This window comes from Grampus griseus, assembly GCF_964374135.1.
Source record: "Grampus griseus genome assembly, chromosome: 14".
NCBI classification, from domain to species: Eukaryota; Metazoa; Chordata; class Mammalia; order Artiodactyla; family Delphinidae; genus Grampus; species Grampus griseus.
This window is the reverse complement of record NC_139008.1, coordinates 14,821,631-14,879,578: the sequence shown is the minus strand read 5'-3', so window position 1 is coordinate 14,879,578 and position 57,948 is coordinate 14,821,631. Positions and strand designations below refer to the sequence as shown.

At 45.5% G+C, this 57,948-nt stretch overlaps 5 protein-coding genes across 10 annotated transcripts; 2 read left to right on the top strand and 3 right to left on the bottom strand.

Annotated features, from left to right (window-relative positions):
* Positions 1–4,210: 4,210 nt before the first annotated feature.
* Positions 4,211–14,556, top strand: CCT6A (chaperonin containing TCP1 subunit 6A). Its single transcript, XM_082671169.1, has 14 exons — positions 4,211–4,424; positions 4,872–4,935; positions 6,353–6,487; positions 7,348–7,521; positions 8,293–8,396; positions 9,010–9,120; positions 9,352–9,511; positions 9,596–9,678; positions 10,340–10,436; positions 10,749–10,896; positions 11,320–11,453; positions 12,060–12,162; positions 13,348–13,420; positions 13,680–14,556. The coding sequence occupies exons 1-14, from the start codon at positions 4,288–4,290 to the stop codon at positions 13,750–13,752; spliced, it is 1,596 nt and encodes a 531-aa protein (XP_082527295.1). The 5' UTR covers positions 4,211–4,287; the 3' UTR covers positions 13,753–14,556.
* A 552-nt stretch (positions 14,557–15,108) lies between these two features.
* Positions 15,109–27,799, top strand: SUMF2 (sulfatase modifying factor 2). 4 transcript variants are annotated; one of them, XM_082669459.1, is made up of 10 exons: positions 15,165–15,280; positions 18,099–18,255; positions 20,806–20,889; positions 21,471–21,585; positions 22,019–22,063; positions 22,429–22,579; positions 23,794–23,849; positions 26,005–26,089; positions 26,257–26,401; positions 27,664–27,799. In XM_082669459.1, the coding sequence occupies exons 1-10, from the start codon at positions 15,214–15,216 to the stop codon at positions 27,746–27,748; spliced, it is 990 nt and encodes a 329-aa protein (XP_082525585.1). In that variant the 5' UTR covers positions 15,165–15,213; the 3' UTR covers positions 27,749–27,799. The 4 variants fall into 4 exon arrangements, with proteins under 4 accessions (XP_082525586.1, XP_082525585.1, XP_082525583.1 ...); XM_082669457.1 differs by having other exon boundaries at positions 22,306–22,579; XM_082669460.1 differs by lacking the exon at positions 20,806–20,889 and having other exon boundaries at positions 15,109–15,280.
* On the bottom strand, positions 27,755–37,090 carry PHKG1 (phosphorylase kinase catalytic subunit gamma 1). 2 transcript variants are annotated; one of them, XM_082669455.1, is made up of 10 exons: positions 36,931–37,090; positions 34,635–34,726; positions 33,937–34,115; positions 33,448–33,502; positions 30,960–31,025; positions 30,518–30,681; positions 30,045–30,135; positions 29,755–29,908; positions 29,482–29,607; positions 27,756–29,099 (listed from the first exon to the last, which is right to left on the bottom strand). In XM_082669455.1, the coding sequence occupies exons 2-10, from the start codon at positions 34,715–34,717 to the stop codon at positions 28,854–28,856; spliced, it is 1,164 nt and encodes a 387-aa protein (XP_082525581.1). In that variant the 5' UTR covers positions 34,718–34,726; positions 36,931–37,090; the 3' UTR covers positions 27,756–28,853. The 2 variants fall into 2 exon arrangements, with proteins under 2 accessions (XP_082525582.1, XP_082525581.1); XM_082669456.1 differs by lacking the exons at positions 33,448–33,502; positions 33,937–34,115 and having other exon boundaries at positions 27,755–29,099.
* A 2,325-nt stretch (positions 37,091–39,415) lies between these two features.
* Positions 39,416–44,888, bottom strand: CHCHD2 (coiled-coil-helix-coiled-coil-helix domain containing 2). Its single transcript, XM_082669558.1, has 4 exons — positions 44,735–44,888; positions 42,395–42,644; positions 40,946–41,096; positions 39,416–39,712 (listed from the first exon to the last, which is right to left on the bottom strand). Exons 1-4 carry the CDS (start codon positions 44,782–44,784, stop codon positions 39,702–39,704), a joined length of 462 nt encoding a protein of 153 aa, XP_082525684.1. The 5' UTR covers positions 44,785–44,888; the 3' UTR covers positions 39,416–39,701.
* Positions 44,889–50,047: 5,159 nt separating this feature from the next.
* Positions 50,048–50,909, bottom strand: NUPR2 (nuclear protein 2, transcriptional regulator). 2 transcript variants are annotated; one of them, XM_082671527.1, is made up of 2 exons: positions 50,522–50,909; positions 50,048–50,258 (listed from the first exon to the last, which is right to left on the bottom strand). In XM_082671527.1, the coding sequence occupies exon 1, from the start codon at positions 50,861–50,863 to the stop codon at positions 50,567–50,569; it is 297 nt and encodes a 98-aa protein (XP_082527653.1). In that variant the 5' UTR covers positions 50,864–50,909; the 3' UTR covers positions 50,048–50,258; positions 50,522–50,566. The 2 variants fall into 2 exon arrangements, with proteins under 2 accessions (XP_082527653.1, XP_082527652.1); XM_082671526.1 differs by having other exon boundaries at positions 50,561–50,909.
* Between the last annotated feature and the right edge of the window lie 7,039 nt (positions 50,910–57,948).

Below are 57,948 nucleotides of genomic sequence, written 5' to 3'. Positions count from 1 at the left end.
TAAAAAGTAATAAAAAAAGATTTTAAAAAACTAGATTAATTCTATTATTTATTTAAAAAGAAAAACAAACATGCAAAATAGCCAGAAATTTTCTGAAAAAAGATTGATGAAGAGGATCTGGCCCTACCAAATTTTGAAACATACTGTAAAACTATAGTAAATAAAACAATATGGTGTTGAAACTTACAACAGTATGGAACTGAATATAGTCCAAAGTAGATCCAGATACATCTGGGAATGTAGCATATGCTAATAATTATATTACACATTAATGGTGGAAAACATTAATTATTCTGGAAGAAAAATTAAATTGGATTCTGTGTTTTTCCCAAGCACCAATTCTCAGAAACCAACTATCTGATTCTCCACCACCAACCGGGCATCCAGCAACTCAATCCTGACACTATCTGGAGTTAGGGCAACCCCCACAGTTAAGGGTTCAGACCCACAGGACTGCCTCCACTCAGACACTAGTTGCAAGTCCCAGGTCCCTAAGCTACCCACACTTCTGTCCAACTTGGCTACAGATTCGGGGGTTCCCACAAAATCCCCTCCTTAGGGGAAACTGAAAATTTTTGAGACTGACCCACAACTCAGGAAATCACTTGACTTAGGTTTAGTAGCTTATTAGAAAGGATACAACTCAGGCACACCCAGATGGAAGAGGTGCACAGGACAAGGTACTGGGGGAGTGACGCAGAGCTAGCATGCCCTCTGGGTGTACCACCCTGCCAGGACATCAATGGGTTCACTCACACTGATTGTTCAAGCATTTTTATAACCCATCTCCAGCCCCACTCCACTCTCCAGAGGTTGGAGGCACGGGGCTGAGACTTCCCATCCTCTAATCACATGTTTGGTCTTCCTAGTGACCAGCCCCCACCCTGAGGCTATCTAGGGTCCCTACCTTGACTCACCTCAATAGCACAGACTCAGGTATATTCTAAAGGGGACTGTAATGGATAACAAAAGACACTCCTATCTCTCAGAAAACAAATGGTTTAGTTCTGTTCCAGGAACCACAGACAAAGACCAAATATATATTTTTATTATATCACAGATTATCTCATTCCTTACCAAAATAAAATAAATTCCAAATGACTCAAAGATTAAAATGAAACACAAAACCTTAAAAATACAAAAGAAAACATGGGAGAAATTTAAAAATATTTTTTGGGTGTAAAGCTTGTTTTACACAGTATAGCACAAAATTCAAACACATATAAAAGAAAAAAGATACAACTGACTACCTGAAAAAAATACAACTGACTACCTGAAAAAAATTTTAACGTTTAATTGGAAAAAAAGGCATAAATACGAAATATAAATAACACTGGGACAAATTAATTGCAACACAGAAAACACAGAGAGCTCCTGCAAATCCATAAGAAACCAAATAGGAAAACAGAAGATGTAAATAGACAGTTCACAGAAAAAAACCTACAAACGAATCTTACATATAAGATGTATGCTTAGCCTCACCCTCAACAAACAAAACTATAAGGGAGTTCCCTGGTGGACCAGTTGTTAGGAATCCACGCTTTCACTGGTGGGGGAACTAAGATCCTGCAAGCTGCACGGTGCAGCCAAAAAAAACCCCCAAAACTTTCAGATACCATTTTTCACCTATAAAATTGGCAAAGGTAGAAACAAAATGTTCAACATTTTGAGGATATCCTTCCTGTCCTTTATATATATAAATATTTAATATATATATGTATTTTTTTGGCAGTGTCACATGGGATCTTAGTTCCCCGATCAGGGATCGAACCCGTGCCCCCTGCAACGGAAGCGCAGTCTTCACCACTGGACCACAAGGGAAGTACCCTAAATATTTAATATTTTTACGAAATCATATGTGTATATACATGATTTCATAAAAATAAGACACTGGGTATACTTTGTATATTTCATATGTTCATGTATATAATTCTGCATCCCGCTTTTATAGATACATAAATTGGGGGGGCTGCAAAAATGAAAACATTATAAATTTTTTTAATATAGTCAATGTTAGTATCTTTTTAAATTTTTATTTGGCTGCGCCGGGTCTTAGTTGAACACACAGGATCTTTTAGCTGCAGCACGTTGGATCTAGTTTCCTGACCAGGAATGGAACTCGGGCCCCCTGAACTGGGAGTGCGGAGCCTTAGCCACCGGACCACCAGGGAAGTCCCCAATGTTAATATTTTGATGCATATCCTCTGTCCTTCTTTGTATAGATGCATGGGGAATGGTTTAAAAACTGAGAACATATTATACATGCTATTTAAAACATGATTTTCCCCCTTATTTATGTTATTAAAAATGTTTCATCACCTTCTGCATGGACTTTTCAACCCCTTTCTTTCTGATTGCCCTATCCTCAGTCTTCTCCCTTAGTTCATCCTCCATTCCACCTCCAGTGTTACCTTCATCACTAGTTCTTTGGGTGGATTCTCACCAAAGAATCCAGCTGGCAGGCTTAGGCCCAGACTTCTTAACTAGCAAACCAGGCCCTAACAGTCAGGACTGTTATATATTATATATATAACATATATATATTATTATATATATAACAGGACTGTTATATATATATTATATATATTAAGCTACTTCACCAGATTTGTCTCTTGCAAATCTTATCCACCCACCTTCCGCTGGGCATGCCAGGCCCTTCCACTGTCGCTCTCTGTCTGATATCACTCTCCTAAGCCCTCTTCTCCTGCAAAGTATCTATGTATCATTCAAAACTTACCTCCTCCAAGAAGCCTTCCCTGATACTCTGAGTTAATACGTTTGTGCTCAGAGCACTGCATTCATCCCTTAAATAAAACATCCTATACTTTACTGTCATTTTTTTACAAGTTTATCTCCCTAACTAGGCTACCTGCTTCTTGAGGATTAAGGATCTCCAGAACTAATCATGCATCTCCTTCTACTATGTAACTCAAACTTAGATGCTTTCGCGATTCTCAAATACACAAAACCACTTAAAAGCATTATATACCAAGGCAGTCGCTAGGAGAAGACTGGGAACAATCTAAATGTTAACCAGTAGGTGACTGGCTAATCAGGTCATTCTTACAAAGAATATCATGCAGCTGTTAATAAGAATGAGGAAGACGTATTTGTATTGATATGTAACAATCTCCAAGATACTTTAAGTGTAACACACCCAATAGTGCATATTATAAATTGCCATTTTGTGTGGGGGAAATTTCTTATATTTATATACGTATTTATTTTGAAATTCAGAGAGCATCTGGGGAATTCACACTATCTAAAGGAAACTTATGTAGCTAAAGGTACCTGCCAGGAGGAAGTTGAACTAGAGGAGGTAGGAAGACCTTTCACCATATACCCTTTGGCACCTTCTGAATTCTGAACAGTTTTAGTCATTACCTATAAAAATAAAATACAAAACATCAGTGAATACCTGGTATCTAGGCAGGGGGCGAGAACTGGATACGAGAAAACAGTTGTGGACATCTTTCAGAATAAAGGAGTCCTCTCAAAGGCCGGACACCACTGCTCAACAAAGTTTGAGTTTTCAAAATTGCCTTGAGGGCCTGAAGCCTCAGCACTGTGTCGTGTGCCCGAAGGGTGGACTGACTCTTGCTTTTCCTCAATTGCCATCGCACCAATCACGTAGCTTTCTAAAGGCTTCTAGCACTTTCCACCTCACATTATATCTCTTCGTCTTCCCTACGCCTAAAACACCTACGATACTGGTCGAGGGTCCTTATCAGATCCACTCTGTTACCCCCCCGCCCACAGCACCTAAAACACCGTCCAGCACACATTACACAGTCAAGAAAACTATTGACCGGGATAAAAGCAGCAAGGCGATAAAAAGGGCAAACGGCGCGAGTGGGGGAGGGAGGAGGCCCACCCTACACCCTGCGGCCGGAGACCTCCGGGAAAGAGCAGCCGCCTCTCCCCTCACGCCCTGACGCACGCGGCCAACAAGCCCGCTCCGCCTACGCCCTCTGGTACGGGGTCAGCAAAACCCGGCGCTAGGGAGCGCACGGGGCACCCTGCGAGCCCTGGTTGCCAGGGGGAAACGCTCCTCCCGAGCTCAATGGCGCCGCGGCCAACTAGAGGGGCGGGGCTACGTGCGGCCGCGACCCAATGAGTGGCACCGGCCGACCCAAGGCCCAATGGCGGCGGCGCGCGGGCACGCTGGAGGCGGGCCCGGCGCGCCCGACTTTTCCAGAAGACCCGGATAGCGCCTTACAGCCACGCTGAACCGGCTCTGAGCTCTCCGGATACCGGGTCCCCTCATTTTCTTCTGCTGGGTCAGCTATGGCGGCCGTGAAGACCCTGAATCCCAAGGCTGAGGTGGCCCGAGCCCAGGCGGCGTTGGCGGTCAACATCAGCGCGGCCCGGGGGCTGCAGGACGTGCTGAGGACCAACTTGGGGCCTAAGGGCACCATGAAGATGTAAGGCGGGGCTGGCGGGGAGGGCTGGGCTGGCATCGCGCACCTCGCGCTGTCGCGGGCCTGCGCCGGGGACTGAGGCCTAGAGCCCGCCGCCTCCGGGCCTCTGCGCTCGCCGCGGCGGCCTTTCTTCCCCGCATTGTCCCGGGTCGGTCCTATTTCTTGCCCTGGCCGTTTCCTTTGGTGGTCGATGCCGCCTCCGCCGAGAACAAAGCTGCCCGCGTGCGCTGCGCGGCCCTCGCCGCCCCGCGCGCTTGGGACCTGAGAGACCCTGAGGACTGTTTCCCAGACGGGAGGGGTGGGCATTGCACCATTCCTGTTACCGGAATTAGAGAACCAACCCTTGGCCCCAGCTCCTGAGGATCTGGGTAAAGCCCGATTTTTATGGGCCTCTTAATTTAGTCTCTATTGAAAAAGTCACACTGTGATTCATTTCTGCCCATTGAACAGGCTTGTTTCTGGTGCTGGAGACATCAAGCTCACTAAAGATGGAAATGTGCTGCTTCATGAAATGGTGAGAGGCTGCTAGACTAGGTCCAAAATGTCTTGGTTTTCCGTAGTACATTTGATTTGTAGGAAGACTTTTACTATTTTACAAAGTAGGAGAAAATCATATTCATCCTTCTCAACAGGTAGTTTTCCAGACAACAGAAGAAGTAGAAAAAATGTAATCAGTACTGTTGTTGACAGTAGGATACAGTGAGAGCCCTGGAATCTAATAAACTTCCTTTTGAATCCCCTGCCCTTGCCATTTAAAGCCTTCGTTAAAGGGTTTTAATTACTAAAATTCTAATAAAAACTGAGAGCAATTGACATAATCAGGGAAGCAAAATGTGACAGGATGGTTATACTTTTTCAAACAGCATTTCTTTTGTTATATCACACTTCTCCACCACCAACTGGAGGAGAAATAAAACTACCATTTTTAAAGTCCCAGTGACTAAGAATCTGAGGTTAACTGAGAAGAGCAGTCATTTTACTCATCCCTAAGTTTCCAAAACCTAACAGTTCAAATCCTAGAAAAGGAAATGACTTGCCTATGTTTTGAGTTTAGAGTAAAATTTAGAGTTTTGATAATAGCATATCATGCCTTCAACATTCCAGGTGTTTGTAAATATCTTCAGTAAGGAATAGCTAACCTAGAAGGTGTAGTTTTTGTTCCGTGGCTTAAGTGGTGGCCTGTGCTAGCAGAGAACAGTAGGAGCCATAGTTAGTTTAAACTTGATGTCAGAAAAGCCGTCTCTACATGACTTTTAAATTTTCCCTAATTGAATGATAGTCTGCTTAGATTCTTAAAACTGTGAGTGTCCCCAAAGACATAAAAGACTGGACAACTGTACAGGATTAAAGGAGTATAAGAAGACAAAAGCAGTGCAGGAGCCATGTTGGAGCCTTTGTAATTAAGAATCTGTGGGTGACGAACAATGAATATTGTTTTTCCAAAACCTTTCCAGAGTTACTTAGCATCCACTGATGATCTTTGCTAAAGAGGCTAAGTTTTTCTTTTCTTTTCTTTTTTCATTTTAATTATTTGTTCAGTGCCAAGTAAACTGGGCAGCCAGGCTTTCATTTAAAAGGCACTTGGTTTATTCTCACAAGAATCTTAAAATTGTCATAAAGAGGCATGCATGGAACATGGATTTGAAATTATTGTTCTTGTTAGTTCTATCCCCTTGAGTTAACCTTAACTGGGTCTCACATTTCCTCATTAGTAAAGTGGAGATAATCTAAGAAGGAAACAAATTTATATAGGAAGGTGTTTCTGTCATCATAAACTGATAGCTAATGATGAGTTTTTAATCAGAGTAATATGTAGCTGTACACTTGGGCATTTTGTGCAGATAGATTAGCCTTTCACACATTTTAAGGTATATTTGGGCTGTTTTCATTTTTAAGTTGTTCCACGAATTTTTTTCTTTCTCTACCTGCAGCAAATTCAACACCCAACAGCCTCCTTAATAGCCAAAGTAGCAACAGCCCAGGATGACATAACTGGTGATGGTACCACTTCCAATGTCCTAATTATTGGAGAGCTCCTGAAGCAGGCGGATCTCTACATTTCTGAAGTATACATGATTCTCGTGTTCCTGTGATATTTTATTGTGTATAGGAAATAATCTTACTTTTACTTATAAAAACTGATGTGCTAGTGGTAACTGAGGCCATATAATAGAATGTAAAGAGCATGGGGTTAAATATGGGAACAAGGGTCTGTATCCTACTCTGACACAAATTTACTATGATCCTGGATGAGTTGAAGAATCTTCCTTGGCCTGAAATGTGTTTTTTATCAAGTTGCATTGCATATACAGTTTTTATATGCCTATAACAGATTAATAATTGTGATGTAGAAATGGAATATTCAGGATTAGGCATATTTTTAAGGAAAAAGCTAACAAAAACCTTGAATTTAAATAAGAATACTACAACTTTTTTAGCCCTCAGTAGTTCCAAGGTTAAAGCAAACCTCAGTGAGTACTAATCAGATGTTAGGAAGAATTCCTGGGAAGAGAGAGAAAGCAGACTCTTAGTCTCCCTGTTTATTTTATTAGTAAATGGTGTGAATTAATTTCATATCACCTATAGGAAAGATATAATGGTCCTATTGACTGCCAGTTGTTATGACACAGTATTGAGTTTTGGGTGTTATCCCTTGTGGTTTGCACAGTGAACACCCAAGTGTGCTTTATAGTTCCCTTGGCTTTGACTCTGTGCTAGAGCAATGTCTGTTCTTTTCCTCTGCATTGAAAGGACTATTTATCCTTTTAAATGTATTCAGAAAGTCAGCACATTATATTAATTGTGTTTAAGGGTATGAATGATCCAGAATATCCCTTCATAAATTTGCTTTATCGTGAGCTATAGTTGCATCTAACTGAAGGTCTCTGTTGTTAGTGGCGGTTTTGTAATTGTGTGTTTATTATAGGGTCTTCATCCCAGAATAATTACGGAAGGATTTGAAGCTGCAAAGGAAAAGGCACTTCAGTTTTTGGAACAAGTCAAAGTAAGCAAAGAGATGGACAGAGAAACACTTATAGATGTGGCCAGAACATCTCTACGTACTAAAGTTCATGCTGAACTTGCTGATGTCTTAACAGAGGTATGTGTTAAATTTGATATGTGTCTGGTACATTACATCTATACTGAAAACCCCTGGCAACTGGAAACATCAGTATTCTTACTAATTCCAGTTATAGAGTGCCATCTGAAGTCTTCACAGTACCATCCTGTGTGGAGTAAGTAGGTTCATTTTTGTGGCAGTGATAACCTGATCTGTGGCCCTAAAAATAGAAAAAATAAGTAAAGTGAGAAAATCGTAATAGCATACCTGGCCAGGTTATGAAGGTATAATCAGAGCTTTCAGTAAAAGAGGTTTCTAAAATGGAGATTTCCTTATTAAAAAGCCACTAGTAGTAGAGATGTCAGTGATTCTTTAGGTAATTACACATTGAGGTTTCAGAAATGTAGATGACTTCAGCCCTTTACAAATAATGCATTCTATTAGCGTGTAAAAAAAAGACTTGGGGGGCTTCCCTGGTGGCGCAGTGGTTGAGAGTCCGCCTGCCGATGCAGGGGACACAGGTTCGTGCCCCGGTCCGGGAAGATCCCACATGCCGCGGAGCGGCTGGGCCCGTGAGCCATGGCCGCTGAGCCTGCGCGTCCGGAGCCTGGGCTTCGCAACGGGAGAGGCCACAACAGTGAGAGGCCCACGTACCGCAAAAAAAAAAAAAAAAAAAAAGACTTAGATCAGTACAGACATTTTTAAAGACGAGAAGCTGTCTGCTTTAAACTTTTCTGAAGATTAAACAAACAACATAAGTGTCTCAACTTCTGCTAGTCAAATTCATTGAATGGTTATACTCTGTTGCAGGCTGTAGTGGACTCCATTTTAGCCATTAAAAAACAAGATGAACCTATTGACCTCTTCATGGTTGAGATCATGGAGATGAAACATAAATCTGAAACCGATACAAGGTAGGTGGTAGAATGCTATGAAATAAAGAGTGTTTACAAACTCGAAGGAGTTTATACAATACATATATTTTGCCTGTTTTTTTTTTTTTGTGTCTTTGAATTAACGTATATTGCCTAGATGAGTATTTCATTTACTCAGTAGTATCTGTTTCCTCTTGAAATGAAGTTAATGGTATGTATTTTTACATAGAATGATTCTGGATAGTCAACTACATCAGTCATTTGGCATTTATTGAACAAAGCATATGGGAGACTTCAGGGAATTTTAAAGAAAATTATTTAAAAGACCTAGTTTGGAAGCGTTTTTTAAATGAGGTGATCACAGTTTAATAGCCTACCAAACTTGTGACTATTTCTCTGCAGAATCTTCTGCACAAGACGGGGTTGTTACTTTCATTTGAATGGCTTGTTTTTGTCATGTTCTGGAATTCTGCTTTTTCACAATTGAACCTTGCTACGTATTACCCAAAAGTCCTGTTCAAATAGCTCAAGAAATAAAGCTGATTGTGTGAAAATTATCAATACAGTCTCAATTCATTGTTTTAGTTTTGTTAGCATATGTTACACCCCATCTGGAAATCAATAAGAATATAATTTTTATGTGTTGTAACAGCTTGATCAGAGGTCTTGTTTTGGACCATGGGGCACGGCATCCTGATATGAAAAAGAGAGTAGAAGATGTGTACATCCTCACATGCAACGTGTCATTAGAATATGAAAAAACGTGAGTTTATATATATCTCCTTAAAAATGGAAGAGAGGTGGAAGAGCTTGATATTTGGGGTAAGTCACTTTTTTGTGAGAATCAGTTTCCCGGCTGTACGGACAATAATGCCTCGATGGGGTTTCGGAAAATTACAGGAAATAGTCTCTGAAAACGTACCAGGGGTAGAATTGGAGCTCGGTGACTATTTGCTAAATATTTCCTCCCCTTTCTGTAACTTCCTTTTTTTAGAGAAGTGAATTCTGGCTTTTTTTACAAGAGTGCAGAGGAGAGAGAGAAACTAGTGAAAGCTGAAAGAAAATTCATTGAAGACAGAGTTAAAAAAATAATAGACCTGAAAAAGAAAGTCTGTGGTGATTCAGATAAAGGATTTGTTGTTATTAATCAAAAGGTGAGAAATTTTGTTTCATAAACTAGTGTGTATCTTTTTATTTTAAAGGTAAAATATTGAAACATTTTTTGTTGTTGTTAACAGGGAATTGACCCCTTTTCCTTAGATGCTCTTGCAAAAGAAGGCATAGTAGCTCTGCGCAGAGCTAAAAGGAGAAATATGGAAAGGTACGGATACAGATTATCTGTGACGTGAATTTAACTTATTTTGCAAGTTAACTTAAATTATTCCTTTTTTTCCTCTTATTTTTGTGATTTTTCTTATTTTTTATTGCGATAAATATACATAATATAAAATTTATCACATTACCTGTGTTTTCCAGGATCACATTTCTTTTTAAAGATAATATTCCACTGTATGGGTATATACCACATTTAGTTTCGTTTATTCCTTTATCTGTCAGTGGACATTTATTTGGGTTTCTGCCTTGGCTGTTGTGAATAGTGCTGCTATGATTGTTGATATACTTGTTTTATTTTTAAATGATGACCTATACCGTACATATTTTTCCATGTCAAGAGACAGCATCAAGGGTTTCAGAGGAATACTTTCTTCCAAAGAGCTCACCATGATGAAGAGCTCTGTGCACCTTTAGATTTCATATCAGAGGAGTATTTGCTGACTTAAGAGTGGCTTAAATGGAGAGTTAGGAGAAAAGACCAGTTTTCAGCTAGTTGGTGGTGAATGGAAAGGCTTAAGCTAAAATATATTTTAGAATATAATTTTCGCATGTAATTCTGATAAAGATTGCTTTCTAAAAATATTAATCTCTAAACATAACTAATAAAATCCCTTCTGCATCTCCCTTAAAACACTTGAATATTTCAGGCTGACTCTTGCTTGTGGTGGGGTAGCCCTAAATTCTCTTGAAGACCTAAATCCTGATTGTTTGGGACATGCAGGACTTGTCTATGAATATACATTGGTAAGTGTATTTTCTTTCCAAAATAATACTACTTTTTGGCTCATGAATTCTTCAGTAGTTAAAAATTCATTCAAACTTCGGATGATATTTTTGCTTTGTTAATATACATTTTGATGATTTATATGTAGTAATAAGCCATTGATGGGAAAATCACATTTCTTTTATGTGACTTTTTAAAAGAAGTTATTTGCTTTAATGTGATCAGTGCTGTGCCCTATTAATATGCTACTTATTCCTTCATAAGGCCCTCTCATTTGGTCATTCTTTGCACAACCGTATCCTGGTTTTTGAAAATACTGTCTCTTCACACAGGGAGAAGAGAAGTTCACCTTTATTGAGAACTGTAACAATCCTCGATCCGTCACATTATTGATCAAAGGACCAAATAAGCACACACTTACTCAAATCAAAGATGCAATAAGAGATGGCTTGAGGGCTGTTAAAAATGCTATTGATGATGGTAAGATCGTCACTGTATTTAAATTATATTCTTTTGCTAGTCTAAAAGGCATGGCTGAATACTGTGTTCTTTTTATCAGTAGTTTACACAGCCAGACACCATGCAAAAGTAAAGTTTTACCTTTAAAATGGCTATGATGGTATGCTAAGTTTTTTCATGGCATGCTGTTGTTAAAAGAAGGTACAAATAAATGAACTAATACTAAGAGCTTTCAGGATTTTCCATGTGCTAGTTAAATCATTCTGCTGTTTGATAATGTTGCCTGTATTGCTTTCAAATGTAATACTAAAATTGCTGTGGTTATACTGAATTCTCAAATTAATGGATTTCCTGTGTGTTTTAATTTATATATTTTCTTACAATTGCCCATACAGTTTTATTTTCTTTGTAGCTTAGCATTTCTCTCTTCCTCCCACCCAACAGGCTGTGTAGTTCCAGGTGCTGGTGCAGTGGAAGTGGCAATGGCAGAAGCCCTGATTAAATACAAGCCCAGTGTAAAGGGCAGGGCCCAACTTGGAGTTCAAGCATTTGCTGATGCATTGCTCATTATTCCTAAGGTGTGACTGCTTTAACTGTTTTCTAAACTACACCAAAATGATTCATCTGATGAAAACTTTTTGCTAATGTGGGTTTTTTCATAATGTGGATTTTGAATAAAAAGGGTTCATCAGTTTTCACCCTAACACTAGAACAGGTATTTCTTATTATCTGAACGTATTGGTTCCTCTGGAGGGGAGGCTTGAATATCTGATGTTTCAGATGGCAAGAGATAGCTGTTTTAAGAGGGTTTGCAGTGTGCGGGTACAAACTTGAGATGGCAAGAGATAGCTGTTTTAAGAGGGTTTGCAGTGCGGGGGTACAAACTTGCTTTTTGTTTTTGTTTTAAACTAAGGTTAATACTGTGATTTTTCTATTGTATGCTTACTTGAGGGTACAGTTTATGACCAGTGTATTGCCGGGCTTGGGGTGGATTAGTGAGTTGGTTGGTAATGTATATCTAGTCATTCTCTAAAGTGAACATAAATACCGGTCTGTTTTCACTTATTAAAGGTTTGGTTTTTTGTTTTGTTTTGTTAACTATTAATTGGAAATACTGTTCATTTATTACAGACTTGACTATCTGTTATTAGGTCCTGTCTTTTAAATAAATTTGTTTCCTTTAGGTTCTTGCTCAGAACTCTGGTTTTGACCTTCAGGAAACAATAGTTAAAGTTAAAGCAGAGCATTCAGAATCAGGTCAACTTGTGGGTGTAGACTTGAACACAGGTAAGGAGGATGTGACTATTTGTAGGGGGTGAACTAGATACTATAGGTGAGGTAAGACCAGGAAGGACAAAAAAAAATGGGAGAGAGAAGAATCTTGGAGTTGCTTTTGCTCTTTGACACCAGTGCTATCCGGGATCTCTGGGTTCTAAAGTATGACACAAAAATGTAATGACTAGATACAGAAATAAAGGGAATTGAGGAGACATTTGAATAATTTAGAAGAGTACAGATTTGTTGATATTGCTGAGTTGTGGTAGGTGGTTTGGGTTAATGTTGAAGGGTTTCATGTTGAGCTTGCTTTACTGTTTTTTATCAGGGACTTTGATTAAAATGATACATTTCATGATCATACTCATGGGTGAAAAAAGGCTGAGGATAGCAAAAAATGCAGGAAGAGGGAACCAAATCTAATAAAATGAGTGAAACCCTGATCTTAGGCCAGTGTAATCCAAATTATACAAGTACAAAGTGGAAGAGAGATAACTGAGATACATCTGTGCAGTATGGGTAAGACCTATTGTGAACAGCATCATTCACATTCAAGTTAATATAAAAGGTTTCTTTTTTTTAAATTAACTTTTATTGTAGTATAGTTGATTTACAATGTTGTGTTAGTTTCGGCTGTATGGCAAAGTGAATCAGTTATACATATACATATATCCACTCTTAGATTCTGTTCCCATGTAGGTCATTACAGAGTATTGCGTAGAGTTCCCTGTGCTATACAGTAGGTTACTATCTATTTTATATATATATATATATAGTAGTGTGTATATGTCAGTGCCAGTCTCCCAATTAATTTAAAAGATTTCTGGAATGAGGGTAATGATAAGCCTGTTTTGCCAGATTATAGTTCAGGTGCTGTACTTTAATATGGATAAATAGGAACGTCTCCAGAAAAACAGATGTTCAAAAATTTGATAACCAAATAGAGCATTCCTATCACTGGAAGCATTCTAAGTAGAGGTCAGTCGCTCATCAAAGCTGCTGTGCACAGGAGTCATGGTCTGGAGTACAACATTGGGCTAAATTGAGGAACTTTGGGTTCTCATAGATAATACTGGAGGAAATGAGTGACCATTGATGAGTGAAGCAGCACAAAATACTCTTATTAGTTCTTTCAGACAGTATTCTGATCATATGACCTGCTCTATATGATTTTAAGAATACTGGGTTACTTTTCAGGTGAGCCAATGGTAGCAGCAGAAGTAGGCGTATGGGATAACTATTGTGTAAAGAAACAGCTTCTTCATTCCTGGTAAGTTTGGGAAAGCCAAAATTATAACATTTGGGGAATATTCATACTCTTTAAAATTGGTATGTTTAATTTTCTTTCCATAAGAAAAGGTAATCAGTCAAAGGCAGCAACTAAGTGAGCCTTCTGTGTATGGAAAGCAAAGGGGAAACCTGACTGGATATAATTTGTGCAATTTAGTTGGAGATTGAGTTGAATTGTGAGTTGAATTAGAGTTCATACCTCAAACCTGAGTAGTCTGATTTTTTCCCCCCCTTTTCAGCACTGTGATTGCCACCAACATTCTCCTGGTTGATGAGATCATGAGAGCTGGAATGTCTTCTCTAAAAGGTTGAATTGAAGCTTCCCTTGTGTCATCTGAATCATGAAGATTCTACAGAGTGATCCTAAGAATATAGCTATGGAAGTTTTGTCCAAGCTTCAAATGATTTTCAAAGGATTTTCTTTTCCCATATAAAAAAAGGAGAGAACACTGGCATCTGTTCAGATTCTGAAGTTCTGAAATTATAATTACAATATTTTTTAAATTGCACTGTAGTGTACACATACAGGCCATACTTACCAATAAACAGGATGTTTTGCTTTAGCTTCAGTGATATAAAAATACATGTTAGATAAGCATATATTATCTATCGTATTAAATATTCCTTGAAAAACATTTTAATGGTTTAATCTTCTAATGAATGTATTTTAATTTATCTCCAATAGTTCCCCGTCATTAAGCATTTAAGTTTTCAATTTTTATGCTAGTTATAAGTAAGACTTAAGTAACTTAAGGTTTTGAAAGCATTCCTGCTTCCTTAGTATAAATCCTTTTGAGCAGGGGTACCCCCAGCCCCTGGGCAGAGGACCAGTACTGTTCAGCGGCCTGTTAGGAACCAGGCCGCACAACAGGTGAGCAGGGAGCAAGCAAGCAAAGCTTCATTTGCTGCTCCCCATCGCTTGCATGACTTCCTGAACCATCCCCGCCCCCCTCGAAAAACTCTTCTGCGAAACCAGTCCTGGTGCCAAAAAGGTTGGGGACAGCTGCTTTTGAGTAAAAAACACTATTGGATAAATTGGACTTTTCATGCTTTTGAAGTAGCTTTGCTAAACTGCTTCCCAGAAATGTTACGTTGTAGTGAGTAGAAAGATGGAAATAGAGTCAAGGGAGTTGAAAGAGCTGCAAGTCTAAAGTGGCAAAATAGGAAAGGCAGAGGTTAAATACATGGCTGAAGGCGTAGTGACTGAGGACCAGGTGAGGTAAGAGATTTTCAGGCAAGACGGTATTTTTGCACATCGGAACCTTGCTTAGGCTGATATCCCTCCCAAACCCTCTAGTGTCCTATTTTTCTCACCCAAATTACTGTTCTACATGTTGCTACAAAATACAGTAGGTATATTTGAAGACCTTGAAAGGGATGTTGTGTTGCTAAGCTTTGCGTTAGGACTTCGCAGTTGCCTACAGTGAGCGTACAATAAATTGGAAGTTGAAGCCTTTTCTGTGATCTTGCGGTGGTACTCCAGGGCACAAAAGGGAAGGAAATCAGTCCGTCCAAATGTTCACAAGCTAAAGAAGGGGCTTCTGGAATGGCAGGGTCTCTCGACCCCAACGCCGAGAAAATTGACTTAATTACCTGGCCCGGCAACACTGGAGCTTCGGCCCCAGGACTGATTTCTAGGTGGGGCCGCGTAGAGGAGTAGTGCGCACGCGCGCGCAGGGCACGGCCGCCGACGTGATGCGCGCGGAGCGCGTGCGCAGAGGACCCGCACGGTGGCGCGTCTCCTCGTGGGGCTCCAGGGGTCGTGTTCTCGGCATGGGCACCTCGCTGTCGCCGCTGCTGACTCTGCTGTCCCTCCTCTGCGGCCCGTGGCTCGAACTAGGTCAGTGTGCTGGCCTGCCCAACTGCCCCTGGCGCCTTTCGTCCATGGAGGCAGGAGAAAAAGGGTGGGGCGCTCGGCCCCTGCGGGGAAAGAGACGATGGCCGGTCTGCCAGCGTCCTGCGCTATCTTGCAGCGGCCGGAGGTGCCTCCCAGAGGCGGCCAACTTGGCGAGGTGTATCTCACTTCTTCTATAGTTTTAACTTATTCTGGAATCTTTTGAGCATAAAAAAAGAATAAAACGATCCTCTCCCGTCCACCACGTACCCGTTGCCTAGTTTAAACGGTTGCCAATTTATGGCTTTAACCTTGCTTCTTTGGGACTCTTCCCACTTTCTCCTTCCCCTGGGAAATTCATTTTGGAGTGAATCGAGGCAGGATACAATTTTATTCCTCAATATTTAACTTGAATAGCCAAAAAGACAAGAAGTCACGGGAAAAAAAAGTATCACTCACTTTCCCACCTAAAACATTAACCGTACTCCTTAACACCATTAAACATCCAGTTAGTGTTCAAGTTCACCTACTGTAAATGTTTTAAAATTATAGTTTACTAGTTGAATTAGTGTCTGAATAAAATTAATATATTGTTAGTGTGTGTGTGTGTTTTGTTTTGTTTTGGCTGTGTTGGGTCTTCATTGCTGCGCGTGGGCTTTAGTTGCCGCGAGCGGGTGTCCCAGCTTTTCATTGCGGTGGCTTCTCTTGTTGTGGAGCACGGGCTCTAGGCTCATGGCCTTCAGTAGTTGTGGCACGCAGGCTTAGTGGCTGTGGCTCAAGGACTGTAGAGCACAGGTTTAGTAGTTGTGGCGCACATGCTTAGTTGCTATGCGGCATGTGAGATCTTCCTAGATCAGGGATCGAACCTGTCGCGCTGCATTGGCAGGCAGATTCTTAACCATTGCGCCACCAGGGAAGTCTCTGTGTGTTGTTTCTTAACTCCCTTTTAATCTGAGAATTTCCTGCTTTCTTTATTCCAACGCTCACCCCCCTTAAAGTGGACGAAATCATGTGTGAGTGTGTCAGAATGAGAATGAGAAAAGGGGCAAAGATGGGATACTGGGGAACATGAAAAGATGAGGACTCTGCCTTTAGAGAAATTATAGTACTTAGACACTGTTAGGTAGAAACATAACAAAATAGTATGTCAAGCCAGAGAAGTGTGACCTTTTGAAAATAGCACTGACCTGGAAGTAAGGAGACCCGGGGTTCTCCTGTAAAATAGCTCTTTAAGTCATTTCCCTTTTGGGTTTTGGTTTTCCCCTGTCATATGAGGGGGTTGAAATAAAGATCCTTTTAATTCTATGATTTTTGGAGGTATCCAAACAGGAAGTGTAAAGCAGTTCATTCAGTCATTTGATGATAATTATTGTGCACTTGTGCTAGGTGCCAGGGATACACTGGCAACAGATGTAGTTCTTTTCTTTCTGGAGCATATGATATAATGGTGAAAATCATTACGAATTGATAAGAGTTCAAACGAGTGAAAAGGAAGAGTCAGAGAAACATGCGCAGTAGTATGGGTAGAAAGTTGATAGATGTGTTTCAGAGTATAGTGTCTAGATTTATCTCGCTGGGACAAAAGGTTGTCGTGCAGAAGAATAGAGAGGTAAGGAAAGGAACTAAACATTTGTTGAAAACCTACTGGGACTTACCTGGTGGTCCAGTGGTTAAGACTCTGGGCTCCTGATGACTTCCCTGGTGGCGCAGTGGTTAAGAATCCGCCTGCCAATGCAGGAAACACAGGTTCGAGCCCTGGTCTGGGAAGATCCCACATGCCACGGAGCACCTAAGCCCGTGTGCCATAACTACTGAGCCTGCGCTCTGGAGCCTGTGAGCCACAACTACTGAGCCTGTGTGCTGCAACTACTGAAGCCCATGCACCTAGGGCCCGTGCTCTGCAACAAGAGAAGCCACCGCAATAAGAAGCCTGCGCACCACAACAAAGAGTAACCCCCGCTGACCGCAACTAGAGAAAACCCGTGCACAGCAACGAAGACCCAACGCAGCCAAAAATAATAAATAAATAAAATTAAAAAAAAAAAAAAAGACTGTGCTCCCAATTCAGGGGGCCTGGGTTTGATCCTTGGTAAGGGAACTAGATCCCACATGTATGCCACAACTAAGAGTTTGCATGCCGCAACTAAGACCCGGGGCAAACAAAATTAATTTTTTAAAAAAAGAAAGAAAACCTACCATGTGCTAAACATTTCACACATTATTTTAATACAGCCATGCATTTGAGTTAGATATTATCCCCATTTTGTAGATGAAGAAATTGAAATCCAGACTAAGTAATTTGCCCAAGGTCACCCAGCAAATTAAGTGACAGAACAAGAATTTAAAGCCAAAATTTTTTTTAAAAATAAATTTATTTATTTAATTTTGGCTGCGTTGGGTCTTCGTTGCTGCACGCGGTCTTTCTATAGTTGCAGCAAGCGCGGGCTACTCTTCATTGTGGTGTGTGGGCTTCTCATTGCAGTGGCTTCTCTTGTTGGGGAGCACGGGTTGTAGGCGTGTGGGCTTCAGTAGTTGTGGCACAAGGGTTCAGTAGTTGTGGCTTGCGGGCTCTAGAGTGCAGGCTCAGTAGTTGTGGCACACAGGCTTAGTTGCTCTGCAGCATGTGGGATCTTCCCAGACCAGGGCTCGAACCCATGTTCCCTGCAATGGCAGGCAGATTCTTAACCACTTTGCCACCAGGGAAGTCCTAAAGCCAAATTTTTTAAGCTTCCATTGTTTTTTTCATTATAGCATTATGAGTTTTACATATGATCCAAATATTGCCACTTCTTTTATATATATTAGACTCTTTTTTTCTCTGCAGGGAATGGGCAGATGACCAACATGGTCCAGCTACCAGGTGGGAGATTCCAGATGGGAACGAATTCACCAGATGGCAGAGATGGTGAAGGACCTGTCCGGGAGGTGATGGTAAAACCCTTTGCCATCGACATATTTCCTGTCACCAACAAAGACTTCAGGTACATCCAGTGTTCTTCCAGGAGAAGTAAAGGCTATTCTAATCTTCATAATATTTAAAAGGAGATTAGCTTGTTCACTACCACATATCATCTTTGCAATGGTACAGTGAGATAAGTGTTATCTACGTTTTTAAGATGAAGAATCTGAAGTCCAGGGACTTCCCTAGTGGCACAGTGGTTAAGAATCTGCCTGCCAATGCAGGGGACACGGGTTCGATCCCTGGTCTGGGAAGATCCCACATGCCGCAGAGCAACTAAGCCCGTGCGCCACAACTTCTGAGCCTGTGCTCTAGAGCCCACGAGCCACAACTACTTAAGCCCTCACGCCGAGAGCCCATGCTCCGCAACAAAGAGAAGCCACTGCAATGAGAAGCCCGTGCACCACAACGAAGAGTAGCCCCTGCTCATCACAACTAGAGAAAGCCCGCGTGCAGCAACGAAGACCCAACGCAGCCAAAATTAAAAAAAAAAAAAAAAAAAATATATATATATATATATATATATATATATATATATATATATATATATATATATATCTGAAGTCCAGATATTAGTGGCAGAGCTGGGCCTGGAACTGAGATCCTCAGACTCTTGAGCCAGTGGATTGTCCAGCGCACTGGGCATAGCACTGAGAAATATGGGCAGAAGTCAGACACTCAACAGAAACCTCTGCAACAGGGGAGAAGGAATTGGGAGAAGGGTCATAGTAGCTGAGAGTCCCTTAAATTCCCTTTACATTTACTTGGGGAAATGGCATTGTTTCCAGAATCAAACATTTTGGTTCCAGCTTAATCTAAGAAGCCATGTTGAGCTGCGTCAGTGTCCCCAAGGTGATGTTTTGGGTAGGTTAAAGTAGAAAATGATCCAGGACATACCTATAACTACCTTCAAATGGTAGAGGAGGGAGTATATAGGGAGGAGAGGGAAAGGAAGAGGAGGGGATGGGAAGACAATAAAGCAAATGTGAGAAATGACTTTAATGTTACATTTGTGGACTTAAAACTTTTCAGGATAAAAAGTTTTGGGGAAAATTTGATTCAGGAGACACAGGCTGAAATAAGCATAAGGATTGTCAGTATACTCCTCAGGCCTTTTGACTCATTGCTTCCACCTCTAGGGATTTGTCTTGAAGAATTAAAAGTTGCCCAAAAACATTTAGCTAAAAAACGTTTAGCTATTGATACAATGCTAATACATTTACAATGTCATCTTGTAAACAAATGTTAACAACTTTAGGATCACTTACTTAAACATATTGTATCAATATAACAGACTATTTAGCAGCCCTTAAAAATCCTGTTGTCAAAAAGAGATAGTTCTGAAGTGTTAAGTGAAGAAAGTAGGTTACAAAATACTAAATAGGGTATGATCCCATTTTTTAAAACTATATGTATAGAATGTATATGCATTAAGAAAGACCTGGAAGATGCAACGTGGCATTAGGTGACGGATTCTGCTCATGTTTTTGTAACTTCCAAAGGAAAATGATTACAGGAAGCACCTTCTGAAAGCTATTTAAAAATCCTTGCCTGTGGGGTGAAGGGGGAGAGAATATGGACAGGTATATCTTAGTTGGTATGATAATGGATGATTTTAGTTTTTTTCTTTTTACCTACCTCTGTTTCCTTGTTTTTCTATAATATGATGTTATATATGCTTTAAAAAAATATTTTTAAACAGGAAAGTTATTAAAATCAAAGGAGAAATCACTTCTGATCAGGCTTGCACCGCATCATGACAACCAGAAATAGCTAGCTAGGTAGATGCATTCTTTTTTTTTTTAATTTAATTTTATTTATTTATTTTTGACTGTGTTGGGTCTTCGTTGCTGCGTGTAGACTTTCTCTAGTTGTGGCCAGCGGGAGCTACTCTTCATTGCGTAGGCTTCTCATTGCGGTGGCTTTTCTTGTTGCGGAGCACAGGCTCTAGGCACGCGGGCTTCAGTAGTTGTGGCTTGCGGGCTTTAGAGCGCAGGCTCAGTAGTTGTGGCACACGGCCTTAGTTGCTCCGCAGCATGTGGGATCTTCCCGGACCAGGGCTCGAACCCGTGTTCCCTGCATTGGCAGGCGGATTCTTAACCACTGTGCCACCAGGGAAGCCCTAGATGCATTCTTTCATATTTTAAATTGACCTTTTATATTATGGAAATATAACGTCACCTCTAGGAAGCCCCTAAACTTTGCTTAGAACCCATAATCTGTCTTCGCCTCTCTGGTAAAAGAGTCTCAAACCGTTCAGGTGGCAGAGGTTGGTAAATAGCTGTTGCTACCAAATCTCATCTCCTCCTCCATTCTCAATGTCCCTTTGATGGGTGAACGATGTCTTCTCATATCAGAGGTCTAGCACAGATGGAGTACACTTAGCCCAGTGAAAACAATCCATCTTACCCTGGAAATCTGCTTGCTGAAATTTGCTCAGCCATACCCAACTATATGAAAATCCATTCTAAAATCTCGGCAAGTCATTTTTGTTTGACTCAATCTCCCTCATCTGTTAGAGGGAGATAATAACCCCTGTTCTGCCTCCCTCCTGTGATTGTTGTGACATTAGGTATGTGACGAAGACCTTTCCGAAGAGAGACCCATTCCCACCCTTGAATCTTCTCAGCAGCTTTATTATCTCCAAAAACTGGAGGTAACCCAGATGACCTGCAACTGGTGAATGGATAAACAAAATATGGCCTATACATCCAATGAAATACTACTCAGCAATGAAAGGCAACAAACTGCAAAAAAAAAAAAAAAAAAAAGGAACAGGGATGAATCTTGGAAGCAGTATGCTAAGTGAAAGAAGCCAGACCGCCCCCCACTACATACTACTGTATTATTCAATTTATGTGAATGTATATTCTGGGAAAGGCCAAACTATAGAGACAAACAACAGATCCGTGGTTGCAGAGGCACAGGGGAATTTTGGGGGGTGGTTGATGGAACTGCTGCTCTGTATCTTGATTGTGATAGTGACTACGTGCTTTGTCACAACTCACAAAACTATACACCAAAAAGAGTGAATTCTCCTGTTTGTGAACTGCACACACAGCAACAGATTTTAAAAGAAAATCTGCTCAGGCTCTCAGGTGAATTCCTTGTAGTTCATGAAAATTCTGTGATGTGTGACTAATAGGATAAGGGTGTATGAGGTTTTCTGGAACAGGAGAGGGTGAGGGTGGAGCACAGAACCCTATTAACTAAACCGTATGAAACATCTCTTTTCAGGGAGTTTGTCAGGGAGAAAAAGTACCAGACAGAGGCTGAGGTGTTTGGGTGGAGCTTTGTCTTCGAGGACCTTGTCTCTGATGAGCTTAGAAACAAAGCAACCCAGAAAATGCAGGTAAGAGAACCTAGGTTTGCAGCTGAGGGGATGGGAGTGGGACCTAGACAGAGAATCCTGTGGGATCTGGGGTCCCCTGGGCCACAGTAGAGAATCAAACCTGAGAACCAGAGGCAGGGAGGAAGCAAGAGAGACCCACGCTGGAAGAGTCAGATGAACACACACTCCCAGGAAGTTCACCCTGTGCTGGTTTCTGTATAGAGAGACTCTGTAAAGATGCAGACATACACAGCGTTCAGTATACTCCCTGGACCAGCAAGAGAACCTCTTGAGAAGCCTCCCTCCAATACGGGTGGTGAGATTTTGGACACAGCCTCACTTGGACCACCTGAGTCTCAGCCTGAAGTCTCTGCTTTGCCTACTGGGTGTCAGTCAGGAAGGTGCCCTCGCTGGGTCAGAGCATCTTTTTAGTCATGTTCCTTCCTTTTTGCAGTCTCTCCTCTGGTGGCTTCCAGTGGAAAGGGCATTCTGGAGGCAGGTAAGGGTTGGTTCCTCTACTTTGTTTTCTCCCCCTGTTGACTCTTGGGAGGCCTGGCTTCCCTAGACCCTTGCCCATCTAGAAATACTGAGTTTAAAAGGATGACAGAGAAATTTTAGAGAAGCAGCCAAGCCACCCTGTTTTCTCTGCCCTAATCCTTTTACCCCTGGCCCATCCCATTTCTCCCTTTCGTCTCATGTTTAGTCCTTCTTTCTGACTCTGGACCTCTCCTCACTCACCAGGCTCTCTCTTCCCACTTCCTTGCTCCATCTGTGGTAAAAGTTGAACTCAGGCACCCTAAGCCTAGCCTTCCTCAGACTTCCACGAGCTCCCAGAAGCTTGTCTCACTTCATCCTGGCTATCAGCCTGCAGGTCCTGGCTCTGGCATCCGAGAGAAACTGGAGCTCCCAGTGGTACACGTGAGCTGGAATGATGCCCGTGCCTACTGTGCTTGGCGGGGGAAACGGCTGCCCATTGAAGAAGAGTGGGAGTTTGCTGCCCGAGGGGGCTTGAAGGGTATAGAGATGCCAAGCGATTTCCCTTTATTCTTTCTCCCCATCCTACCTTGCATGGGGGGCTTTAAAGGGTGGGATAGGTTTGTGCTCCCTAGAGCAGTGCTTCTTTTTTAAATTTTATTTTATTTATTTATTTTTGGCTGCATTGGGTCTTTGTTGCTGTGCACAGGTTTTCTCTAGTTGCAGTGAGTGGGGGCTACTCTTCGTTGCGGTGCGTGGGTTTCTCATTACGGTGGCTTCTCTTGTTGCGGAGCATGGGCTCCAGGCGCGCGGGCTTTGGTAGTTGCAGCACACGGGCTCAGTAGTTCTGGCTCACAGGCTCTAGAGTAAAGGCTCAGTCTTTGTGGCGCACGGGCTTAGTTGTTCCGTGGCATGTGGGATCTTCCCGGACCAGGGCTCGAACCCATGTCCCCTGCATTGGCAGGCGGATTCTTAACCACTGCACCACCAGGGAAGCCCCGAGCAGTGCTTCTTACACTGTGTAGTGATGGACCAGTTGTTGGTGTTATTTCTAATCCATCTCAGACCAATACTTCCATAAAATAGCGTAAAAATTAGTAACTGGAAAATGAAATGAAAAAAACAGACATTTTTTTAATTATTGGAGAGTCTACAGACAAGTTCCATTTCAATAAGTATAATCAGAACAACATAGCATAGGGAAAAAGAAAAGGATTACCTATACTGTATACCTTTTCCATAGCTGTATAGGGATTAATATAACATTGCTATTTGTTTATAACTTTGTTAGTTTGCAATCCTAGCTAAACAGAAAGTTAGAGTGAAATAGCAATTTCCCATATTCAACACCTCTACACAGTCTTTGAATGAACACTGGCTATACCAATAGTCAAAGTTATTAATGTGATAAATGAGGTTGCTTGTTCATTTATCCAGTCTAAGTCTAAAGAACAAGTTTCTCCATGCTTACTCTCAATTTCTGTACTTATCCCAGCATGAGCTGGTAACAAATAGTTTGCAGAATGACATTGGTCAGAACCACACCTAGAATTGTCCTGTCCTGGAGCAAATCAGAAGCCAGGGCCTCCGAGTGCAATACTGTGAGTGGAAGGGAGGGGCGTGGGAAGTAAAAGTAAGTAATCTTATTCTTCTGTTCTCATCACTTCCTTTCGGTTGCCTCGCTCTTTCTACCTTTCCCTTCTTCCCCAACTCCTCACCTCTCCCTCCTCCGCTGTCTCCTTGCCCTCCTGGCAGGTCAGGTTTACCCCTGGGGAAACGAGTTCCAGCCAAACCGCACCAACCTGTGGCAGGTAAGACACACGTTCCTCACTCCTGTCCCTTCTCAGAGTGTTGATTGAGACCTGCTGTGGGCTAGACACTGTGTTAGGCTGTGGGACTCAGAGGCCTTCGTGTTGTAATGGAACTGAAAGCTGGTAAAGGGGTAAAGCAGAAGACAACGTGGTGGGGCTATATAGTGAAGATGTGCAGCGTGTGCTGGGGGGTGTGCTGGGAGTGTGCTCTCTTGTGCTGCAAGAGCAGGGCGTGACTTCACAGTGAACATGCCATTTGAGCTGACTGAACCGGAGTTTGCCATGAGAAAAGTGGAGGAAACAACATGCATGTCAGCAGTGGATAAGGAAAGAGTGCTGTGTGTTCAGAGACATGCCAGACTCGGAGAGGCTAGCACACAGGGAAACAGGAGGTATAGGAGATGAAGTAGGCAGTGGATTGGAGGCAGATTATGAAGGACCAGGGGTGCCAAGATGTGGTTTTAGATTTTACCCTCCAGGCAGTGGGGAGCCGACAGAGGTCTTGAAACAGGGGAGCGACAACATCATTTTGATTTGGGGGATGCTGATTGTTGAAAATTTGTGTGGGATCAAATGAAGTAGAGCTGCAGGAGGTCTCTGAATCCGAGGCTGCAGCCATGGCCCAGGGATGTGAACACTTGCATGAAGTGGAAGTGAAATCGAGAGGAAGCCAGGTGGGAGACGCCTGCCTGAGAGGAGAGACAGGGTTTGGTACTTCGCCAAACATGGAGGAGTGGAAGAGAGAAGGACTCAAGCATGAATCCAAGCTTGGGCAAGAGGGTGCTGGTGTGACCATTATCCAGAATAGATAATATGCGTGTTGGGGGTCAGAGGGATAGAACTTGGTCAGTTTAGGATCAGCCTAGCTTAAGCTGCCTTTGGGTCATGGATATGCTCAGTAAGAGGTTGAAAGTATGAGTTTGGAGCTTAGGACAGAGGTCTGGGTCAGAGCAACTGGTTTGGAGTCAACAGCGTACACTGTAGGCAGGAATGACATCCCCCAAGGGGACTCTGCAGCATGAGGGGAGCCCAGCACCAGCATTTTAGGGTGAAGCCTTGAAAAGGGCCTCAGGGGTAGACTGACCTTTTAGATGATCTTGGGATCAGAGCTTTGCAAAAAGTCTTATCTGACTTATTCACCATGGGATCTTTGTTAAATTAACTGTTTTGAGTCTCAGTTGCTAGCTTTTTTTTGGCTGCATTGGGTCATCGTTGCGGTGCGCGGGCTCCTCATTGCAGTGGCTTCTCTTGTTGTGGTGCATGGGCTCTAGGAGTGCAGGCTTCAGTAGTTGTGGCACATGGGCTCAGTAGTTGTGGCTTGTGGGCTCTAGAGTGCAGACTCAGTAGTTGTGGCACACAGGCTTAGCTGCACCGTAGCATGTGAGATCTTCCCGGATCAGGGCTCAAACCCGTGTCCCCTGCATTGGCAGGTGGATTCTTAACCACTACACCACCAGGGAAGTCCCAGTGGCTAGCTTTTTAAAGGGAGAAAATACTTGCCTCACAACCTGGTCAGGATTAAAAACAGATGTAGCAGCCCTAGCACATAGTTGGCGATGAGTAAATTGTAGCCCCTTCATCTTCCCTTTCATAAGATCAGCCCCCATAGAGCAGGGGCAGCTGAACTCCAATTTCAATGAGAAACAGAATGAACAAGTTGAACAAAATGCGTCAGCAAATACAGGTTACTTTTCCAGAATGTTGGCGGTAAAAAGCAGGAGGTGAGGAAGGCAGGGTCAGAGCAGATGAGGGAGAGTTAAGCCTGCTGGTGATAGAAGGGAAAGTGATGGTACAGGGGAGCACAGGATGAGCGTCTCGTTCCTGAGGAGACGGGTGCCGGTCATGGAGGAGGGGAGGCAGAGCCTTTCTTCTCAAGGCACATGGGGAGGAAGTCGAGAAAGTGGGAGTGGGGCAGGCTGGTGTGGACACAGGGGAAACGACACATTTCCTAATCCAGCCAGGAGATCATAGTAGAGGACACGAGGCAGCTAGTTAGGGAGCTCAGGGTGGGAACCTAGGGTCACTGCCCCGTGCCCTTCCCCTACCGCAGAGGATACCGCAAGATGGCCTTGGTTTAAGCTCCTCTGGGCAGGTGGGAGCAGCTGCCTTGGGACGGGATGGTAAATCTTTGAGCCTAAATTTCTCCCTCCCTCAGGGAAAGTTCCCCAAGGGCGACAAGGCTGAGGATGGCTTCCACGGAGTCTCCCCGGTGAACGCTTTCCCCCCACAGAACAACTACGGTAAGATTGCTCGTCGGGTTGCTGTCATGTCAGCGTTCACAGCTCGGCTGGTGGGATGGTCCTGCCTGAAAAGTGAGGTGGAGAGAAGCAGCACAGGGAAGCATTAGCTCCCCAGGGCCATCGGGTGGCGCTCCCCAGCCTGGGCCAGACCCGCCGCTGTGCTTCAGGGCTCTTTGACCTCGTGGGCAACGTGTGGGAGTGGACAGCGTCACCATACCAGCCTGCCGACCAGGACATGCGTGTCCTCCGGGGGGCGTCCTGGATCGACACGGCCGATGGCTCTGCCAATCACCGGGCCCGGGTCACCACCAGGTGAGGGGCTCAGTAGCTGGGGGCTGAGGGTCTGGGTCCTGAGGGTCTGGGTCCTGGTCTCCCAGAGCACAGGTGGCACCAGATCTGGCGTGGCCGCCGCTGCCGTGCCTCCCCCTCCACTGGGGGCTGTGGGTACAGAAGAGAAAGCAAGCCACACTTGCCATAGAAAGCCAAGAGCCCGGGACTGCTGGTGCCTTTTCCTGCCAGCTGTCAGCCCCAAGGCAGACTCTGTGTCCAGCATCTTAATTATGTGGTTTCCCCTCTTGTCCTCCGAGCTAGGCTTGCAGAGAGAGGGAAGTGGAATGGCCACATCGATAGGTCATGGCCAGGGGTCATGGAAACATTGACTCTTCCAACGAGTGTGCACATGAAAAGTCATTTTCTACAACCGTTTTGTCTTACAATCAAGAAAAACTAGGCTCAGGGAGGTCCTGGAGCCTGCTCATTTCACACAGATGGCTAGTGGTGGCACCTGAATGGTGGAGTCCCCGGCTCCCGAGTCCCCTTCTAGGACCCTCCACCTTGTTCATCTGTGGATTTATTTTGGTTAATCTCCCTGCAACTCCTCCTGCTCCTGGGTTCCGGAAGGACTGTCGAGAAGCCACTGTTCCTGTGGCCTCAGGGTGTCAGGTTTGCAGGCGTTTCTTTGATACACTGAGCCCCTGGATTTTCCTCACCTTTTTCTTTAGGACAAAGTAGTGGAGAAAGTATTGGCCTGGGGACCAGGAAACTGGGTTTGCCACTGATTCTGTTGTGCCACTAAAGCAGTGGTTGGCCTTGGGCAAGACATTTAAATCTTTCTAGTGTCTGACTCTGGGTCTGTGAGATGGTGAACAAAACACACCTTCCAAAGCAGTAAGGGAAATGGCAAATGAAGGAATACGTGTGAAACTTCTCTGGAAAGTGTGAGGTACCGATTGGTGCTATGATAGTCTCACTTCTTGCCGACAGGCTTTTTTTGGCTGAGTTATTCTAAACTACCGACAGTCGAAGTTATTACTTGTGGCCTTTCCTTCCTTCCAGTTCAGTCTCTCAGGACCACCCTCACTTCCTCCACCCAAGGTCCCTTCTTACCCCCTTCCCCCAGGAATGGCACACCCTCAGGCCCTACCCTCACACACCAGACTGTGTATGCCCCCCCCACCAGTCCCCAGGCGCCCCAGACCACAGCAGGCCCTGGGAGCTGGAGCAGGAGAGTTGGGTAAGGCCCTGGGTCCCTTTCTCAACAAATGTCCATTCTCTCTCCCCTTCTCTGGTGGCAGAATGGGCAATACTCCAGATTCAGCCTCAGACAACCTAGGCTTCCGCTGTGCTTCCAGTGCAGGCCGACCACCTGGGGAGCTGTGAGCAGCCACACAGAGATGAAGAGAGTCCCCCGTGGCACTCCCTGGCCACATGCCAAACACAGCCAAACTCGGGACTGCGTCCATCCCCTCCCCCCTCCCTGTGGCAGACACCTCTCCCCCGGGCAGGAAAGGACCCTGACCTCCACGGAGGGGCACCACTGTCTCCTGGAGAAGGGGCCCAACTTACTGATTGTGTCCAGGAGCCGGACGTTTCTCTTAGAGGTCAAATACTGACCGTATGGGGGCCACATACTCAAAACATTTGGGGTGCAGTGGTCTGAAAGGCGGTTTGTGAAAATATTTTAAATCTGCTCCCTCCAACTTTCTTACTGTCTGACCCGGGGACCTGACATTGTTTGCTCAAGGCAGAATTTCCCCAGGTCTCCTTGTTTTCCCAGCAAGTTGCTGTAGAAGGAAAATGATTCCTTCATTTGCCTTATTTGTGGGGTTTCATGCACCTCCGAGGGAACCTAGTTTCCACCGTATGTGAAATGCAGTTCTGTGGGCTCTTTAAAGCACACTGTCAGTCTTAAAAGGGTCTAGGAGAACGACAGATTTACCAGGCGCAACTGTGTATCACGGGAGGCACAGAGTGAATAATACTCCACAAAGACAAACAGCAGAAGCTTTCCTTTCTATTATTAATTATGTAAGGGCTGCCCTGTGCCTCTAAAAACATGGCCCCAGAGAAGAACCTGCTCCCGTGCCGTCACTGGACTTTGTGAGGTCAGTAAAATCTCCTGTGATTGCGATTCTCAGACTGTTCTCTTTCATCCTCACCCTGGGACCCTAAAGGCGGTGCACCGAGTGTCAGTAACTGTGGGCCTCCCGTGAGGACAAGCGGACATGGTGGTATATAGCTGGGCTGTGGAGAGGCAGGGTGCTTCTGGTGGTTCTGGACCACAGTGGGTTCTGGACCACCCACTCCGTGGGCCTGGCTCCAACTGCACTGACCACCGCGTGACGCCTCCAAGAGGGGAGAGTGGCTGGGGCCAAGTGCCCCCTCTGGACAGAGGCCTGCACCCGCTCTCACTCCTGTGCCCTCCATATCGGTGGCTTCTCCTCCCGGCCTGGCCCCCGTCCCACCTGGCCTGCCGGCCTGCCCGTCAGTAGACCTCCTCAGCCAGGGAGAGGAGCACAGCCTTGGGTGTGTTCTCGAAGAGCGCTGCCCGGTTCTGCTGCTGCCCCTTCTTTACCCAGTGGCCATAGAGCCGGAAAGCGTAGGCGTCGATGAGTCGCCGCAGGGGCCGGAGGGCATAGGGGTCTCGGATCACGATCTCCCGGGTCACAGGCTTCACCCGGCGGTACTGGTAGTAGATCCGCACGGAAGCCAGCACCGTCAGGGCGATCACCTGCGGAGGGCCTGGCCTGAGAGCTGGACCCGCCCCGCGGCCTGTTTCCTTGCCGGTCCGGTCCGTGACGGCAGGCCCTGAGCTTGTTTGCCACGAAGGCTTGTGTGGTTTCCGCTGGGCCTGTCCTAGCGTTCCCGCCTGCCCTCCCCCCGCCCCCGTTACCCCCATTCCCACCCGAACAGCAGGCGCAGGGCTTAAGGCTGTCGGAGCCAGAAGCCAGAAGTTGAGCTGCAACCATCACAGGGCTGGGCGGGAGAAGAAGGGCGGGTGCTCTGGAAACCCCGTGGGCGTAAGGAGTCCCCAAGAAGGGCACCTGGAGCTTCGACTTCAGGGGCCTGTGGCACCTACCCCGGGGCCCTGAGTGGCAGGCGAGCTTAAGTACCTTGAACTTCCCCCGGGGGCTGAAGTGACGCACTTCCTCCACCTTGTACTGCTGGAAGAAGGGATGCGCTAAGGCCTCTTCTGCCGAACAGCGGCCTTTGGGACTCACCACCAAGAAGCGGGAGACCTGAGAGAACGAGACAGAACGGAAGACGTCTATGGGGGGGGTCCCTCCTGGCAGGGCCTCCAACCCGTGGCATGCACGGTACACTCCCCTCTCCCCACTGTACGTGCCCCTCGCCTGAACCCCGAGCCAGGAGGCCTTTCCTCTCACCAAGTCCTTCACAGTGTCCGAGTAATCATCCCATTCTGGTGAGCCAAACTGGTAGTTGCCACTCATGATCATCCTCAACATCAGCATCTGCTTGCGGTGCCAGAAGGGTGGGGAGCCGGCCAGCAGCGTGTACATGATGACCCCCGTGCTCCACCTGGCAGCGGGCAGCGGGGAGGAAGGCAGGCGGGCCAGCTGTAGCTCCCACCGTGCCCTCCTCCCCAGCCAGGGGCTCCCAGCCATGGGGGCATCCCTGTCCCTACAGGTCACCTCCCTCCCCCCAACACACTCACATGTCCACCTCCTTCCCATAGCCAGGGTGGGCATCATCCATGGAGCACTCGATGATCTCAGGGGCCAGGTAACTGGGGGTCCCGCAGACCTCTGCAGGGACAGTTTCCATCGGAAGAGGTCAGCAGAGGCACTTGGAAGAGGAAAGCCCAAAGAGACAATGGAGAAGGAACTGAAGTGGTGGCTGGGCTGGGACTCTCTGAACATGGGCCTGGCCCAGGGCCAAGGGCAGGGCCAGGGTGCTGGGTCCTGTGGCCACCCGATGGGGCACCGTCAGTGGCCTGGTCACTTCTAGCTATCCTGGCCTGGAATGCAGGCAGTGGGAACCTGGCTCAGCCCAGTCCGGGGAAGAAACACCCAGCCCTGAAATGGTAGGATTTTTACTTTGTGGGGGAAACCCAGGCAACCTCTGTTCCTAGGAGAGCTGAGGAGAGAGCCTGAGCCCCTGACATGGGCCAAGGCCATGTTACCGGACCTCGCAGCTTCTCTCCTGGCTTCAGCTGGCAGGAAAAGCCAAAGTCTGTGAGCTTGATATTCATGTCATCATCCAGGAGGATGTTCTCAGGTTTCAGATCCCGATGCACGATGTTGAGTTTGTGCAAGGTGAAGATCACCTCCAGCAGGGTTCTCATGATCTTTCTGGGGTGGGACAGGAACAGGTTACTTTCATCTGCTACTCTGCAGGGTCAGGTAACAGGCAGGGACACCAAAGCCCGTAAGCCAGCTGGACTGCGAGTGAGGGAGGACTCAAGACAGGCCAGGCCTACCCTGGCTGAGTCAAGGAGGAAAGGAGGCCACCAAAGCCAGCGGAGCACACTGCCGACCCAGACGGGTGCATGCCACGCCTCCTCCAAGACCTCAGTGCCTAAGCCAGGGACTCAGGCCAGAAGTAGGGAGAGGGGCAAGTGGACCCTCACCTGGTTTCCTTCTCACTCAGGGTGACCTTCTCAGTGAGGTAATCAAAGAGCTCCCCTCTCTTCATCCTGTGGGGACAGAGGGTTTGTAGCTGGATGTGCCCCAAGGCTACCCCCTCCTTACCCTGCTCCCAGAAAACTGTTACCCACCCTAACACCTCCAGGGGCAAAGTGGGCTGCTCTCCACAAAGGACCAAGGTCTGTGGGGAGGAGCTAGGGAAGTGAGTGGAGAGGCTGTCTCGGAAGGTTGAAAGAAGAACAAGGGAGACTGGGGGCTGGGGGATGGCACCCGTGCGAAGGTCCCCCCATGTGTGGGAGTGACAGCATGGACTGGGATCCAACAGGGTCAAAATCAGGGTTGGGAGGGGGGAGGGAACTTGAGCCACTGGCACAAGGCCCCAGACCCAGATCAGAAGGACAGGAGTATCCTGATTTTTCCCAGGAACAAAGAGAAGCAACAGTAGTGATGGAAGAGCAGTTTTACCTATTTTAGGATTTCTCAGGATTAAGAATTGCGGTTCCATTTTCTCACTTGGGATGATCTAGAAAGAGGTTTCTGCTAGAATCATCTAGTTATACCCTGAAGGGCAATTTGGGGCAGCATTAAAAATAGCTTCCCCAAGCAACTTCTTCAAAGGTTAGAGACATTTGAGCTGCCCCCAAGGGCTCTACGGGACAGTGCCACCGAACCGAGTTGAGACAGCTAGAGCTGGGCGAGTCTGGAGGGGTCCTAGGAAAGTCTCCTTTGGTTAAATAGGAAAGGTGCATCCTGCCTGCCCCTCCAGGAAAAGCAGGGCCCAAGGGAAGAATTCTGGCCAGTATCTGAGGGAGGCAAGAAAATCCTTGAACTTAACTGGTGGGGCGGGGAGTTGAGTTCTGTTTGAGGAGCAACCCAGAAATTACAGAAGTGAGCCTTGTTTCATACACGATTGGTACTGTGTCCCCAAAAGGCAGTGTGTGCCTCCAGTTTTGATCACTTTAATTCCATTTTAAACACGCTAGGAGAACTCACTAATAGCAGCAGCAGCAAAAAGATTTACCAGTCAACACTGGGACCCCGACAAGGTCCATCAGCAGGCTCCTGCCTTCCTGGAGCTGGTGGTTGAACTGTACACACAGGCCAAGTTAAATTGTGTCTCCAAGAAAAACTTAACACTGCACGTGTTCGGTATGGCTACAAAATGAAGTGTTCCAGCAACACAAAATCGCCTTGAATAATTTTCTCAAAGCTAGTCCCTAAATTAGCAGTTATGTATGGAGAAGTCAAGACAGCTCTCCAACAATGATTCGTGCAACAGAGGTGTGTGTTCTTTAGTGAGGACTCCAATGGAGCGGGGGCATGGGAGCTGGAGAGTTCCCTTCCTTGGGAACCTTTTCCAGTAACAATGGTAAGAAGTCTGAGTGCACGGTTCACAGAGCACTTTGTGTTGTTCGAATTTGATGCTTGGAGCCTGGTAAGATGGACAGTATCGTTTTTCCTTTCCTGGGAAAACAGAAGCTCTCCCAGCTAAAAGGCCCACTGGTCCCTGGGGGCAGAGGGCCCTGTGACAAGGAGCTCATCTCAATAGCCCTGTTGGTGCACAAGCAGGGGAATAGTGACACGCTGCCGCTGATGCTCCTGCTGATGACAACGACGATGATGTCAATCTTTGAACCACATCCCAAATACAATCTCTACCACCTGTCTCCCTGGTGGGCCTCTTGCCCCCATATCGCTGGCTTCCTCCTTTCCACCCTTGCCCCTTACAGTCAGTGGGATCCTTTATAAAAGTCAGTCAGATCACATCACCCTCCTGCTCTCAGCCCTCCAAAATTCTTACCTCCCAAATGCCTGCATAATCTGCTTTTTGGTACTGACCGACCTTGCATCCTGCCATCGCCACAGGCTTGCTCCCCCCCATCCTGACTTGCTTGCCAAGCCTCAAACATGCCAAGCCCACCCAGCAGGGCCCCTGCTCTGGCTGTTCCCTCTGCTAGAGGTCTCCTTCATCCAGGTCTCTGCTCAGGTCACCTCCTGGAGAGCATTCCCTGCCCACTCCCTCTGACCCCCGCTCAGCTTTACATATATGTGTATATGTATAACTCTGTGTGTGTTTTATGACTTGATTGCTTTCTGTTCACGCCCTGTGAAAATTAGTGCATGAAGTAGGATTGCGTATCCTCAAGGTCTAGAATAAGTATTGGATGACCACCATGGTCATCATCATGGTAGTTCATATTTATTAACATTTACATTGTGCCAGTCACTGTGCCATTATTACTCCTGCAATACCGATGGGAAAGCTGATACTGACAGAAATCATCCAGCCCATAAGTGACGGACCCAGGATTTAAAACCTGGCAGCCTGACTCCAGGGGCTGGTCTGCCTAAAGCGTCTGTGACCTTATTTGGCATCCACAGTGTGAGGGGCTGGCTGCTCGTCTCCAGGAAGCCCTGGGTGGGGGACTACAATAGAAGCCTCTCCAATAGGCCCCAGGCCTGGGTACTTACAGATCAAACACCAAGAAGAAGAAAGTGTTGGTCTCATAAGTGTCCTTCAGCTGTACTGAAATGGAAATGGCTCGCTCGTCTCAGGCAACAGAGGAACCCAGGCGGGGGCAGTGGAGGGCGGGGGCAAGGGAACTAAGGCCGCTGTGGCCGGACTCAGAAGCTGGAAGGGGTATCGCGATGGTGTTCAAAGGAGGCGCACCAGGGGAGGGGGCACCCAGGGACTTCACACTCCCATTCCCGCACCTGCACCCGGCCCTGCCTGTCACCCCTTCTGTGGGGCTGGAAGAGGGGGCTTAGAGCTGACTCCCGAGAGCAGTGAGGGTGGAGCTGGGAGCCTCAAGCCTCTGGGCACTAGGCTTTCAGGGCCTCGGGGTGCAGGAGACACTCTGGTGCTTCTGGCTCCCTGCACTGGGGCTACACTCCCCGGCTTGGGTTATCAGAGCACACCCATGGCAGGGCACCGCGCCGCGGCTCGGGGCCATCACTCACTGATGTTGGGGTGTCCTGAGACCTTGCGCAGGATGTCCACCTCCTTCTGCGTGGCCTCTCGCAGCTCCTGCACCTCCTCGGGGCTAAAGCTACCCCCACCCGTGACGTCGATGATCTTCACAGCGTACTCCTGGCATGTGGGCTTGTGGATGCAGCGCCTGACAACGCTGCTCACTCCCCTGGGGGTGCAGAGGACAGATCATCCCCGGGGCCCCTCACCCCAGGGGGAGGCCCAGATCCAGGCTGCAGCAGATATGTCCTGCCTTGTCCCCCAACTCCCTGTGAGCTTTGGGGGATGGTAAGATGAAGAAGGCACAGAGAGGGTGATTTGCCTGGAGCCCAAGAGGAAGAAGCCTGCTCTGGGGCCTCCTAGCTCCTAGTTCAGTGCTCTTTCTCGGCACGGAGGAAGAAGCTGTACCCTCTCAGGGCCATACGCTTCTCTCTGACACCTGATTCCTGACCCTGGCCCCAAGCTGGGGAGCTCTTGGCTGGGAGAGGTCTCTAATCTGGGTGCTCTTATACCCGCTTCCTCCATCCTGCTGCAGGAGGGCAGGACCCCGAACTGAGAGTTTCTCCAAGTGGACAGTGCTTTCAGGATGGAAATGGGGTCAGTGCTCAGGGTCAAGCAGAGATTGATCCCGCCCGCAGTGCCGGCCGGAGCCCAGGACAGAACTTCATGGGGAAGGTCTGGGCTTTACCTGCCCAGGATCTCCTTGGTCTCGTAGTTCTCATAGAAGCTCTGTGCGGAACGGGAGTCTGGCAGTGTCTTGTACTGGGTCATGTTCAGCTCCTTAAAGAGGGGAACAGAAAGAAGCAGTCAGCCTTCCTGACCTGGGGGGTGTGCTCTTTGAGGGCTGAAACCATTTCTCCCTTTTTTTTTTTTTTTGGCTGCACTGCACAGCATGTGGGATCTTAGTTCCTTCCTCTGGTAACCAGGCACCCAGCAGAACCAGGGATCGAACCCGTGCCCCCTGCACTGGAAGTGCGGAGTCTTAACCGCTGGACTGCCAGGGAAGTCCCTCTCCCTCATCTGTGTATTTCCTGGCATCGGTCTGGCCTCTTGTGAATATTCAAAATAAATATTTATGAATTTTTAAAAAAGCTTTGCAAAGAGCCCAACTTGCTTCTCCCCACTGGCTGTAAGCTCCCGTGACCCCAGGTGACCATGTGGCTCCCCGCATGTTCTCGTTGTTAGTTGTTGCTCCCCGGTAGGAGCAACAGATGGGCAGCCAGGCCCAAGCCCAGGCTCGAGGCAGGAATCGGGCCACCAGGCTGCAAGGTTAGTTCTGACAGGGCCAGCACACGCTTGAGTTTAGAAAGCACCACCGAGAAACTCTGCAAAGGACAAATTAAAGTGCTCTTTCCTTTCCTCTTTGAGGCGACGTGGCTGGTCCTGCTTTTCCTCGGCCTGCTCTCTGCACTTCTGGAAAAGGTGAGAAGCTTCATGGTTTCATTTTCAAATATGCTGCTCCCATAACCTCTCCTTATCTCCCCCACTTGTAACTGTCCTACCCAGAAAACACCCCTCCTTCTGCGACAGCCTTGCTGTGCTTCCCATTGCTGCTGCTTCACCCATTCTGCCCTTAGTTTTTGTGATCACTGTCCCTCCTTCACCCTTCCTTCCTTCCGTCCTCCCTCCCTCCCTCCCTCCTTCCTTCCTCCTTCCTTTCTTCCTTTCATACTCTGAGAAGTACTGTGCCAGGTGCTCTGAGGGAGGCAGAGTTTGATGAGTGAGTCCTGGTCCCAGCCTCTGGTATCACTTGTTCTCTCATCTCTTTCCCACCGTGATCATCTCTAGATCATCCCAACCATCCCTCCCCACTGTGCCCAGTGCAGGTGTGTCACAGGTGCTGCTCCGTAGATATAAGTCAATGGCTGGAGGTGTCCCTTTGGTCCAGGTTCCTGCCAGCAGGATGGCCATGTCCTCAGAATGCCCTGTGTCCTACCTAACGATGGCCAATGAGCCCTGGGTGGTCCTGCTGCAGTGTGGGGCAGAACGGAGCCAGGACACTCAGGCCTAGACCCAGAGGAGCTGGCTGGCTTTACTTCAGGAACACAGAGGCCACTGGGTACGAACTCCTACCTCACACGGAGGATTTGAGGAATGGAGAAAATGCTGTACCAACAGGAAGAGGGACAGATAGAAAATGGGCACGAGCTGCCTCTCAGCAGGGCCAAAGATGCCTCTGGTCCCACTTCCACCACCCTTTCTGGGTCCAAGAAGGTCTGGCCTGTCAAAGAGGCCCATTTGCTGACCAGCCAAGCAGCAGCCCTGGCTGCCTCAGGACAGGCTGGCTGTTCCAGGAAGGCTGGTGTCCCCACTGCTGGGTGCCTGGTTACCAGAGGAAGGATTAGAATAACAAGTCTCCTCTGCCAGCAGCAGGCTCTGGAGCTGTCTCTGCTCCACCCCCATCAGCAACCCCAGCTGAGCACTGGAGTGTCTGTTCCCCATAAAAACGAGCCCAATTCCTGGTAAGCTGCTTAACGTTCCCACGAGGGGCATCTGTTCTCCCTCCTCCCCCCACCTCCCAAAGCTGGGTAAGGAAAGGTCTCTCCCTTCCTGCAGCCCTCCCCGCGCAGATGGTGTATGTGGACCCAGCCCGGGATGCCGTCCCGTCGGGGCCCGTTCCCTGGCACAACCGGCCCCACTAAGCCCCAGCAACACTCCCTCTCCTGGGGTGGGTGGCGGAGGTCTATCTTGCCTCATCCCCTTACTCTAGGCCTAACCTGGGGCCAACTTCACGCCTCTGTCCACTGCCCCTGCCTGCATTCCCCATGCCTTACCAAGATGCCTTTGGAAAGGGTCCCCAAACAGCAGTAGGTAGCCTGGTCCTTTTTGGAACATGACATCCCTCCCTGAAACTTAGAGAATCAGTGCTGCCATGCTTCTGGGCCCACGTACCTTCAGAAGCAGGGAGAGGTGGGTCTAAGGGATGTGGGGGGTTCTGTCTTCCCTATGCCACAGCCTCTTCCGCTCCCCACACAGCTACTCACCTCTATGTCCTCGCAGGCCCTGGAATAAACGTGACAGGAATCCCAAAGGTCCAGGAGCCCCCTGGGGACAGGGGACAACAGAGGGCTGAAGCGTGTCCCAAGCCGACGCTTGTGGCCAGAACAGGATATCTTGCTGCTCTTCCTTCAGGCTTTGCTACTTGAGGACGGAAGGCTGATGTGCCAAAAATAAACCCCAGCTGCAAAGCTCGGGTGCAGGCCAAGGCCCCAGCGTGACAGTGCACGCGTCGGGGCCGAGGCTCCGCAGGGGTGACCTCTGGTGGAGGGTGAGGGAAGCTCCGGTGGCCTGGGAGCGGGCAGGACAGCACAAGGTGACCCATCTTCCCTGTGGAGCTCACTCAGCTCCAGGCTTAGAGGAGATAAAGCCAGCTTGCTGGGAACACGCTGGCTTCTCTGGGAGCCATTCCTGTGTGTGCTGAGAGCAGAGCCCTGGAGACACCCCAGCACACTGGTGTGCCCACCCTACAGCCCTGGCTGCTACAGGGACCCGCTCAGCTACAGTTTGCGTGGCTGCCTGACCCAATGCAGACCTCAAAGGCTAGGGAGACTCCATCTCTGATCTGCCTCCATTTCATCCTTAACTTCAGCCTGCAGTCTCTAATGAATGAGAGGAGTTCCATGTGCCCGGAAAAGCACATGGGCTCTAACCGTGTGTGGCTTTAGGCTGTTTGGGTGAGGGTCCTCATCAGTGTGAGTCTAGCTTAAGAGGCTGACAGAGCTGGAAATAATGTATGCAACATGCTGGCACACAAGCAGACACTTTTTAAATGCTCACCCTCATTCTAAAGCTACCTGTTCTTCAAACCCCTGGTTCTTCTAATATACCAAACGAAGAAAGGGGTAATACACTGCTTCATACAGGTGCTGAGCCCACAAAAACCCATTTAACGAGCATTTTACAATGCACTTCATATGCACTTTCATTGGGCCCCCAAAACTCTGGTATTAAGCCAACTTTAGAGAGAATGTGACTTGCTCGATGAGGTGAGTAGGAGGGCCTAGGTGAACCTCAGATGTAGGCTCACGTACTCTTTCCATTGTATCACACTCGCCATCTCTTCCGCTCTGGGGAAATACTTTGCTGAACTGTTATATAGGAGTTGGTAAATGACTTTGTCCCTATCCTTACAGGCCTCCAGCTTATCGAGATGCAACATCTGGTTCCAAAGATGAAAACACTGAATTCTCCTTTTACTTACTGTCAATAAGCCTTTTTCCCCGATTCTAAGCTGCAGACGCCTGCTGGCTTACACTTTCAATACATGACAAAAATCCCTTCTGACTTTAGGGCAAAAGGCCAATACACCTGGTGGATTATTCCCTGTGACCTTCTCTGTGTAGCCATGGCTCCCACCAGAGGCAGGCCAGGTCAGCCAGACTCTTGCATTTTATTGTCAGTGGTTCATTTTCCTTTGATTCAGTGATTCAACCATATTTCGGTACCCACCATAGAGCATCACGCCTTGGACATAAGGGGCGTTAACACTATGAACTCAGCCTTTAGGAAAATGGGCAAGAGCCCAATGATGAACCCAGGAGGGAATATGCTGAGGGACTGGCCAGTAGTGAATTGTCTGTGGTCATTTAGGTCCTTGAGTAAGGTAGTCTTGGCCTCTTTCAGGAAGTGAATGATTAGGTACAGAATGGAGCACTCTAAGAACACCGCTGAGGACGAGGTAACAACTGAATAATTCACTTACTCAACAGCACTTCACTTACCTTGCAGTAACAGAGAGGAAAAAAAAAATCAGATAATGGAAACTCTGAAAGGTATATTTGAAAGTAGGAAAACTGCAGAGCATAATGGAGACTGGAGGTCAACTCCCAGAAGTAAATGAAATTTTGAGCTCTTTGTGAGGGATGGAGCTGGGTTCATTTTAAAAAAAAAAAATGATGCCCCCCAAATTGAGTCCAACATGGACTTAAGACAGCTTGGAGAGGGCAACTTGAGTCTTTCAGGAAGAGAAAGCTACAATGCCTTAAGTAGAATAAAAACATCTGCAGGGAAACTGCCTATATTAAGAGAATGAATTTTCATCTCCAACCAATAAATTGGATAATCTAGGTTAACAATGACGTGTAGTGCTGACCTGGCCACAGGGAGCCCACACATGTAATGGGTCTGCTCCCACATTTCCTGTATCATTCACCTGATTACAACAGTTAGTATTTTAGTTTCATTACTGCTCAGTTTACTGCACATTGGCTCCAAAGGCCTGTAGCACCTGGAATCTTTTTAATGAGCAGCACGCTTGCTAGGGAGCTACTCCTTACATAACTATTTCTCTACCAAAGCTCCTTAGGAAGCTCTGCCAGATCCTCCAGGCGGCCATTACTTTAATATCCAGAGACTACAGACTAGATACACATAAAGACATGTAGAGACAACTGTGTTCTTCTGCAAAATGCATTCTGTTCACCATGTGTATACCATGTGTGATTTATAACCTTATACTTAAGAGACACATTTGGAAATAAAATCACTTTATTCTAATTAATTCACAAACAAAAGCATGTTTAAGAGGCCACACAAACATTCGCCTAGCCCCAAACTCAATATCATCTCAGGGAGCTTCTATATGGTGAGAATACCCTCTTCCACTGCAATCCTGAAGCACAAAAGCTACTAATGATTGAGGAGCGGTTAACTGGTGGCTTCACACTTTATATCTTCACTATCAATTATATTTTTAATGCTAAATCAACCTGGTCATGAGAGATGATTTTTCATGCCTTCAACTGGAACTTCTTGATTAAGCTAACCCTGCAAACAGAAAAGGTTTGTTAGAAGAGCACTAGCTACATATTCTCAACAAAACCAAAGTCCTCCAAATTATGAAAGCAGGGGTGAAGCCCAAGGTTATTAGTTTCTTTCATAAGCTGTTTAAGGCTGCAACCAATAAAACTTCAACTCTACACTTTGAAGCAGAAATATAGTTACTTTGGTATTAGACATAGTTTCATCAAAGACTTCTGATAAACTTGGCCATGCAATGTCTTAATTCCACAGTTCGACCACCTATAAGGATTAACTTCTCCCCATCCCTATTTCCTACATAAATGAAGGTGGGCAATTTTGAGAACCACTAGCCCAGACCAGGGTTTTAAAACGTTTTTCTGTAAACAATCAGGTAAATACTTTTCGCTTTGTGGGCCATATAGTCTCTGTCACAACTGCTCAACTCTTCCTTTGCCATGGAAAGCAGCCATACACAACACCTAAATGAATAGGAGACGGCTGTGTTTCAATAAAATTACTTACAGAAACAGGTGTCAGGATGGCTTTGGTAAAGGGACCATAGGTGGTCAACCTCTGGCCTAGACCAATTCAGTATAAGAAGCCTGAAAAATGACTCTGTATATATTAAATATACTCTGTGACTCCATGAGAATCAACTATAGATTTATCCACAAAAACCCTTTCTAAGTTTCTAAATAAAATCTGCAGAACTATAAATAAATAAATAAATAAAAATGCAGGCGGGAAAATGAAAATAATCATTTTTAATAGGTGGTGAACTCTTAGATTGATAGGAGGAAATCACACAAAAACAAGTTGACTGCCAACATTCCAGAGAACCTATATCTCTAAGTCCCACCGAGGGATTTAATAAACTTGTCTCTCTCAAACGAGGTGTGCAGAATGACAATGCTCTATCAGATCTTGTGCTCATTCCTGGCCTTTGGTGAAATCAGCACTAAGGCTATGCAATAACCACAATAAGATCTTGGCACACTAATCTATACCCGCCTAAGAAAGAATCAGATTCAGAACGTAACTGAATCTGATTCTTCCTTAAGCAGGTAAAAGCCTAAGATAATGACTAGAAAACTTTGGACCAGCTCCTTGTTAGATTATTTTTAGAGTAATTTCAACAAAATCTCCTCTAATTTGTCAGTTTAATTTATTAAACACAGTTTTATAAGGTCCAGGGGTACCATTCAGTGAATTAAGCAGATGCAAGTTCAACCATGGATTGATGTATCTATCACCTACCGTTCGCCAGTCTGCACTGTTTCAGCACCTCACTGAAACCTTCACAAAGCTTAAGGTCACCCTGGTTCTGGGCACACTCCAAAAACTGTTTCACCTCAAAAAGGCATGGGCCATTCTGCTGCTGCTGTGCCAGCTGGGTTCCCTGAGGCTCCTGCAAAGGCATAACATTCAGGACTGTTAAGAAAGGAAATCAGGGACTTCCCTGGTGGCACAGCGGTTAAGAATCTGCCTGCCAATGCAGGGTACATGGGTTTGAGCCCTGGTCTGGGAAGATCCCACATGCCGCGGAGCAACTAAGCCTGTGAGCCACAACTACTGAGCCTGCACTCTAGGGCCCGTGAGCCACAACTACTGAGCCCGCGTGCCTAGAGCCCGTGCTCTGCAACAAGAAGCCACTGTAATGAGCAGCAGAGCAGCCCCCTCCCAAAGCCTGCGCACAATGAAGAGGAGCCCCCACTCGCCGCAACTAGAGAAAGCCCACGCGCAGCAACGAAGACCCAACGCAGCCAAAAATAAATGAATGAATGAATGAATGGAAATCAGACTTATACCCGAACAAAGAGCAATAACCACTCTTTGAGGTTAATTGGGGGAACAGAACTAGAACCAGATGCAAATTAAAGTTTCTATCTAATAACGTGGACAGTGAAAAAAATTAAAGGCAGAAAGAAATGAGCTTTAACAAAAATCCCAGTTGTCATCAGAAAGATTCATGAACAAAGATGCAAATTAAGTGGTTATCTAGGCATCTAAACACCAGTGGTTCAATGATGTTTCATGGAGGAAAAAATGGGCCTACTACAGAAAAAAAGATGGATGAGAGTTTTAAGTACATTAGAAATACAGTAGAGTATACACCCATGCTCCTTAGAGGAGAAAATTCACACATCTCAGAAAGAAGGGCAGTGGCAAATATCAGGTAAGAGACGAGAGAGCACAGAGTCATCAAAAAGATTTCTGAACACTTAACAAAGATTGAGGCTCAATTAGTTAAGTGTGACCATGACAAACACAACATATATGTGTATATATATATGTATATATTTATATTCATTCATTCATTCACTCATTCATTTATTTATGCCAGGCCACACGGCTTCTGGGGTCTTAGTTCCCCAACCAGCGATTGAATCCCGGGCCCACGACAGTGAAAGCGGCAAGTCTTAACCACTGGACCACCCGGGAATTCCCCAAAATATTTAAAATGAGGGGTAGGTGGCTGTTTGACAGTCCATCAGGTTGAACTGCCACAATTCTACTCCTTGAGAAGAAATACCATTTGTCCAGGACTCTCTGACGCTGGCCTAAGTAAGGTACTAACTCAACTGCTGCCAAATATGGATAAACCATTCTCCACAGGTGCAGACAGTCCCAATACATAAGGCACTTACAACTAACTAGGTTTTCTCATAAATACACCACCGAAGAGAATGCTGCCCCAAATCTTACCTGGTAAGTGATGTCAGGCCTTGAGGGCTCAGCATTACTTCCTCCACTGAAGCCACCAGTGATGGCATGACCCAGAGTGTGGCCGACGGCAGAACCCACAGCCACGCCGGCTGCAGTGGTTGCCATCTGGGCCATCAGACCTGGTTGCCGAGGAGCAGCAGCAGGTGAGCCAACAGCAGATGGTGGAGCCACTGCTGGTGGCTGAGCTGCGGGCGCTGGCCTGGGTGCAGTTCTCATCTGAGGCGCCCGGCTGTGAAAGAAAGGAACAGAAAGTATAAAGTTCCCACTCCCAACCAAGTTTGGAAATTGTCAACTTTTTTTTTTTTTTAATAAATCCAACAGGATATTAAGTCGATGCTATATTCTTTTTTTTTAAAAATAATATTTATTTATTTGGCTGTACGGGTCTTAGTTGCTGCACGCGGGATCTTCGTTGCAGCATGTGGAATCTTCAGTTACGGCATGAGGGATCTAGTTCCCTGACCAGGGACTGAACCCAGGCCCCCTGCATTGGGAGCGAGGAATCTTAACCACTGGACCATCAGGGAAGTCCCAGGAAATTGTCAACTTAAATAAACAAACAAACAAACGAAAACCCCTTGTATATTAAAATAACCTCAGGATTTCATTTTAAATTATTAAATGCAAATACTACATACATACAAGAAAACCTTACAGAACACAATTCCCTGAACTATTTACATCATTTTCTCTTTAACCTTTTACGGTTGTAATCACCAAGTATAAATGTTTTTTTCCCTGCTTTTTTTCAACCATTTCCATGTATTCACAAAGTCTATAGTATCTTTAGAGAACAGTTATTCCAACGTCATAAAAATCAATATAACTGTTAATGAGACAAAAGCCTCTACCTTCGTGGAGCTGACATCCTATTGAGGGATCAAATAAATGTTAAGAAAAAAATATTGAGAGCGAGGGCAGCATGTTGTGGCATACTGCAATTTTAAGACAGTCAAGGGAGGTCTCGCTAAGCTGGTAACAATTGAATGAACACGGAAAGATAGCTATCTGGGGAAATAAACTAATCCAATTCCTTCATTTTACAGATTAGAAAACTGAAGCCCAGTAAGTGGAAGTGACTTGCCTGAACTGTTATACCTAAACTGATTTCAACTATTTCCCATCTGTAGAACATTTGGATGCCTTCAAAATTTCACTAATATGTCCAATGTTGTTCCAAAAATCTTTCACACAGAAGATTTCTGCATTTTTAGATTGTGGTTTCCCTTCCTTCGGATAGCAGCGTCTTTCCATTACGTGAACTCCTTCCCTACGCTCCTAGCACGCAGTTTGAACACAATTCACCTTAGTCTAGAGAAGCAACGTGGTCCTCTGCTAAATGTCCTGAATTTGTCACCGGATAACTCAGGTCTAAGACCTGGCTTCTCTACTTATTGGTGGCATGACCTTGGACAAGTCACTTATTCTGAGTCTCCAGTTTCCTTATTCCTGTAAAACATGAAAATATCTACCTCTGAGGCTATCAGGAGGTGCAACTGGCAGTACATTTTACAAGTATTTTATCAACTAGAAAACGTCATGTACATGTGAGGCCTTAGTGACTGTGTCCCCTACTGGGCCGAGCCCTTAGAATGCTCACTGCTCCTGGAAGATGCTCAAAGATTATTTACTTAATTGAAATACTATCGTTTCTCCTGATTATACTACCTTGCACTTTTTTTCTTGCTATTTTTTTAAAAATTTATTTATTTAATTTACTTATTTTTGGCTGCATTGGGTCTCCGTTGCTGCGCGTGGGCTTTCTCTAGTTGCCGCGAGGGGGGGCTACTCTGCATTGTGGTGCGCGGGCTTCTCATTGCGATGGCTTCTCTTGTTGTTGAGCATGGGCTCTAGGCACAAGGGCTTCAGTGGTTGTGGTGTGCGGGCTTCAGAAGTTGTGGCGCACAGGCCCAGCACCTCCGCGGCACATGGGATCCTCCCGGACCAGGGCTCGAACCCACGTCCCCAGCACTGGCAAGCGGATTCTTAACCACTGCGCCACCAGGGAAGCTCTTCTTGCTATTTTAGACGTTTCAGCCAGATTACACTTACGAATGTCCATTTCCTTCTAGAAGTGGCCTGTTTTAACTTAAAATGGACTCTAAGTATTTTAAGTAATAATTCATGGACATTCCAAATTAACAAGTTTGCCACTAACGGGAAAACTAGCCAAACCAGCTTACGGCGACCGGATGCGGGCCCACGCCGCCCCAACCTTCGGACGCCCCAGTCCCCCGCCGCCCAGCCGCCCCGAGGCCCAGCGCAACCTCCCTCTGCGTCACGGCGCCGGCAGGGCCCCAAACCTCGCGGTAGCCTCACCTGGCCGGAGGGGCGACGCGGGAAGTGCGGCTTCGGCTTCCACGAGGCATCTTAAATGCGGGACGAAGCAGGGTCTACAAACGCAACACTCGCAGGAAACCCTGGCTGCTTCTGCGACGCGCGAGAGCGGAAGTTGGAAGGCGGGGCTGGACTCAGCGCGCGGCCAATCAGAGCACAGGCAGAGGCCTTCCTTTCGCCGACGTCTCCGCGGGTCTGAAGGTCACAGGAAGAGCAGGACGTCATGGCGGCGCCTTGTCGTGCACGGTTTACGTCAGGAGCTCGGCGCCAGGACTGTTTAGAAAACCGGAAGTGGCCGTGGTTGTCGTGCAGACCTTGTCCTCCGAGCCTAGCGCGAGTCACAACCGCTAGCTGTTTGCTTCCTAGGGCACAAGGACCGTCGCTACTACCTTCAAACGTTTGCCTTATTAACATGGTAGGTCAGCTCCAATCTTGAGTGAGTGAGTCAGAGCTCTGGCGTGATTGTCGCTGGACCTTGGGTCAGTTACTTAACCGTTCTCACCATTAAGTTACTCATTTGGGTAAATAGTTTTTGAGGCACAATGTGGGCACATAATAAGACGGAAAACTTTAGGGATCGACAGAGCTGAGTTGGTTCTACTTGTATTTTGTCCGTGGATCCAGTCAACAAAAGTTAAATTCAGACAGTAATAATGCCTTACATTTATGTATTTCATACATTTTCAAACCCCTTTCATATATTATAGAATTTGTGCACGTAATTGATATGGTATTCGTTCACTGATAATTAAGTGAGATGTTCTGAATGATCTCCAAGTGCTAGCTAGGTTCTGGAAATAGAGCAGGAAATAAGACTACCTCCAAGGGGTTTAAATTCGGGGAAGCAAGAGACAAACACCTACATAAATTAGATGGTGGTGATATGAAGCGAAAGCAGGGTAAGGGTGGTAGGGAGTTAGGGGTTGGAGAGGGCATGAGTCTTTGAAGAGGAAGTATTTGAATGGAGTCCTTGAGGAAGTGCGGAAGCAAGCCTCGTGTTTATCAAGGGTACGAGCATTCCTGGCAAAGGGAATGGCAACTGCAAAGGCCCCAAGGATCTGTGCTTCAGTGATACTTGGTGTGAAATGCTTTTAACAGTACATTTTAGCGCCTCTGCAGTAGGGGACAAGTTAACTAGTGGCATTTCATGGGGGGCTTCATGGGACCGTCCTTGGGGGTGGGGTGGGATTTATGGAGGAGAGAAAGCAGAGGTAGAACCTCCATTTATGCTTGGATGCCAATCAGAAATTTCCCCCTTCCACCAGAGGTAGCAGAGTTTAACACAGCCTTTCCAGCAACAGCAGAATGTTTGTGGAACTGAGGGGTAAATAATGCAAAAAACTTTTGTGAAAAACAAAGTTTTATTTTCACAGAACTTTTTAAAGAAATGAAAGGTTTACAAATGATAAGCCTTTGTATTCGCCTTTGGATAATTCATAAAAAGAGATGGGAGAAAGGAACTTTATTTATAAAGAACATTCTGGCACCAGAAGAGCTTAGAGTGAGCAGAGCTTTGGACAGACAGGCATGCAGACCAGAACAGAGACAATTTTAATCATACTTAGCTAAGTCACTAATTCCTAAATTGAAGAGAGAAAATTAGATGTTTGTACAAGGTTATTTTGTGATAGTAAAAGATTAAACAATCTAAATTCCTGTCAGCAGAATACAGGTAAAAAAAAATTATGGCACATTCACACAATATGCAGCTATAAAAAAGAAAGAAGTTTTTCTGTGTATTGATATGAAATGATTTCCAAGGTAAATTGTCAAGAGAAAAAAAGCAAGGGGCAGAATTGAGTATAGGGTGCTGTTTGTGAAATGGAGAGAAAAGCCCATAGTGTCCATGCATAAAATATCTTTAGCTGATAACACTGGTTGCCTTCAGGCAGTGGCACAGGGGTGAGACTTTTACTGATAACATTTTCTATCTCTTGGATTTTGAAACAGTTAATGTATTACCTCTATTCAAAAAAAAAGAACATGTAAAAAGTTAAAATGAATAGCAAAAAAGTGGGAATTGAAAATAAATAGAATTCTGCTACCTATCATTTGCAGTTTGGTGGGTTAGGTGTGCCGAAGTTCACACTTTAGTAAAATTTATATACCAACTTATTCTGTAGTGATCACAGTCATCCTCAACAAATGCAATTACAGTGATGAAAATTTGAACAACGAACTCTTGCAGTCATTGTTACAGATATTTGATACAGATATTTGGCTGAGTGGACTTTTGATGATTGCAATAAAAATTCTACTGAAATTAGGTGGTAAATATCAGAAGTTTTAAAACTGTGCAAACTCTGTTCCAGAAATTCCATGTCTAAGAATTTGAGAAAGTCATGAATGTGAAAGAAATTAGCCATAAGGATGTTGATTTAACAAAATGTATAAAATAGGGAAAACGTGAAATAACCTAAGTGTCCTGCAATATACAATTAGTTAAATAAGTTGTAATACATACATACAATGAAATGCTATGCAGCCATTTAAAATGTGAAAGAATATGTGAAGTGAGAATTATCTTCACAAAACACCAAGTGAAAGAGCAGGTTACAAAGTAGTACACATAGTATGTTTGTATTTTGAGAAAGTTCTATTATATTTTAAAGGCTGTAATTATATACATCCCAGTAGTGATGTTATTCATTGGATAGTGATTTCTTTCTTCCTTCCTTTTTTTTTTTTTTTGGCTTGTCTGTATTTTCCAATTTGTCTACAGTGAACACACAATAATTAAACCTACATTGGTGGTTTAAAATATGTCCTCAAATTCCTTGACACTCCCTTCAAAAGGTGGAGCCTAATTCCTCTCCAGCCTCCTGAAAGACCCTGAGTTAGAATCATCCAGCTAAGCCACTCCCAAATTGTTGACCCACAGAAACTGAGATAGTAATTTGTTACACAGCAATAGGTAACTAATACACATAACTTCTACAGTGAGCATATTTAAATTTTAAAAGCTCTAGTATCTAAAATGAGCAAAATCTAGTTAGAACATCTTACAGTGTTGCTTTAACATAGCTCATGTCTGGGTATGCTGTACTTCACAGCAGGAATTGTGTAGGAACTGAGATGTTTAAGACATTAAGGTCCATACACTGTAAATGCAGTTTTTTCTTTGGATAACTAAGACATCGTTATATGAATATAGTGCCTTGCACATATCAGACAAAAAAGAATGAATGAATGAATTAAACTGTTGATCTGAAAGTACAGAATACTATAAAACAAATGGTTAAGTGGTGTTTATATGAAGTTCTAAAGGATTTTAAAGGAATGGACATTCAGTGTGGATGAATGCTTCTGGGAGAAAGTGGCACTTGGTGCCACTTTCAGTTAGGTGAAATTAGTTTTAGAAAAATTAAAATTGTAAAGCACAGCACAGATTCAAAGGAAGAAGCAGAATTGAATATGGTGAAGTTAGAGGACAGAAGACATGTGTCACGAACCAGTGTGTTTTTGGAAGTTATGAGAAACAAACCTAAGAAAATCCAATAGATGGGGACTTGCCTGGTGGTCCAGTGCCTTTCAGTGCAGGGGACGCGAGTTCCATCCCTGTTCGGGGAACTAAGATCCCACATGCTGCGAGGCAACTAAGCCTGCGTGGCACAACTAGAGAGAGAAAACCCACATGCCACAACTAGAGAGAAGCCTACGCGCTGCAAGGAAAGATCCCATGTGCCGCAATGAAGATCCCATGTACCACAGCTAAGACGCGATGCAGCCAAAAAAAAAAACAGAAATGCAATAGATGATTTGCAGCACAATATAAGGCATCTAAGCTTTTTGGCCTGCAAGGTTAGAGCAGCACTGAGGATCTTTATATTATTAAAATGGTCTTCTGAAGATTAATCTGGACATGTCTGAGATATAGCAGAGGGAGACTAGGGGTAAGGAAAAAAATCCTGAAGGCTAAGACAGTGGTGATGTGGACATTATTACTAATTATTTGAGTGCCTATTGTATACCAGGCACTGAGAGCTTTACGTGCGTTATTTCATTTATGCCTCACAAGAACTCTTGAAATAGGTACTGTATCATCCTTATTTTATAGGTAAGGAAACAGATGCTTAGAGTTTAAGCAACTTTCCCAAGTCCATACAGGTGTTTGACTCCAAAGTGAAGACTCCTACCATACCACACTGCCTGAATGTTGGAGACATTTTAAAATAATGAAGTGAGTGAAAGAATTTAAGACTTCCTTGGCAGTCCAGTGGTTAAGACTCCACACTCCCAATGCAGGGGGCAAGGGTTCCATCCCTGGTTGGGATACTAAGATCTTGCATGCCGCATGGTGCGGCCAAAAAAAAAAAAAAAGGACTTCGTGACTAGAGAGGAAGGAGAAGAGGGATCACGTTCTGTAAACTTAAAAATAATTACCATTGGGGCTTCCCTGGTGGCGCAGTGGTTGAGAGTCCGCCTGCCGATGAAGGGGACGCGGGTTCGTGCCCCGTTCCGGGAGGATCCCACGTGCCGCGGAGCGGCTGGGCCCGTGAGCCATGGCCGCTGAGCCTGCGCGTCCGGAGCCTGTGCTCCGCAACGGGAGAGGCCACAACAGTGAGAGGCCCGCGTACCGCAAAAAAAATAATAATAATAATTACTATTTATTGAGCACCGGTTATGTGCAAGCCCTTAAGGGTGTCACATTTTATTTATCTATAATCCTGTTTGGCGAGGTAACCCAGTATTATTCCCATTTTACAAATGCAAAACCTGAAGCATGGTGGAACTTGAAAGTAGCTACCACTCAGAAGTTTGCTGAATGCCAGATTGATGAACACCCATAGCTAGGATTAAAATTCAAGTTGCTCCTTCCAGAACACCACCCTTCTCCCCCAACAAAGGACTCACCACTGGGCGCAGAGACCTGACTGAATGCAGAGTGAAGAGAAAGAAGAGGGACCCTGCCATACTCTGCATAATTTTTAAACTATAACCCTAGTTCTTGGACATGGAGTTTGTGGGTGGTTCTGAACCACAGAAGGATGTCTACAGTTGAGGAAAACTGTGATGCTGGGAAGAGTGAATGTTTTTGAGTATCTGTTATGCCAGGTTTTCTAATTAGCTGTATGACCTCTGGAAAGTTACTTGAGTTCTGTGCCTCAGAATCCCGTCCGTAAAATGGAGCTAGCATTCGCTTCAAAGGATTGCTGTGGGGTCAAAGCGCAGAGAATTCCTATCTTTGTTCTGCCCACATTCGTCTTTGTGACGTCTTCTTTGCAGATAAGAACTCAAATATTTGTGTACTTGAAACAAGTTACCACAGCAACTTAAAAAAAACACCAGCAGAGTTAAAATGCCATTCTTGCTGCTCTTTTAATTAAAAACCCTAAACAGGCATACCCACTTGGATGTTACTTAACAATTAGTGAGGAAAAGATACTGAACTTAAGCGATGTCGAAAAGAAGTTCTGTTGACCAACATGGACTGTTCCCCTTAGGACCGGAGTTATAGCTGGAGTCAGAGAAAATACTTTTATCAGGTCCTTTGGGTATGGGTATCCTGTTGAAAACCAGACAAAAACAAAAATCAATTCTCTTTAGTCCGTGCATAAACACTGGAAGTAAATCCCTTACTTGTATTTTTAGAAAGATGTTTTCTGCGTTTCCTAGCCCCTTCTACCCAACTAAAAAATTCCAAAAGGTAGAATTTTAACTGCCGCCGGGAGACAGGCTGGGAGTTTAGGGAGCCCAGCTAATGACTCGCTACGCGGGGCAGCCTCAGGAGGGGGCGACTGTGCCCCGTTCGAGTCGCAGGGGGCGGACCGGAGCGTTACCAGGGCGCTCGCGCGGGCCCGCACGCACCAGCACTCAGGCGAGACGGGTGCGCGGCCGGGGCTGCAGCTGGCGCTGGCGACGCTTGCGCTGGCCGTTGAGGAGCTTCTGCGCGATCTTGCGCTCGTGGCCGCCGGGCACCCGCCAGTTGGTGCGCAGTTCCCGCTCGCGCCGCGTCCGGCCCTTGCTGCGCCCGGCCCCGCAGGCCGGGAAGTCGCGCAGGTAGTAGTAATCCAGACAGTCATAGAGCTCCTCCTTGGAGCCAACCAGCGGCCACGCTTCGGGTGGCGGCAGCTGGGCCTGACCCTGGACACCAGGAAACGCCAAGTCCATCGCGCCTAGCCTCAGGGTCTGCCGCTCGCGCGCCCGTGCGCGCAAGTTTGTGGAGGCCCCCCCCAGCGCTTCGATTGGCTCCGCCGAAGGGGGCGGGGCCTAGGGCTGACGTCACAGGACCGGGAAGGTACTCAGCGCTAGGCCTCTGCGATCTGGCACCTGGAACCATGATCCTTTCCTCCATCCCGGCCTGTGCGCCGCCTGAGCGAGAAGGGTATTTGGCAAAATTAGACCAAACACTTGTTTATGTCGGTCAAAAATGGGAAATTATCCAAGTATCAAGTGTCAGGGAGCTGTGCATTACTCCGGCGGACTTTTATCAGCATTGAACATTTTGTTAGGCTATTTGATGACAGGAGTAAGTGCTCAATAAATGATGCAAAGTGAAAAATGAGCTTCTGAAGTAATATCTCTGGTATCCCAGTAATATATATTTAAAACCTGTCCGGAGTGAAAGGAAATGCGGTGGAATGCTAAAAGTATTTCTGGCTGGTAGGGACATACACACATTAGTTCTTTTTTCCTTTCCACAGTCCACGTGTTTGATAAGGGGTACGAATTAACTGTATTAAGCGAGCGAGCGATTAAGAAGGGAAAGTCACCCTGCCTGGTGCAAGGCCGGGAACCGCGTGCAATTTCGAATTATCAGCAGGTGCCCAAGCCCTGCGGCCAGGGGACGCTAAAATTGTGGTAGCTTGATGCGCCGGCAGTTTTGGGTTGAAGGCCGAGAGTTGGGAGCGGCCGCGCGGGGGAACCAGCGCGAGCCCAGCGTCCCACCCGCCAGCCCCGGGTGCGCCCAGCCCCGCGGGCGTTGGGGGAAGGATGCTCCCCGAGAGCTGCAAAGGCGAGAGGAATCAGGCCGAGTGGCCTACGCTCAGAAAAGTCCAGACCTACCTCCTCGCCGAGGGCAGCTGCACAGCTGAGCAGGAGTCATTAACACCCTGCGGCACCCGAGGCTCTGCGGTGACTACCCGGTCTAATTACCTAATTACTGTCTCCGTAAACGCTGCTCTCAGGGAGTTATTGCGAAGAATGCCTTTGTTTTGGTTTGGTTTAACTAGCGCAGATAATTCTCTTCCCAGGAAAATTGCATCTATCCCCTCGGGGATTTTCTTTTTAATAGATCGAAAATAATTCAATACTTTAAAAAAAAGTCCTTTTCAGGTATTTGATCTTGCTGAGTTTTTGTCTGTGACCAAGTTGCCAATTTGAGTTTTTTTTCTACTCTCTGAAGTATCCCTGGTGGGGCGTGGCCTACATACCACGCTCTGAGGGCAATTTTGTTAGTTCCTTAAATGAGCAAATCCCAAGAGAGAGTTTTTAATAAAACGCAGAGAGGATTTTCTCTTCCACCCACGTGTCTTACACCTGCTACTGGGAAAGAGAAGCTAATATTTATCCCTCTACCACCCTCCCACACATCATCTCTTTTAAAAACTCTCTTTAGAATTTGTTATGAAAATATTCAGACCTTCTCAGAAGTGAAAATAGAACAAAGAACTCCCGTATCCCATCACATGGATTCAACAATTATCAAGATCCTGTCAGGTTTGCTTTACCCCTTTCTGTTTTGCTCTGCTGCAGACCTTATGTCATTTTACTCCTGTATATCTCAATATACAGCTCTAAAAAACTAGACTTTTTTCCATAACCTCAATGCCATTTGCATACTTGACAAAGTCAACTTGGCCCTGTTATCATCTAAAACCCAGTCCAGAATCAAATTTCTCTGATTGTCTGAAAGACAATAGAAAACATACAACTCAGAATACATACAGAATCTACACATGAAATTTTCTTGTATGGTGTTTAAGTCTCTTATAATCTAGGGTGGGCCCCTGCCCTTTTCATTTTTTCCTGTCATGACTTGCTGCAAAAACTGGGTCAGTTGTCCTGTAAAATGCCCTACTTTGTGGATTTTTCTGTTTCCTTGTCGTGTCATTTAACTTCTTCCTCTCTCTCCCATATTGTGTAAATGGAGGTTGGCTCTAGAGGCTAGGAGGTGATGTGTGTTGGTATCACACCAGGAGACCCGCAATAGCTCATGGTCCCAGTTTCAGTGGTCAGTAGGCTCAGGTGGTGACAGCCTGCCCCTGCAATTGTATAGTTCCACATTAAGCTTTTATCTAATAGTTTCAACCATAGTTCATTGCTTTATTTGCTGTTTTGTTCATCTGCTATTATCTCATTAGGGGCTGTGAAATGGTAATTTTCTAATTCAATCCTTTCTTCCACACTTATTAGCTAGAATTCTTTCCCTCATGAATTTAGACTCTTTGGTTACCCTGATATATCTTTTTTCTTCCAGTTTTATTGGTATATAGTTGATGTACAGCACTGTATAAGGTGTACAGTGAAATGATTTGACTTAATACTTCATGAAATGAGGACCACAGTAAATTTAGTGAACATCCATCATCTCATATAGATACAAAATTGAATAGAAAAACATTTTTTTCCTTGTGATGAGAACTCAGGATTTCCTCTGTTAACTTTTGTATATCATATACAGCAGTGTTAATTATATTTATCATGTTGTATGTTACATCTCTAGTACTTATTTGTCTTATAGCTGGATGTTTGTATCTTTTGACTACCTTCATCCGATTCCCCCTCCCCCCCATACCACTCTCCCACACATTACCACTAGACCTGTCCTACAAGAAATGCTACAGGGATTCCTTCAGGTTGAAATGAAAGGACACGAGACAGTAACTTGTAGCCAGATATAGACATAAAGATCCCTGTTAAAGGTAAATACATGGGCACATATAAAAACCTATTGTTGGGGCTTCCCTGGTGGCGCAGTTGTTGAGAATCCACCTGACAATACAGGACACACGGGTTTGATCCCTGGTCCGGGAAGATCCCACATGCTGCAGAGCAACTAAGCTCATGCGCCACAACTACTGAGCCTGTGCTCTAGAGCCCGTGAGCCACAACTACTGAGCCCACGTGCTGCAACTAGTGAAGCCCGCACGCCTAGAGCCCGTGCTCCACAACGAGAGAAGCCACCACAATGAGAAATCTGCGCACTGCAACGAAGAGTAGCCCCCACTCGCCGCAACTGGAGAAAGCCTACACGCAGCAAGGAAGACCCAACACAGCCCAAAATAAATAAATAAATAAAACCTATTGTTATAAATTTTTTTGTAACCCCACTTTTAATTTTTCACAGGATTTAAGAGACAAATGCTACAGTAATCAAAACATGTAGTACTGGAATAAGGCAGACATATACACCAATGAATCAGAATAGAGAACCCAGAAGTAAGCTCTTGCATATATGATCAAATGCTTTTCAACATTTGGTTCTGGGTAAACTGGATATCCATATGCAAAAGAATGAAATTGGACCTTTACCTTACATCCAATACAAAAATTAACTCAAAATGAATCAAAGACCTAAACATAAGCTCTAAATCTATAAAACTCTTAGAAGCAAACATAGTGGAAAAGCCTTATGACATTGGATTTGGCAATGATTTCTTGGATATGACACCAAAAGCACAGACAACAAAAGAAAAAATAGATAAATTAGACCTCATCAAACTTGAAAACTTTTGTGCATGAAAGAACACTATGAAGAGAGTGAGAAAGCAACTTATGGAATGAAAGAAAGTATTTGTAAATCATTTATCTGATAAGGGTTTAATATCCAGAATATATGAAGAACTCCTACAACTCAACAACAACCAAAAAACAACCCAGTTTAAAAGTAGGCAACAGACTTGAATATACATTTCTCCTTTCCTAACCTTCGTTGCCATATTGATTTCTAGCCCCCTGTGGTACTCCAGCAGCTGTGATAAACAATATGGGGTCTGTGCCAGTTACCAATTTATTGCCTTTTGGCTCCAAATTCACCCTTCATTGCTTGCTGTGCAAAAATTGGTGCTGGACCATTTAAGTATTTTTTTCTTTACCAGTTGGCACAATGTTAGTCTTTGTGAGGTGAGGGCTCCGGAGAGTAATTGCAGGAGGAAGGGGTTTCCTTTCTCATTCTAATGTCCTCTTTCAGCAGGCTCCTGCAGCATGCATGGGTTCCTTAATGCTCAGCTCCTGCAGTGCAGATGGCTTCCCCAGCACCAGGGTTCTGCAGCTCATGTAGCTCTTCCAGAGCCCCGCTCCTGCAGTGACAGTGGCCAGCACCACCCAGCCAGTAGTTTTCCCCTGAATCCTCCCATCCTTGGTTGCCTTTGTGTCAGGGTGCCTCCATTGAGACACCTCTCCAAGAATGACTTTCCTTGACACCCTAGAAGGTAGGTTTCTGGCAAGTTCTGGAGGGCAAATTTCCAGCAACTACCATTGCTGTGTAAAGCTCAGCTTCTCTGTACACCGGTCCCAAATCTCAGACACAGAGTTTTGGGTAAAGTAGAAAAGGATAGCTTTATTACTTTGCCAGGCAAAGGGGGACTCCTGCCTGGAAAAACTATGTGTCCCAACCTGGGAGGATTTGATGAGGGGTTTTACAACGATGGTTCAAAGGTGGGGTCTCTGACAAGATTAGGGTGAGTGCGCCCGCTTGCACTCCCTTAATCTCGTCTCAGATGGTGGGTCTCCTAATCTGGATGAACTTCTCTGGTTCCTTTCATCTGACCTCAGCTGGTTTCTTGCCTGCTCCTCCCTTGATGAGCAACTGTTCGAATCTGCCCTTTGGAATTCCAGGAGGGTCATGGAGACTGGAGTCTTGCCTATAAGAAACAGGGGACAAAAGGGCCTCTATACCTGGGAGCCTCACAGGGCCTCTCTCGGTTTCACCACTGGCCCAGCATTGAGCGACTTCTGTGCCATCCAGTTACCCGCAGCTGTGTAACTCTCCACAAGGTCTGGATCTCAGCCCCGGTCCTCTACCTTAGCTTAGGGGGTGATGGGTGCACCTTACATATGCCAATCCTGTATCCTTTAGAGTTCTCTTTACTTTTTGGCTAGCAGCCAATCCCACTTTACTCAAATGCCCTATTATAGTTAACACTTACATGTATTAAAATTTCGCTGTTCAAATTGCTGTGTGGCTTCCATCTCCCAATTTGACCCTGAGTGATACAGGGTCTCTGCCCAACACAACAGGGAAGAAGGACACCCAGTCTCTCACCATTATACAATATGGTGTGCTACTCCAGTAGTGGGACAGAGTATTGGAGGTAGTGGGTAAGAAGATGCCTAGAGGGTCCATGAAGACTGAGAGAATTAAGCTGAAAGGATGAGGAGGGGATCAGGGCACTCCAAGTTCATCATTAACACCTCCTCTTGTCTTTCTTCCCACCATCACTAAATCTCTGAGTTATATCAATTCTATCTCCCAAGTCTGGTCCATGCTTTCCACCCCACTGCCGCATCTCATGCCAGGCCATCATCGTCTCTGCCTGGTTTATCGTGAGGGCCCTCTAATTATCGTCTTTGCTTCCACCCCTTGCTCAGCCTGTTCTCCACAATGAAGCCAGAGAGATTTTTCTAAAAGACAAATGTGAGTCCTTGATTAAAAACTGTTGGTCTCGCCCATTCCCCCAAGGACAAAATCTGACTCATTTGGTCACAAGGTTTGGAAAGATCTGGCCTCTGCTCACCTTTTCAGTTTCATCTTGTGCCACCCCTCCCTGTATTCTTACTCTCCAGCCACATGGAATGTTCGTTTCCTTAGGAACCTTTATTAGTACTGTTCGCTCTGCCAGGAAACCCTCTCCCTACCACCACCTTCACCCTTTCACTCTCATCTTTGCTTCCTTAGCTCATCCTTAGCCACGGCTAAGATATCTACTCGGAGGAGGAGACTTCCCAAACCTATCTTTCTCTGATCTGGCTAGGCGCCCCTTGTGTATATTTCAGTCAAACCCGGTACTTTTCTCATAATGCTTATCACAGTCTGGTAACTGTTAACATGTATGTCCCCTCACTACTATGACATGAAATTCATACTTCGTGGCAAGAAAAGAAAAATTTAAACGTAAAAACTTTTCTCTGCCTTTTGGCCTCCTCTCTCCCCTCTAGTGTGCATTGTGTATCTGCATTATGCATCGACCAAACCTCCCCACAGGCAGAAATACCTGCTCAGCCATAAAGAGCAACATTCTCCTAGCACCAACAAGACAACTCCTTAAAAGATAACATTCCTTCCTGATTTTGTAAGGGGTCACCCACTACTTTGCACTCACAGATCTGGATTGTGTAAACTGTCAATAATACATCACTTAATGTACAGCCCCTTCTCTCAAAAAACTTACATAACTGCTTTGACTTCTAATGGGCGGAACAGTTCTTGGAGCTTTCTGAGAGGCTGTTCTCAGGTTATAATCCTCAATTTGGCTTGAATAAAATTTTCCGTTTCTTAGATGGACTGATTAATTTTTTGTCGACACTACACTACAAGCTCCATGAGGACTGAAACTCTCGTTCACCCTTGTTTCCTAAGCATCTATTAATATTATAGTGCATGGTACATATTAGGTGCTCAATAAAAGTTGGGGGGAAAAGAATGAACCAGCAAAGATAACAGGGAGAATGTGTGAAAGTATGTCATATAAACAGAGTGTAGGGACGTGGGTAAGAGTGGCTGGACCTGAAGGGCCCTGTAATTTATACTGAGCAATTTGTACTATAAAATATGAATCAAACACCCCACATTGGCTGCTGGTGATTGAACTGGGCTTCCTGTTCATACATTTGGTTTGACCAGCACAGTTTTAAGAACCTTTGAATGTGTATGCCTTTCAGTTTGCCACAATTCCCACTGGTCCCCACATTACATGGGCCTCCTTTCCTCATTGAAGCTGGCTGCCTGCCTCACTGAGATCTGTGTTTGCTATCCCTGCAGATGGATGGGAGGTAATTTAAAGAGGGAGAGGATTTAAAGAGGGGGATTTAAGATATGAGTTCTAGAAAGATAAATCCACCCTCAGTGGCGGTGTACTTTGAGGATTCCTCGGGAGAAGTGAATTTGTTTCATTCAAAGAGCCCTGGGAATAAAGGTAGACTCAGAAAATCAGAGGCATCAACCACATTTTGAACAGCTCACGTCTTCAGACTGCTAAGTTGGCCGTTGCCGGGCTGGGTCCATCCTCTCCTGTTTGCTTTCTGAAACACAAACT

Bases quoted from the DNA above. Each gene is read 5' to 3' on its own strand.
- CCT6A (XM_082671169.1), top strand. From the start codon at position 4,288: ATGGCGGCCGTGAAGACCCTGAATCCCAAGGCTGAGGTGGCCCGAGCC. The intron at 7,522-8,292 runs GTATGTGTTAAA...ACTCTGTTGCAG, and splicing joins TTGCTGATGTCTTAACAGAG to GCTGTAGTGGACTCCATTTT. The intron at 12,163-13,347 runs GTAAGGAGGATG...GTTACTTTTCAG, and splicing joins GGGTGTAGACTTGAACACAG to GTGAGCCAATGGTAGCAGCA.
- SUMF2 (XM_082669457.1), top strand. From the start codon at position 15,214: ATGGGCACCTCGCTGTCGCCGCTGCTGACTCTGCTGTCCCTCCTCTGC. The intron at 20,890-21,470 runs GTAACCCAGATG...ATCTCTTTTCAG, and splicing joins ATTATCTCCAAAAACTGGAG to GGAGTTTGTCAGGGAGAAAA. The intron at 26,090-26,256 runs GTAAGATTGCTC...GCTGTGCTTCAG, and splicing joins CCCCCCACAGAACAACTACG to GGCTCTTTGACCTCGTGGGC.
- PHKG1 (XM_082669455.1), bottom strand. From the start codon at position 34,717: ATGACCCAGTACAAGACACTGCCAGACTCCCGTTCCGCACAGAGCTTC. The intron at 30,682-30,959 runs GTGAGGGTCCAC...GTCCCACCCCAG, and splicing joins CTGAGTGAGAAGGAAACCAG to AAAGATCATGAGAACCCTGC. The intron at 29,909-30,044 runs GTGAGTGTGTTG...GCCCGCTGCCAG, and splicing joins TATGGGAAGGAGGTGGACAT to GTGGAGCACGGGGGTCATCA.
- CHCHD2 (XM_082669558.1), bottom strand. From the start codon at position 44,784: ATGCCTCGTGGAAGCCGAAGCCGCACTTCCCGCGTCGCCCCTCCGGCC. The intron at 42,645-44,734 runs GTGAGGCTACCG...TTTCTTTCACAG, and splicing joins CGCGTCGCCCCTCCGGCCAG to CCGGGCGCCTCAGATGAGAA. The intron at 41,097-42,394 runs GTAAGATTTGGG...ATGCCTTTGCAG, and splicing joins GGCCTGACATCACTTACCAG to GAGCCTCAGGGAACCCAGCT.
- NUPR2 (XM_082671527.1), bottom strand. From the start codon at position 50,863: ATGGACTTGGCGTTTCCTGGTGTCCAGGGTCAGGCCCAGCTGCCGCCA.